Source organism: Tyto alba, unplaced genomic scaffold (assembly GCF_018691265.1).
Source record: "Tyto alba isolate M040663 unplaced genomic scaffold, T.alba_DEE_v4.0 Super-Scaffold_2, whole genome shotgun sequence".
Lineage (NCBI taxonomy): Eukaryota > Metazoa > Chordata > Aves > Strigiformes > Tytonidae > Tyto > Tyto alba.
Genome location: NW_024881282.1, coordinates 27671476 through 27743564, shown reverse-complemented (window position 1 = coordinate 27743564; position 72089 = coordinate 27671476). Strand labels below are relative to the sequence as shown.

At 38.9% G+C, this 72089-nt stretch overlaps 1 protein-coding gene and 2 long non-coding RNA genes across 3 annotated transcripts; 2 read left to right on the top strand and 1 right to left on the bottom strand.

Moving 5' to 3' along the window:
- Nucleotides 1-104: 104 nt before the first annotated feature.
- On the top strand, nucleotides 105-744 carry LOC122153385. Its single transcript, XR_006165284.1, has 3 exons — nucleotides 105-161; nucleotides 681-682; nucleotides 727-744. It is a non-coding gene; the product is annotated as an uncharacterized LOC122153385 (long non-coding RNA).
- Nucleotides 745-24140: 23396 nt separating this feature from the next.
- UFM1 (ubiquitin fold modifier 1) lies at nucleotides 24141-36132 on the bottom strand. Its single transcript, XM_032982838.2, has 6 exons — nucleotides 36064-36132; nucleotides 35929-35985; nucleotides 35548-35605; nucleotides 29504-29543; nucleotides 29058-29090; nucleotides 24141-25307 (listed from the first exon to the last, which is right to left on the bottom strand). Coding segments are annotated over exons 1-6 (258 nt in total). The 5' UTR covers nucleotides 36066-36132; the 3' UTR covers nucleotides 24141-25239.
- Nucleotides 36133-36172: 40 nt separating this feature from the next.
- LOC116959123 lies at nucleotides 36173-48841 on the top strand. Its single transcript, XR_004405656.2, has 2 exons — nucleotides 36173-36468; nucleotides 48630-48841. It is a non-coding gene; the product is annotated as an uncharacterized LOC116959123 (long non-coding RNA).
- Nucleotides 48842-72089: the final 23248 nt, after the last annotated feature.

Sequence of the window (72089 nt, the reverse complement as noted above, 5' to 3'; positions counted from 1 at the left end):
CCCCTCTGATCCGATCTCAATGGAGTGGAGTTGTTCGCGATGCCCTAATAGAGGGAGACTGGCACCCAGCAGGGGAGATTGCTTTTCCTGTACAGGTCACCAATGGGACTACAAATTGGGAACCACATGATTGGAAGACTCTTCAACAGGCAAAACAGACAGTCACCAATTACGGTGTATGGTCTGAAGCCGCTAGGAATATTATACAGTTTATATTTACAGCTGTTGTATTGTGCCCCAATGATAGCAAGCAGATTGCTTCTCTCCTACTTTCCCCCTCACAATGCCTATTATGGGAAAGAGAGTGGAAGAGATTGGCTGTGGCAGAAACAAACATGCCACGACAACAAGGAGACCCTATGTATGGAGTAACAGCACAGACATTAATTGGCGAAGGACAATTCCTGACGACAGCCGCTCAGCTACAAATGCCATTACCGGTACATCAGCAATCACAGTCTTTGGCTCATCACGCATTATTAGCTGTTCCTGATATGAAAAAGGCCCCACCATATGCGACAAGGAGCTATGGAGCCGTTTAACCAATTTATTGATAGACTTTCAGCAGCGTTAAGAGATGCTCCAGAACTTACCCAAGGATTACAAGAACAGTATCCTAGCTTTTGACAATAGTAATGCTGGTACCAAAAGATTTTTAGCTATGCTTCCACATGGGGCAGGAGTAGATGACATGCTTTTATTGACATCTCAAGCAGAGCAGATGAGTCAAGCAGCAGCTTTCTCGGCAGCCATGAAGGAAATATTTCTCCAACCTCTCACAGAGATGGCTGCAGACCTAAAAGGTTCTGGAGATCAATCAAAAAGGCCCCCAGCCAAGCCTAATCGGAACGTGGGTACTTGTTACCGATGTGGTGAAGATGGCCACTGGAAACGTGGCTGCATCAAGCCTGTTTGGTGCAAATCCTGTAATTCGGATACTCATGAAACACTGGCATGTAAAAGATCGGGAAATGGCAAACACAGTGCGAAGGGATCTCACGCTACGACACAAGTTCAGGTCCCGACTCACCAGACTTCTTACTCAACCACCAACCAGAAACTCGAGGGAGCCTCGGAGTGGATGTGGCAACAGCAGTAGAAACCACATTGCTCAGCTCTGTCGTGACCCTTATACCAACCACAGCATATGGACCTTTGTTTTCTAGAGATTCCCCAGTGGGTGGGTTATTAATTGGTCGATGGTCCACGGGAAAGCAGGGTGTTGTTGTGCTCCCTGGTGTCATTGATGCGGATTACACAGGTCAAATTCAAATTATGGCATATGCTCTGCAACCTCTGGTAACTATACCAAAAGACAGTAAAATTGCTCAAATTGTTGCATTAGAGTCAAAACACCCTTCACGCTCAGAAATCCTCCCTAAGACTCAGGGGAATGCAGGTTTTGGATCAACTGGGTATGATGTATTCCTAACACTTGGTCTGAATCAACGACCACAACAACGACTTGTTTTGCAAAAGGGAAATGACCAAATCCGGGCACAAATGCTTTTTGATACTGGGGCAGATGTGACGATTGTTAGTTGCTCCTGTTGGCCAGGTACTTGACCTTTAGTGACTCCTACCACCTTGATTATGGGAGTAGGAGGAATGCAGTCACCCCTGATGAGTAAGGACCCTATTGTATTCAATTTTGAAGATGGCCAAAAGATAGTTGTTTCATCCATACGTGACATCATTGCCGACTAGCTTACAGGGGCTAGTGGGACGAGATGTGTTATCTCAACTTGGGCTTGTGCTCACCACAAACCAAAATTTATCCTAACAGCCACTGAAAAGCAGCCCCCTATACAACCAATCACCTGGTTAACAGATGACCCAGTATGGGTAGAACAGTGGCCGTTAACAGGAGAGCGGCTGCAGATTTCGCATCAATTAGTACAGGAGCAGCTAACTGCAGGACACATCCAGCCCTCAGTAAGCCCCTGGAATACTCCTATATTTATAATACCGAAAAAATCAGGAAAATGGCGACTGTTACATAATTTGAGGAAAGTAAATGATCAGATGCAAGCTATGGGAGCCTTACAGCCAGGGCTCCCAACCCCCACAATGATACCTGAAGGGTGGTCCATCGTTGTAAGAGACTTAAAGGATTGTTTCTTTACTATCCCTTTACATAGAAATGATACTCAGCGTTTTGCATTTGCTCCTCCTGCCATTAATCATTCTGCACCCAATCAATGATTTGAATGGGTGGTTCTACCCCAAGGCATGAAAAATTCACCAACCAATTGTATGTAGACTGGGCTTTACATCCAGTATGGGAAAAATTCCCTTCCACCCTCATTTACCATTATATGGATGACATTTTAATTGCCACGCAATATCAATTTTCAAATGAGAATTTGCGTTGGATACAGTGCTGTTTGGAGCAAAACGGGCTGGTAATTGCCCCAGAAAAGGTTCAGCGTTCTGCTCCTTGGAAATATTTGGGTTGGACCATCACTGACGCAACAATCCAACCTCAAAAGTTAGAAATACAGAGCAATATAAATACTCTAAAGGATGCCCAGAAACTGCTCGGCGATTTGCAATGGGTTCGTAATATTGTTGGGATTAACAATACTGATTTGCATCCGTTCCTGCCCTGGTTGCATGGTATGGATGCTCATGATTCCCACACATGTTCTGGCGAGCAGAAAAGGGCACTCCAATCAATAAGTCAAAAGATCCAACAGAACTGGTGTGCTCGTCATCTTGCTGACGTGCCGCTCTCTCTATGGATTGTTAATGTCAGTGATGGTCGTTTTGCAGTCATCTTGCAGTGGCAAAAGAAAACGGGGGAACACAGGGGAGGGATCCTCGATGTCTCCGATGGTAATGGTAAATTTGCCGCTGTCACTTTGAGTGCACGACTTCTGGAATGGGTATTCTTATCAACACAGCCAAAAACTCGAATTTTGACTCGAACGGATGCTGTTGCTGTTGCAATAAAAAAGGGACGGCAGAGGGCAGTAGTGATCAGTGGTTCAGAATCGGCAGACATCAGTGTTCCTATATGGACAGAAAACTTGGACTGGCAGTTACGGCACAATGAGGCTCTTCAAGAAGCTTTATTAGGCTATACAGGAATAATACATAATAATCGTCCGAAAGGTCCACAATGGTGTCTTCTAACAGTATATGGATAAAAAAGCCTCTGTGCTCAAAAACCCCCATCCAAGGCAAGACTGTGTTTACAGATGCAGGGCAAAAACTCGCAGAGCATCATGTATATGGCAAGAGGGGTTGGAATGGAAACAATATGTCATGCAAGGAGAAAAAGGAGATAGTTTACAAGTGTTAGAATTGAGGCTGTATGTTGGGCTTTTCAGAACTGGAATTGTGAGCCACTCAATGTGGTATCAGATTCATTGTACGTCATAGGAATCATACAACTCATAGAGGACGCTCTCCTGCGACGTACAAATAATGAGAGATTAGGCTCTTTGTTTCTGCAGTTGCGACACACATTAGTCCAATGATGCCACCAGTATTGTATTATCCACATACGGAGTCATATGTTCAATGAAGGATTGGGAGAGGGCAACCAGAGAGCGGATAACGCAGTTAGTTGCGTGATGCATTCTCCTCCATGTATCTCATTTGAACAAGCTAGGAATGGTCACGCAACATTCCATCAGAATGCCAAAGCGTTGCACAAACAATATAAGATACCCCTCTCAGACGCAAAAGGGATAACTCGCGCGTGTCCACAATGTAGTAACCATGGCCCCGGTTTGGGCCTGGGCATCAATCCCAAAGGATTGAAAGCATTACAAATTTGGCAGACGGATGTGACCCATGTCCCAGAATTCAGCAGACAGAAATATGTACATGTCACCATTGATACCTACTCCAAATTCATTTGGGCAACAGCACAGGCAGGGGAAAGGGCCATTCATGTTGAGCGTCACTTAACATCCTGCTTTGCGGTGATGGGAGTATCGAAGCAAATAAAAACAGACAATGGCCCTGCGTATGTCAGTCAACGTATCCGAAGATTTTTACAAAAATGGGGAGTGCAACACATAACAGGTATTCCTCATTCACCGACTGGACAGGCAATAGTAGAAAGGGTGAATAGAACGTTAAAGGAGTATTTGAAAAGGCAGCAGGAAGCGGATATTACAGATCAGTCAATTCGGTTATCTAAAGTCCTATTCACATTGAATTATTTATGCCTAGCCCCAGACACAGAAGAACCACCAGAAGTACTCCACCATCTGACAAGCACAAAGGATACACCTAATGTTATTCCTGGTCTTAAAGTATACTATAAGAACCCTAAGAAGGGTATCTGGGAGGGCCCTAGCCCGGTTCTATATAATGGCAGAGGTTATATGTGTGTTTCCACAGAGCACGGACCCACTTGGGTTCCCAGCCGCTTCACACGAGCTGCGCCCAATGCCAACACCTAAAGAACGACTGAAAGCACCTGTCTCTTCTGAATAAAAGCAAGAAGCCGAAAGCGGTGGAATGACGCAGGAGACAGTGTTATGGTTCTGGGCAGGACTATGGTTTGCATGGGGAGAAAGTGTAAGTGGGCTCCTGAGTAGAATTTCTCTTAGAGCTAATGTGTGGGTCACTCTGGCAAATATAACGGGCCAGAACTCTATATGCCTAAATTTAGCCACCCCTGGGGACCCCTTTCATACATGTTTAATTGGAACCCCAGTGTGACATCCCGGAGAATTTATGGGATATGTTGAAAATGTATCAATATTGAATTTTGCAACAGCCAGTGCAACTCTGATGACAGGTCTGACTTTGTCGCAGCGGGATGGAGGGTGGCAGGCACGCATTATAGAAAATTTAAATGTAACCTTAACATCCCCTCCAGAGGAGTTAGATCTATTAGGGTGCCTTAATGCCACAGCTGTGAGAAATCGATCTGGATGGGTCACGTTTGAACCTCCCAGTCTTTCTCAGTTAAATCAAAACAGGAAAGGGTGGGCAACTTTAGAGTCTAGCCTCAAGATAGAGGATGTCTCGATGGAAACCTATACTCGGTGCAACCAGACTGGAATACCAGCCCAAAAACTACCACCAGGTATCTTTTTGATATGTGGGGATAGGGCCTGGAATGGTGTACCTGCAAGTCCTCATGGAGGACCATGTTATCTCGGGAAGTTAGCATTGTTTCACCCCAATTTAACATCACTTTTACATTGGAAAGAGAATACAAACCGAAGTAAAAGTAGTATCCACGAGTTAGATTGTAAGGATATAGGAGACCCAGAATCCTGGACAAGGACACAAATAGTTTTTGCCTCCCTTTTTCTCCCAGGAGCCTCAGCCGCTAAAGCCATGACCACCCTTAAAAAACTGGCATGTTGGGCCAAGGATGAGTTAAATACCACTTGTCAAATTTTAGATGAATTATCACAGGATGTAAGCAGTGTTAATCACGCTGTCCTTCAGAACCGTGCCACCATTGACTTTTTGTTACTTGCACAGGGACATGGCTGTGAGGACTTTGAAGGTATGTGTTGCATGAACTTTTCAGACCACTCTGAATCAATTCAGAGAAAACTGGTTGTGTTAAAGGACAATTTGCATAACCTTAAAGAAACAGATGATCCCATTGGGGATTGGCTCAGTCAGTTTGGCATAAAAGGGTGGCTGAAAGTGTTGATTGAAAAGGGTCTATCCCTCTTGATATTAATAATAGTAGTATATTTAGTGTTTGGATGTTTATTATCTTGTGTTAAGAAAGCAATGTTGCGCTTAATAGAGCAGGACTGGATTGCCCAAAAAGAAAAAGGGGGACTTGTAGAGGAATTTCTACAAGAGCAAGGACACAGAATTCCCTTGGAAGGTTTGGACAATCCAGGCCTGAGATCAGACTGCTAACAACAGCTGTGTTATGAGAATGACCTTGAAGGGCTGTGTTGTGAGGAACTGTATCTGTTAATGAGGAATTTTCCCAGCTATGTATCTGGCTACGCTAAGCACACATATGCAGCAAACAGCAAGATGCTTGCCTAACACAGTTTCCCTTCAGGTGTGTGATAAGTTGCTTATGACCAATAATCAAGGGGTATGGGGCACGTAAACAGCAGGTGCTTGCTGTGCAAAGGATATAATCAAGCAATTCGGGCAATAAAGTGGAATGACATGTAGCCGCATCGGTGTGATTGTCGTTACTCGGGCCACTCTCCATATTGGGACCCTCTTCAGACACATGAGGAGCATGGAGGAGGTGTGGAAAGAGACATTGTTGGGAACATGGCTGAAGGAAGACAGGAAGGAGGTATGGGACTGCCCCTTACTCTGAGGGGATGGTGGTTGTTGCAAAACATGACAGGGCAGGAACACCCCTGAGGGGCTGCATCTCTTGGGCAACTCATGTAAAGGTGGGAACATCCCCAAAGAGACTGCAGCATATGGAGGAACCCATGCCAGAGTAGAGGAAAACAAGAAGCAAAGAGCACCAGCAGGATATTGTTATGCACAAGATCCCAACCTCCTGTGCTACTTGTCACCTCATGAAAGGGATTGAGAGGGTCTGGGTGAAACCTGTGGCAAAAATAAGGACAGTTATGACTAGAAAGTGGAGGGAGAAGAAGAGTTGCAAGAAATTCTTGCCAGCAACAAGAGTAGAACAGGTAAGGATAGTAAAGAATGTAAAGGAAGCACAAAGAAAAAAAAAAGGTGTCACAGGACAGTTGCATTAAACTCTTGATCTTCTTTTGAAAACCCACGCTGCTTCTTTCTTTTCAGAGGCAGTGGTATTCTCCAAAGAGTAGCAGGGACTGAATTTTTGACTCCAGCATAAATGAATTCTTACCTCATAGATAAACTCCAAACATTTAATACTAGATACTATAGCATCATAGTATCAGCATGGGTATTTGGTATACTGGATAGACCAAACCCATAAATTTGATCTCTCCCTTCTGGTATCACTTGCATGGAATGAAGAAATAGTAACCATGGATGGGAATATGTGATGATATTCCTATTCACAAGTTATTAATTCTAGGAACAAATGTCATAACAAACAAGAAAAGAAAAGAAAATGGGCACCACTGACAGGAGTAATTTGAGGGACTAAAACCAAGTAAGATATTAAAATTTTAAGTAAATATTTCAATATAGTACGTCTTGGATGTTACACCAAGGATTGTCCAATTCAGGCACAGCAATTAATACAGTCTGTGGAAACACATACACAGCCCAAAAGAATAAAAAGCTTCTATGAGTGACATAGAAATAAACCTAAGACTTTTCCCAAGACCTTGGACTGTTGCAGAGGGCAAGAAATTATTTGGGGAGTGCATGGTTGGGAATTGTGGCTGTTGCCTTAAAGCTTTAGAACTACTGAGAGAAAGAAAATTTCTCTGAATCTGTTATGACTTCTAACATGCATTTCTCTCTAACCATCTTTGCATTCTTTTTTCTTTCCTGATTGTAGAAATACAGCAAGTCGTCATAGTGCTGACCCTACAAATATCATAGTATAAAAAGAAATGTAGGTATGTGGCTGAATTTAGTTTTGTGACTAAACAGACTTTCTTTACAAAGAAAATTGAAGCAGGATATTAGAAGTATGACATTATTTCTCTGATTTACTGCCAAGCAGTCTGTGTGCAATATAAAACCTGACTGTGTGAAGAATCATATTTAATTACAATAATCAAGAAACATCCTCCATCTTAGAAGCAGAGCATCAAAACAGACCAGAAAGCAGGAGGCTCTACTCCCTCTTGTGTAACTGTCATGCAAACACTAACTAGTAATGATTTCATAGCTCCAGGCCATAATACCAAATGAAGAACACCAATCCCAACATACAAGATTTATTCTTGATTTTTCCTCTAATCATACAATTAGGTCATGATAGGAAATACATAGTGTTGTTCCTGATCATCCCTCTGTTCTAGAAATTACAGCCCTCACACTGGGCTTGTATGAGAGTAGAGTAGCTGGTTTGGCACCAGTCTGCTGGTGTTCTGGATCAAAATATCAGTGTGTGTGAGACTGTCTGCACTCTTTGTTTGCAAAAAATCTTTGCACTTCTCATTGTTGAACTTCATGAGACTCCTGTTGACCCATTTTTCCAGCCTGTTGAGGAGTCTCTAGATGGTAGTACAACCCTCTGGCGTATCAGCCACTCCTCCTAGTTTGGTGTTGCCTGCAACCTTGCTGAGAGTATGCTCTGTCCCATCATATAGATCATTAATGAAGGTGTTACACAGGACTGGACCCAGTACTGGCCGCTGGGGTCATTGACCTCCAACTAGACTTCATGCAACCTATATATACACTCTGGGCATGGTCATTCAGCCAGTTCTCAATCTACCTCACTGTCTGCTCATCCAGCCTGTACTTCACCTGCTTCTCTATGAGGATCTTACAGGAGACGTTATAGAAAGCCTTGCTGAAATCAGGGTAGATGATACCCATTGTTCTCCCCACATCTACCAAGTCAGTCACGTCATTGTGAAAGGTTATTAGGACTTCATAGACCCTAAAACTAAATGGAAGTTTTCTTTGCCCACTGTTACTGTCTTGGCACATTTCAAAAGCATTAGAGTCATTGAAAAGCTAAAAATAACTAAAAAAAAAAACACAAATCAAATGTTGGATCATTTTGAAAGAAAGATTTGTAAATATTTTAAATACTGATTAAAAAATCACACCAGCATAGCAGATCTAGTTGGACGTAGATTCGTAATTAATTATGGTATTTTCTGCAATGACTAGATATCCATCAGGATATTGAACTAATATTTACAATGAAACAACACACCGTATAACATTTGGAATTACTGTAGTGCTATATTAGGAATACTAAAAGTGTATTGAATTAAATCTCTTACTGCTAATAGCTTAAATTAAAAATCTACAGCCTGATTTAAGAAGTATGTCAAGTCAAGAGGATTCTACAGCAGCATAAAATAATTGAAGTATGAAATATTTTTAAATAACTGAAAAAAAAAATGTAATATTTGACAAAGTGTCAGTCTCTGGAGTAGACTCGATCCTGTGTAGATTTTGTCAGTGCCTCAGGGCCCTGAGAGATTTTGTGATGCTTGCAATCTAAGATCACAAATGAATTTCCATTTTGTGAAGGAACTGCTCATGGGAGTAAGGCATAAAAATGTATGGGGTAGGATCTGGACTTTAAAAGCAACAATCCAGAAATATTAATTCCCCAAAGATTCCCTAGTCCTTAACAATGGCAATGCACATACTTCCACACACACCACAGGGACAGAACAACCCCTTCTTTGATGATGGACAACCAGAGACATGCCACAGACTACACAGAAAGATGGGGTAGACAAAACTATACTGGCAAAAATTGAGTCTCAAGCAATCTTTTATGAAACTTTAGGGACCAAAAGAAGGTTTTAAGGTTTCGTCCTGAAGAGATTATTTTCCAAAAATAGCTTTCGTCTGGAAGCTTGAAACAGCCTATCATCTCCTCTGCATACACACAGGACATTTCATCTGCATTTTTAGTCAAAATATGATGTTTGAGATGAACGTAGTAAAGTCAAAGCAGGGAGTGCCAAAAGTAAGACTACTTATGCAACCTCTTTATTTCTGCTTGCACATGTGTTATGAGATAGCCTTTACAGGAAGGTGAACCTTTTCCCTCATATATGTCTGATTCATGTACTGAATGGGTGAGGGATCCAGATGACTGAAATTCATCTTCATATTTGGATGGGAATTCAGACAGAAACATACTCACTTAATCCCAGTCACAGGAAAGCATTTAATTAACAAATCAGTCATTTACAGCAGTTGAAGAAAATGGACAAGACTGAATATAGATGTCAATAGATTCCTTCTGAATCTTCAGCAATTATGTTGGTTTAAGCATTTATTCAGAAACATGGGAAAGCATTAGCACTGCCACATTCCCAACTGCAGTGGACAGAGACCTCCAGCATCAGCATTCCTGCTTCTCTGTTTTTTACGGACAATCATATTTCATTTTCCACTTCATAAAAGATATTACTCTATTTTTAAATTACATAGGTACTTTGTTGTCACTTCATTCAGAGTTGTAGTGGATGGTATCCATTGCAGTTATGCCTTTCCAGATGAATACTATGTTCTTTTAAATGCTGATTGGAAAACTGTAACCTGGAAGGAGGGGAAACTTGAACCTTCCCAGGAGACCTACTGCTTGGGTAGACGGAAATGCTCTGGGATGGGAGAGGCAAGAGCTGGGAGACTGCAGTGAGGAACAGGAAGATGCCAGTTCAGCCCCTGAAGGGACTAGGAAGCCTCCCTGAGATCAGAGAGATGGATCAGGGATTTCTGCAATTCAGAATATCATTGATCTGGCTGGAAGCAAGGACCTGCCCCACTACAATGCAGCAGACAAGTAAGACAATTATGTACAAAGCTTTTTTTTTATTTATTGTTTTTCATTAATTTACTTAGTGCCTTTGTTTTTTCAATATTTCAGAAATATTCTATTTTATAAAAATATTCTAGCCTTTTGAGTTTAAAAGTATTTCAGTCCTACTTGGGAAGCTCCCACTACAAGAAGGTCTAGGCAGATCTATCTCAGAGCTCCAGCTACTTGGGTTCCTGTCATACATGGTTGTCCCAGAACTTCTCATTCCTCTGGAGACTGGAAGCTGCCTTCTGAATTCTAATCTACATTTATTCATGGCAATTTTGTACCTATTTGTTCTTGTACCAATACTGACTTTCAGCTTAAAGAGCTCATTTCCTTCCTCGCGTTTGTCACTTTCATGTATTTATAAAAAGAAATTATATCCACACTTAGCCTTCATTTTGCAAGAATGAATAAGCCCAGCTTTTAATATTTTCTTTCATAAAACAAGCTAACCATTTCCCTTATAATTTTAAAAGTTGTCTTTCTATTCTTCCCCTGAAGATTAATTTTCTACAGTTGCCAAAACTTGCAGCTGTTGGGAGTGTTTGCAGACAAGGTCTCAGCAGTGCCTTAGATTGACAGATGCTACATGCTAGATGACATTTCTTTTCTCATATGATGGACCATGATCCAGATGTTTTGTGATGGACTGTTAAATTCATGTCTTTCTCAGTAGTATTTTACCTTTTCTATAGTGCATGTCTTGTATAGGAAACAGGAGTCTGAAGTTTGTCCTGGGGTCAGATGCTGAAACTAGTGTGGTGATATCCCAGTCTTTTATCAGATTGTTTCCCGAGATGATACGATTTTCATCAGCCCTAGGTGACTTAGTAAGTCCCTTAAATTCAGTCTTTCACACCCTAATGTAGTCATTCAAACAAGTAATATGTTGTTTTGTTTTTTTCATCTGTACAATTTGTTGAATGCATGATAAACTAGTAAACACATTTTTGTGTGAAAGGAATGGGTGTAGGGAAAAAAAATAAAAAAAAAATAGTCCAAAAGGGTGGGATTCACATTCCTCAAACTGGAGACACTTGTACCTGATCTAGTCATTCAGGCCCATGCTGTGGACAATGGATAACGATCATTCCTGTTCCTCACTCCTGTTCCTCGTCCTAAAACTTTGCCATCCTGGATGAAATCCGATCACAAAGAGAGGACTTGCTTTTTCCTTATTTTCTTTATCTTTGTCTGGATTCCACTACGTATCTGCGTCAGACTGATCTGTTTAGGGCAATTCATCAGAAGGGTATGATAGCGGGGAGGTCTCATGGCCCACATGAATGTGCCATGTAACCTAACAAGTGTGACAGAAGAATTTTGCCATCACTTATCTCATGAGCTATCATGTAGGAGACATACAAGATGAGGGCTTGGGCAAACAAAGATGCCATCCTGTTGCCTATGCATGTTGCCAGAGTATCCTCCATGGTTTTAAGAAAACTCTTTTCCATGGTTAATGCTTCTGCCAGCAAGAGTCCATAGTGAGCCCTGTGCTTTTAACAACTTTAGGGATTAATTTCTGTAAACAGAATTAAATTATTTTGGTTTTCTAGATAGAAATAAAAATTTCCAGGCAGCTGTAACTAATAATACTGTATCAGAAAGTTTTGCCTGGTCCTTACATATGCATATTTTGTAATTCTTGCTATGTCTGTCTTTCTTAGAACTGTTATTTTACATACTGTCAAAATATAAAATTTATGGGTTTAAGAGACAAATGAATCAGCAGAGGTATACTGAGTTCATAGCCATTTAAGGCATTTTCCTTCACAAAGAGCTACAGCATGAAACATTCTTTTAAACTCTCACCTGCCCTCTGCTACGTGAGGAACTGTACTCAGAAAGCAGGCTTAATATATCAATAAAATTTGATTAATTAAATTCTTCTGCCATGCTTTTTCTTAGGAATGTAGAAATGCACTTTTATCCCCTTCTGGAGTCATAGATCTGTATAAATAAATCCTAGTATTTCCAGAGAAATAAGATGAGTTCTTCTTCAACTACTTTCCATCTTACAATAACATGCCAAACCTTCCATATACATGAGTGCGGACACACCATTTTTTGTCATTTGAAGCACTTCATTCCATGGGGTGATTTTATTTTTTTCCCCTCCCTGAGATTTTAAGAAAAAAGTCTTTCCATTTCATCAACTTTGTGCTTTTTCTAATATATATATATAAAAAAAAAAAGATCAAAACCAAGACTGCTCGCAAATCCTACCTTAAAATTTTATGTGCTGACAGGAAGTGCTCACTGAAGAATTAGAAACAGAATATTACTGTAGTCTTGTAGACTGATGTACATATTGCACCAGAAAGGCAATTTATAATGACTTCATACCTATATTGTTCTGTTTGATTTCTCACCTGTATGTAAATTACACCTATGTTTCCATTACTGCAGGCTCTCTTACTCGATATTATTACCTGCTTTCTACAATTATATCTACTGATATAACAAGTTCCTAGGGCTTCCACTACTGGCAATAGACATTTTGCCAAAATAGTCTAGCTTTCATTTCTACAACAAAAGTGTCTGGCTGTAGCTCAGTTCAGTCCTTGAAGGGAAACATGCCAAGAAAGAACAGAGGAAATCTTCCAGTGATATCATATCTTTGGAGTCAGTCAGCCCTTATATCACATTTACCCCATTTTCTGGGGAAGCACATATTCTCTTGGGGGTGGGAGGGAAGTTTTACAGTTTATAATCCTTCTTCCATGATGTGCAAATGGGACCTGCATTGACAATATTGGGGATGAAAGGAACAGAGCTGGAAAAGAACCAGATCTAATGTCTGCCTTCTCTCTTTTTTTATCCTACCTTAGGCATGTTGGTTTATGCATGAGACAAGGACAGGTGTTCTAAGTGTGGCAGATGGAAAGCAATCACAACTGAAGAGAAGGGTTGTGTACTAATTCACTTTCCTGTAAATTGGATCAAAATGTTAAATTAGCATTGCTTAATGGCAGACAATTTAATTGCTAGGGAGTTTCCTGCAACAAATCAGTCACTCTCAGTTGGAGCTAGTCAGCTACAAAGCTAAAGGTTAATAGTCACTGGTTGCTTTCCACAATCCACTGATAACAGGAATGCTGCTATTAACAAACTACACAGCTTTGCAAAGTGCTTTGTTTAACAATAACATGAAAGTGCTGCAAAATGGCAGGATCAAACATAGTAAGAATCCAGCAATTTGTGCACCCCTGCAAGGTGCACACTGGTTGAAATGCATGCACTGTACCCTCCAACAATGCAAACCCTGTATTAGCTTCCACAGTTTTGAAGGGAAGGCAGATCTGCACTATATTTGAGGTCGGATGGTGCCTATCTACCAGATACTTCTTCCCTTATTCAAGATCAGTGGAACTTTACTCAGCAATTAGTAGATGGAGATCCTAATTGGCAGGAGGAAAGGCAGTGTATAAGGGTGGCGGCACAGCAGCAAGATTGTCAGTAGTTCATGGCACACATGTTCAGAGATACCAGTATCCAATTTCAAGTCATGCAGACACTTGGAAGATGAGCCCTCTTGCATTTTCATCACCTCCTTTTTTTTTTCTAGATCAGCTCATTTTAACAAGCCCGTGTTCCATTTACCATCAGTCAAAAACATTCATATGAGCCACCCTGCCTCCTTGGAAGAGGGCAGTTCTGTGCATTTACCAAGAGAAGCCCCTTGATGATTGAGAAGAGATTTTTCATAGCCTTCATTAAGAAAAGTCTTATGTTATTTAAATGAGTAAAGACTATTTTTTACCTGAACTAATTCCCCAACCAACAAAATTTTTATAGTCTCTTGCTGCAGTTAGGCTTATTTTTAAATTAATGCCTGAAGCAGTTTCTCATGCTCTGTTTATTTTCTTTCTCATCACTCTGCATGAGAGTTGGACATACTGATTATCAGCTGCTCTAGTTAGCAAGGAAATAATATTGTGCGGTGGATTTGTAGGATAATGGGATTAAAATATGTCTTAAGTACTATTACAGAAAAAAAAAAAAAAAAAAAAAAAAAGAAAAAAAAAAAGAAAAAAGGTAAGATAACCAGACTAAAAAGTTAAAAACAAAGAACAAAATGAAAACTACAGAGGAAAAATAAGGCACAAAAACTGTTTATGGCTTGCTCAAAGTCACTCAAAGTAGCTTTGGCTTGCCAGTTTATGGAACGGGATTAAAACAAAGGAAAAATGAAATTCTGAAAAGGTAGATGGGCAGAGACCTCTGGAAAAAAAAAAAAAAAGAATGAAGTATAAAAATGGCAGCATTAACTAAAGTGAAGAAAGCACCTTAGTGAAGTGTGATTAACACCTTTAAATGTGTGATGAAAGAAATTAATTGAATTGACAGAGCTATTTATAGGACTCCAAATTAATTTATTGCCTGAATACCTCTGATGGGAATTTAATTAAAGCAGAATCTACAGGTTTTTTTCAGTATAGTTTCAAACAGCTTTTTAAGCTGCCTAAGTTTATGACCACAGTTATACTGTGGGTAGCTGGAAGCTAATAAAACCAATGAACAGGAACCATCAACTCCCACATCTGCACTGCTGATTAGATGCATTAAGGACATGTTTGTTTTCTGTAAAAGCATCCCTGACTGAGATCCATCTTACCTGTGCTAGTAGTCCACTTAGACTAAATTTATTGCCTAGCCTTCTCCTATACTCTGTAGAAACAGGTGCCTGCCTATTGGTCCCATCAGTTTTCTAAATATACACTGTGAGAAGACGAAGCTGGCTTAATTTTCACAAATTAAAATGGAGTTTGAGTTTAGGGAAAACTTTCTAAATATAAGTGTAGTAAAACAGTTAACTAGAAAGCCTCCAGAGACCTCAGCATCTTTTTTTTTTTTTTTTTTTACAGTACTTTAAAAGAAGAACATGTTTGCAGAAACACTTTCTAGTACAGTTAGACTTATTATTGCCTTATTCTTTAACTATTGAAGTGCCAATAGTTAAACCAGGCCAATTTTATTCAACCTTTTTCAACTTCAGACCCCTAAATATTTTCCAGAACAGCTGTAGATCCCTTTGGAAATTCCACCTATGTTGAATATATATAATTCATGCAAGTCTGTTGACAACAAAAATAGTTGAAGAATTATTGTATTTAAAAAGTTAAAATTGTTTGTACTTACAGTCCTCTGCATTAAATCAAACAGAATGGTGCTGACACTGTTTTTGGCAAATCAAAATGAAGCAGAGTCAGTGCATTACAGTTGCAGATCTTCCCCATCCAGCTAATAACAATATTTCATTTTTTAATACTAAAAGTTTACATGAACTTAAGTAGATTATCATAAATATTGATACTATAACTAATTATTTGTTACCTCACAGTTGTTGCTCTTTCTTTTCTGGGACAGAATTGATGTTTCAATCCACTATCAATGGAAAATTGAAGTAATTATTTGTCTTCATTTACTTTTACACTGGAACATGAATTGCAGTACAATGCAGAAGATCTAGTATGCAATTACATACCTCCCTCATATCAGGGAACATTACTAAAACTAATACTTGAGCACTAATAATCAGGGATTTAATTTGCATTTAGCATCATCGAATGTCAACTCGCTCTCAGACAAAAGCTGTCAAATGTTTCATTAAAATCATTTCCACTAAGTAGACAAAGCCTGAATTAAAACATCTTTACATCTTGATTTTGTGATGAACACTGGAAGCTGTTACAGCCTTTCCTTGCCATTCTAATTTGAGATCATCAAGCAATGCAAGCATATCACAGCAGAAATTTAATGAAGCTTTGGTTTCCAGGTGATCTTACTGTTCAAACTGAAAATAAAATTTGCATTTAAGGCACAATATGAAAAAATGAGTGCATATTTTACTTTGATAGCCTCCACTTTCAGTATAAAGTTCTAAAGTTACAGGTTTTCTTCTCATTCTATTTCAGAGTGCTAAAGACAACTGATAACTTTAACTATTTTAGAGTAGGACCCAAGACACTTTATGTATTTGCTGTGTTTTCTTAGCTGTGAAGACTTCCCAGTGTAAACTGCATTACTTTAATCATTTAGAGATAAAATAGTCCACACCAATGACAAAAGACATGATGTCTCCTATGAAATCATCACTGATATCAGACAGATGACTTTGCTGAATGGTCAGAACTGAAAGAAATAAAGAGTATTTCATTAGAGAAGCCTGGAGACCAACCACATCTTCAGTTCATATTTGGAAGTGTTTGGAATCAGTGCAACGGAATAAGCACTGGAAAGTGGTCACCAAAGAAAGTTTGGTGCGAACTGTAATGAAGAATTGAGATGTCAAGTCTCATCAGTAATACTCAAGTGCTCTAATATTTAAGATTTTCTTTTTAATCCCCCATAAACTTTTTCTGTGGCTGCAAATTTTTCTGGCATCGTAAGTTCCTCTAGCATTCCAGTAGGACAGAAAAAATTTAGAAGTCACATGCTAATTCACAAAAGCACACAGTTTAAATTGCTTTCCTCTGTGCTATGCAGATGATTAGATATGGTGCATAAATCTTCAGCAATCTCTGTTCCTAATGGCTGAAAATCAATGGAAGATCTCCATCCTAAGTTTATATGGCCACAAGATTACAGATAAAAATGAAATCGCCAAATTTCAGACCAGGTTTTAAACAACCGCTTCCTGGACCTGAGGCTACATGGCACCGACTGTCCTGCAATCCCTCACTGGAATAGGTCTGTCTTGGAGAGAGATGGAGCTGTCCAAAACACATCCATGAAATACGAATAATCAGTACCTGAGCTCACACTGGGCACTCTTGCTTTGTGCTACAGATGTATTCATCTGGAACAGTATATAGTGAAGAAGTGGGAACTAAATGAATCTGACATAAATAATTGGAGCATTTTGATTTCATTGTCACCTATAATGGATAACATCAACCACTGTACAGTTGGCAAGACGTGCTGTGCCCTTGTTCCTGTACTAATAATCTGCTCTGCATGGGTGGTGCTTATTGACACTGAGTGCCTGTACAATCTTTCACTATTCATGATGGGGGTAAAGATGCCTAGCTGCTGTTATTGTTAGCCAGTATTATTTGTATCCTACTCAAGAGCCCATAGCAATAGAACAGAATCCTGTCACAAGTTAATGGGTCTCTACTGCTAAATCACTACTGCTAACTGGAAATGTCAATGTAAAAATGTATTGAAAGATGTTAATTTTTCAAGCAACATGGATCCACTGACAGCATTTTATTACAGTAATGCTATTTACATTCCTTCCGCCGCCCACGTGAGGAAATGTGGTTTAGAAAGCTACTGCAATAAACATTAGCTGATTAGCTACATCTAACTTTGTCTTTTTGTTTTCAATTTAAACATAAAAAATGTAATTTACAAAACAGCTGATATTAACATCATAATGAATAAACATGCATTTATATTCCAACTATCAGGCTCCAAACTCCTCATACAACTGTCACAGCATCACAGCTTCTACACAACAGTAGAGGATACTAAGATTTTGACTGTTTCTTCTGGTCAAACTTTACTGCCACTCCAGCAGGAGGTCAAAGACTATAATCCTTGATGGCTATTATGAGAAAGCATAGGTGTGCAGAGGGCAAAAAGTGGTCAAGTAGGAAGAGCTGCTACCTCCCCAGTATCTGGGCAGACATCTAAAGCAAAGAAAGATGTAGCTCTTTCTCTATCGAGAAGTTGGGAAAGAAGGATTAAGGAAAGAAATGGCAAATGACTAGCTTAGGTTGGAAAGTATCTGTGGGGTTTATCTGGTTCAAGCCCTGTTCAGACCTGGGCCAGCCTTGGTTACATCAGCTCCCAGGGCCTTCTGCAATCAGCTTTTGAGTATAACCAAAAGTGGAGTCTCCACAGCCTCTCTCAGCAACCCGTTCCAGCGTCCAAGCACTCCATGAATGCTTCTTGACTTATAATGAAACAGAGATTTCCATACTGCAGTCTATGCCCACTGCTTTCACTGTCCACCTCTAACTCAATTTTGTCTTCATCTTCTATACAACCACCCCTTAGATGTTTGAAAGATTCCTCCTTACCTTTCTCTGCTTCAGGCTGAACAAAGCTGGCTCCATCACTCTCTCCTGCATTACGTGCTTCAGTTCCTTAACTATCCTGGTAGTCCCCTAGTAGTTTGTCAATGCCCATCTTTTGTACTGTAAGCCCTTCAAAAACTCTGCTAACCTCAAAGACCTCACTCTGATGCTGCCAGTTTGGAGTCAGGGCACTCCCCCCTACCTTCTATGAGTTTGGCTGCCTGGGCTCACCTACAGTATTAAGATGAAGATCCAATTTTCTCCTTATCCTGAAGACCAACCTCTCTCTCATTTCTCGGAATAATAAAAACAGTAGGATACACTACTCTGACCTGAGGACAGTCTGCACTACACAGGCAACTGTAAAGGAAGGTGCGTACCACCAGAAAGAAAATAAGCAAACACAGATATATACATCAGTATTTGGAGCTCTGTCCAGATGTGCCTTAGAAATTTCTTCTCTCTCTACTCATGACCTCTTCCTTCTTTTAACTGCTGGCTATTGGATATACAATACCTTCACCATTCCCAGAACAAGGGCTGGAATTCCCTGCTGTCTGGTTTGAGGCAGAGTTGCCAACCCAGACATCATTCTGAATTCCCTCCTTATCATGTAAGAAGTCATACACACAGCACAGAAAAAATTACTCTCATAAGGAATTCGCAAGTTTAGCAAAAAAACCCACAAGTCAAATTTGAGGTATGAATATGGTCCCATATGCAAAACTGCCTTGTTGTTAGGACCAGACTCTTCCACTGCAACACCAGTCCCCTTCAATTCAGCAGCATTTTTCCTGGGATATTGTTCTATGTCATGCATATTAGAGCAGCAGGCCACAATTCCTATATTTTAATTTAATGCTCTCTTAAGAATTATCAACTAAAGAGTTGATAACTTATTAGCGGGCAACATCCAAAGGTGTCTCAATAGACTCCACAGAGGGGAACCTCATTTTTCTGGAAGTCACTAACCTGAAAAGGTTGGTTAGTTCAATGCTGGCTGCTTCCACTGAAATTGTAGCATCTGTAAGAATATGTGCTTAACATAACCATGTTACAGTAACAATAACCTGAACAGTCAGGTAAAAGCAATGGATGTGAGACAAGAAATTACCACACTTATGTGACAGAGTTTTGAAAGCGCTCTTTTGCCTACCTTTACACAATAAAAATTTCAAGAAATAGAAAACTAAATTAGCAGCAGATACACCTGAGTGGCTACAAGAACCATTTAAGGCACTCTCACACAGCAACCTGCTGACCATTATTTATTATTTTGCACAGTTAGTACTGTAAGTTTGTAGAATTCTCACTATTCATTCCCCAAGACATTCCCCTCATTGCTATTTTCATTGGCCGGTAGTAACTGGCTAATAGTCAATGATATTTAGAAACAGCCTTTAAAAATTATTTTGTGCGAGGACATAAAATCTTCATTATCAGATGATATGACAATCACTTAATGACTACATCTTTGATCTCATTTTGGTAAGCAAGCAGGGAATGGGTACTGCACTTCCATTTGCCATACTGCAAAGGTTTCTTTTGCAGACAAATAGAGGCAAATTATTGGGAAAAAATACCAAGATCTCCATAATTAATTTGAATTTGAAATAGCTAACATTTGCTCCTTTCTTGACTCCTGTAATTAGACCTGGAGTCTTACATAAAAAAATACCCAGGAAACAAACCTATATCTTTTAGAGCAGTACCCAAGGAGAACTGATACAATGGCTGAAACCAGTAGGTAATTCTAACAGCTATTTCAGGAAAATAAGTTGGTCAGCACGGTGCCTATGAAAATCTTAAGAGCCTGATCATACCACTTTTACCTGGGTGGGAAATCCCTCCATGTAAACAGTATTTCCAAAATAACTTGTGTAAGAGCGGTATACATGACAGGGTCCTTAAGATCAGACTTAGCTGCCCAGAGAGAGTCACAAAGACTCCATATATGCATGAAATTATTATTCTTTGCAGTTTTGTAGTTTCTCCATATTTAAAGGAGACTGCCATTATTACTGGCATTCATCAGACACACCTTACCACTCCATATTCTACTGGAGCTCGCTTATTCTGGTCAACCAGTAATGGTATCAAGGTCTTGCTTCCCCAGGGAGGGAATCAGAGAGCTGCACAGGTCCTTTACTATAGATTTAAGGTCTACATAAACCCAGCTTGGTGCAGAAGCAGCATTTCTACTTCTATACTCTACAAAAGCCATAGCAGTAAGCTGGGCCCATAGTGAAAACAAAGTGCACTTTGGCAAAGCTAGAACACAGTGTAAAGTATTACAAAACATTTCAGAAAAAAACAGACATGAAAAACAGCTCAAAGCAATGCCTGATGCTTACAAAGCATCACGAACATGAATCAGTACTAATACCAAACTATTTCTGATCATTGATAGCAAGAATGTTCACTAGATGCGGATGATATGCTTCAGATATATACTTCCCTTGCATTTACTGTCTTACAAATCCCCACAGCTCGTTAACTGTATTTCTAAGATGTTTATAATAGCAAACGGAATAGTCCACAAGTAGTAAAACCTCGTGACTTTTGCTATGAGTAGACATAGTGTGAGCCTGAATTGCAAAATGACCATGTACCACAATAGGCAAGACAAAGCAATTTTTTTTTTTTAATTTTTCATCAGAAAGCAATGAATCTTTATGACACCCAAGTCTTCTGAAGATAAAGATGTTGCGCTTTTCAGCCAGCACTTCATCTTTGAGGCAGAATTCCATAGGGACAAATCCTGAACCCTTTTTAATGTCCAGACTATACCAGGTTTATTTCTTGCCAAGTCTCATAAGCACGGAAAAGGATTGTGTATAGTGATCTTCCCACTCCCGCTACACAAAGATTACTTTCAAAGTCTATAAATAGAATTTGATTATAGGAAAAACTTGAACTATTGTTCAAAACTCAGAGTGATTTTCTCCATTAAAATGATCAAAAGCCTCTAAGGTTGCTGTAGTTCTTACACATAACATCCGGTTTTTCTCATCAGTGAAAAGACACTGACAGTTTCCACTCATAGCATCAGGATTTTCTTCATAGTAATAAACAGGAACACCTGCACCTGGTCTTTCTATTGGTGGCTATTTGTATGCATTCCAAACCCCTTTAAATCTGCTTTCCAGGAACACTTAAACTCTTCAGGGAAATAAAGGAGGCCAATTCTACACTCTGAAAAAATGAGGTAGTAGAATATTGTTTTCTTCTTCAGTACACACATTTTCTTCATTTGTAGACATGTATTGGGTTTGCATGGCAAGGTTTTGGTAGCAGGGGGGCTACAGGGGTGGCTTCTGTGAGAAGCTGCTGGAAGCTTCCCCCATGTCTAACAGAACCAGTGCCAGCTGGCTCCAAAACAGACCCACCGCTGGCCAAGGCCGAGCCCATCAGTGGCGGTGATAGTGCCTCTGGGATAACTAATTTAAGGGGAAGAAAAAACAGTGGGGACCAGTAGCTGGAGAGAGGAGTGAGAATATGTGAGAGCAACAACTCTGCAGACACCAAGGTAGTGAAGAAGGAGGAAGAGTGTGTGTAGGAAGGAGCGGCAGACACCATGTGTGATGAACTGACTGCAACCATATTCCCTATCCTCCTGCATCGTTTGGGGGGAGAAGATACAGAAAATCTGGAGTGAAGTTGAGCCCAGGAAGAAATGAAGGGTGGGGGGAAGGTGTTTTAAGATTTATTTCTCATTGCCCTACTGATTTGATTGCCAATAAATTAATTCCTCAAGTTGAGTCTGTTTTGCCTACGATGCTAATTGGCAAGTGATCTCACCCTTTCCTTATCTTGACCCATGAGCCTTTCATTGTATGTTTCTCTCCTCTGTCCAGCTGAGGAGGAGGAAGAGTGATAGAGTGGCTTTGGTGGGCACCTGGCATCAAACTAATTTTAACGTGACAAATCTTTCCATAAAGAACAATAAGCCTTCCCCACACTCCCACCAAGGCTGATGAACCTGCTGTAAAGAGGGGGGGAAAAAAAAAAAAAAAAAAAAAAAAAAAAAAAAAAAAAAAAAAAAAGCATTCAACTAATTATATCACATACGAAGCAGGTTTGTTTTCATGCAAACAAGTTCTTATAATTTTGACCAAGTCACTGGGAGATCTGTATCGTGCTAAACATCAAGATCAATCCACAGCAAGTAGCTAGTACAATGCTGTAACATGTAATATTGACAGGAGGGGGAAGTGCCTGTTGGGGAAGGTATTCACAAAGGCTAACATTAGCCACTGCAGGCTAATGCCTTGGTGGCTTTCTCTGATCAGTACAGAGAATGGCTCCTCTAGAGGGCGATTCAGAACTGAGGATTCATTTAGCTACTCAATCTCTCTCTAGAGGACTCTTGCTTCCATTAACTTCAGAAACAGCCTGCAGAGGTTAGCCTCAAAAAGATCACGCTAGCCTTTGTGAATACTCCCCAGTATTTACCTTCCATCAGTAGGAACAGTGGCTGAAATTCACTACTGAGATGTATAGTCAGGTATACTATATTTAAACACTATGTTATTGCACATGGACTGAATTTTACCCAGCTGGAGCATAATGCTCCTGCCAGAAACACTGAAACAGTTTCCGCAGCACTTCTAAGATGACTGCAGGATTTAGTTTTTACCACTGCTCCACTGAAGTGCTCCACTTGATGGCCACCTGCATGCTGCCACACAAAGGACTGCTGTACCTGCAGCACCTTCAGAGTCTGCTGACGTTCTGCCGTCGTACTCGCACAAGCTCATTCTCTCGCTCACTGTATCACTGGAGCAGCAGCAGGAGCTGGGTTTTCACCATCAACCAAAACACAAAGAAGAAAAATTCTCAACTTTTGAGACCTGCTGTCAACAGTCTTTAGTCATTATTTAGTAGCAACAAGAGAGGAAAATAGTCTTTTAATCTCAAACACAGAATAAAGTTGGATTTTGTGACTTGGGAACACAAGGAAGAAAGCCATACTACTGACAGAACTATTATCTGGGCCATTTCCTAATCCTTCCAGTTCTCTTATGCTTCATCAGATCATTGTGCTTCCCTCTCTGAAAAATTTCCACGCTGTTATTACCTAAATAGCAGTGTAAGAAATGTTAGCCATGATCTGAAATGATTTTTACATAACCCTCCTTTAAGTAAACATCAGAACATCTTAGTTTCAATATTAATTTAACCATGATGGCGTTTCAAAACTATATTGCACTTTTAGACAGGAGGGAAAAAAGAAAAAAAAAAGTCACTATTTGTTATATTCGAGTATCAGGTGGTTTTTCAGATATTCAGTCAAGACATCTGCAGACAAAAATTACAAGCAATTAATTTGCCCCTTCCTAATTATATAGTGGCATTAGATTAATAGAAACTGTGCACTCTGCCCTTTAAGGGCGGTGTTCTGTAGAATTCTGCACAATAAGACTATTTTGGCTTGAAATGAATCTCAGAACCTGATGATTACAAAGTTAAAGGGCAGAGTTTTTAATTATTGTCAAAATCTAATCAAGAATACGAGAGGAACAAAGCTGGCACTTTTTTCATATGATTGTTTATTAAAATAAAGGAAAATCCAGAATTTTACAATTCATCTTAGAGTTGGAAAATGTTTATAGTCAAATATCACTTTCAGAAGATTTTTCCTCTATACACTCAATTTACAGCTACTCAGAAGGGCATTTTGTAATTCTGTACTATCTGACACATTATCTGAACATCTTCCTAGAGGACAATCATTGCACAGAACAGTTTTATTTGTGACAATACTCATTTAACCAAGCAATACATTGCCCACTGTTCTTCCTGTTAACCTCATCAGGACAGAAAAAAAAATGTAACAGGGTGAGATTTTGCCAAATATATTACATCATAAAGTAGATTACCAGTTCAAGAAAAGCAGCAATTTCTGTAATTGAAATACACAACAGATAGTTTACCCCGGCAACTTATAAACAAGAAGCATGTAATCTGAAAACAAACATTTCAATGAATTCTACACTGTTTCCCATGTAACATGCAGCAACAAAACAAAACTTTTAGAAAGAACCAGTATTAATTTACTGAAAAAGGAATGACGTATTTGACCAGTACCTACAAATTCCCAAATTATGCTGCAATTCTTCTCAGCTGATAGCACAAGTGAAGAGATTAGGTCTTATAAATTCTCAGAAACTGCATTTAATTTAACTTCACAATATGTCAAATGACGTATTAATAGAGAGAAACATCTGCTTTCTCCTTTATCTAAAATATTTGCAGCAATTAAATCTTGCAATTGCTTTGGGATGTTTGGTAGTTATTTACTTATTTGAGCAGTAAACCCCTGAAATTTCCCTTCTATTTGAGCTTAACACTTGAACCATGTGAAAACTGTTCCTCTAAAGATGGAATTAAGTTTAGAAAAAAAAAAAAAGAAAGAAAAAAAGAAGTTTTAGCACTCAGTAGGAACAATTTATTTGTAGCAAAATGATAACATAGTTCCCCCTTCCACAAAGGAGGCTCAATGTTTTCCAATACTTTAAATATCAATTGATTGCGGTTGTGTGTTTACCCTTGCAGTGTCAGTAACACCTATACAGAAGTCCATCTTTCTTTCAGGAACATAACATCCAATCAGACCATTTTTCTACTAGTCAGGGAAGAATGAGAGCATGAGCTAATATATTTGAACAAGAAAATAAAACCTTATCTCTGTTTCAAAAAAAATCAAATCCTGGAAACTCATTTTTGCTAGCTTTTAAAAAAGGCCAATTCATTAGCTGCGGTTTGGAGTTCCAAAATAAACAGACCTTTGCTTCATGGCAATGTCACTTATGTCAAAGCTTTCAGGAGATGTTAAGAACTCCCAACTCGATCTCTAGGAATAATCCGTAGATCTGAACCATGCTTTAGAAATACATTTCCTAGACAAACAAAACAGAATGTGTTACCAACCAACCGTTACCTAAACAAGCATGCACATTTAAAGGATAATAATGTTACGTCAGTGTTTAAGTGTTTAACATCTTTGTAGTAATTCCTCCAATATACCAGAAATGTATTTTTTATGTTTCCATGGAATTCCATGTTATCCCTCTTACTCCAAAGAGCTCTTGTTTTTAAACAAAAATACCAGACCCGAAGTAATCTAATAAGACTTGCAAGCTATGGTTTTTCAAACTTTGCAGTTACATACTTGCATGTCTGATTTCACTTATACACCGCAATAATTTAAAGACCATAAAATTAAGTTTTACTTCTCCATAATTACTTTTTTTATCTTGAGGTCATTCATGCATATACTAATTTTTAATTCTCTCACTGGTTCAGTACTTACCTGATTCTAACTTCAGAACCTCAACTGTACTTTTCTTTTAGGAAGACTCTCCACATAGCCAAACATAAGTCAGTCTCATTTTAGCATCACAAAAATCTTGAACTTCGTATTTATTACTGTATAGTCTTAATCACAATAGTCTTTCCAAGAGGACATAGTATAAAAATTAGAAGTTTCTAACACTTAAACATCTAGAATATTTTCTGCATGTATTCAGGACTGTCATTCAGGTTGCCTTTTTCTTCTATTAAATTTAACATTTGAAAATGAAAGCACATTTTTAAAAGTGATGCATTATTTAATTACTATATGGAACTATTTTTTTTAAAAACTTCATATTGTTACTGGATGAATCAGACTCTATGCAATTCTGCAATATCAGATTTTAATAATATTTACTTATTCTTTTTCATGTTTGTGCTGACTTGTAAAAACAGAAGAATTGTATTTCTCTCCCAAGCACCCCATTTCAGGGATGTAGAGTGGTCTCATGAAAAATAAACTATTTAACATTTGTTCAAGTTGTTAGCATACTGGAACAAAACTACACTTTTTCCAACTTTACTTTTCTGGCGCATGGATTGGGATTGAAACCATTCTACTTATTCAATTAAATGAGTATTAGAAAATCAGTTCAAAAGGATGTGTTACCAGCGGAGGTTCTGTTTTCAGAGATCTGCCAAGACCACATATTGAAGAGATCTATAAAACCCACTGAACACAGATCTGTCACACCAGTGAACCGGAGAAGTTTAATAATCTAGATGAAAAGTATCCATATTGCAATGGCTATCACAAAACTCTAAAATCTTAGAACAGGCCACAGCTGCATCTCAGGCAGACAGCAGTTCATCCCACCTCTCAGTCTGTTTCCATCATTAATATCACAGTGGATTTATTAAAGTTTTGGCACACTATGCCCTGAACTATCAAGGATTTAAAATTGAAATCAATACAGGAATTAAGTGCTAAGCCTAGCTTTTTCAGCTTTCATTTCCCCAGCTCCATGGAATCATGTAGGGAGAATGACAAAGTCGTACTTTTATTCAGAAAGGTGGAGAAATAGTGGAACAGTGCATAACCTCTGAAATCCTCAAGGATTACTAACATTTTATTCCTAGATCATCTTATTTTGGGAAGTTTTTGAAGACTAAAGTAACTGTTCAATCTACAGGAACTTTAATATATATAAAAAAAAAAAAAAAGGAAAAAAAAAAGAGAATAAAAAAAGTGCGGTTTACTCTACCAAGTTTCTGAGATATCAATTAATAAGGCTGAACATATGGTTACATCTAAATGATGTATATTTACTTGTAAACTGAGTAGGGATTTTGGTCTGAGTCTTGGGTTTGATGTAGGTCTTTTGGGGGGGGGGGGCATGGGGGGGTGGGAGGTGGGGGGGGTGTTTTTTGGGTTGTTTGTGGTTTTTTTGTTTTTTTGTTTTTTTTTTTTTCCCCCAATTTAAGGGCAACATCACACAGCACTGTCAGGGCAATGGCACCTTCTATGTTAAAAAAAATAAAACATGTGCAACCCACATGTCTGATTGTACATTTGCAGCTAAGATCAAGACTGTGATGAAAAAATATTGCATCTAAATGCTTTTGATTTACCTGATCCTTGATTATGAGATGTTTTCTTATACTACTACTGAATAATTCCTTAACATTTAAGAATTTAGCAGAGGTAAAGAAAAGCAGTTGGAAACGTGAATTTAGTATGCATATCTACAAGCATGATGAACTACCATACGGATGTTTTCATTCGGGAGTCAAGTAGTTCTAAATACATTTACTTTGCAGGATTAAGCTACAACTGATTTGAGCTACATAATACAAAATGAAAGTATACTTTTGAGGCAGACAAACAGTGTAAGTATACCTTAACTTAAGCAACTGACTTTACATGTTTTGCCTAAGTATTCTTGACTAGTCATATGAAAATGTGGCTTTACATGTGGGTGATGATTAAGTAGCTAAACTAAATTATTAGTTTTATTATTTTTTTTTAATATACTTGGTCATGAGATCATGATGAGGACAGCATCAGCTAAGGAATCTGCCTGAGACAGTACACCTGTCAAACCATAACCCAGGTGTCCTAAGGCAAGCCCGGGAAGGGCAGAAAGATCAAGTAGAGCAGAAACCCACACACTCACTTGATCTTCATTTTCAAATGCTGTTGATGCCATCCGAGACCTCAGAAATGGGACACCACACTTAAATGGTTTCTTTTACAACTCCAAGAAATTCCAAGCAACTGCTCTTCTAACCATCAGATAGTATTATGTGCTCTGAAAGGATTTACTTTATACTATTTATCTTACATAGGTAAGTATGCCAATAATACCTTGCTTTCTTATTCTTTCTTTAGATCTGAAATAAAATGGTGTGGCATTTTCAGTGATGACTGGCAGACAAAGGGCACAAATGAATGAGACCTGGCAGAGATTTCATGCAAAAAACAGAGAAGCAGCAAGTCTCTGCCAACTGTTCATCATGTTTGCAAGCAGGAGTAAAATTAGATTCACAGTTTTCACTGGATGACTGGGTTCCAAAGCCACTTCTATTATTTCTCAGTAGAAAGTTATGAGCCTTTCTTCCCTAACAAGATACTCCACTCCACCATAACTCTAGTCTCAAATGGGTCAAGATTAGATTACTTTAATAATTTCCAAATTAAAAGTATAGCTTTTGAGAAGTCTACTTCCAGACACCAGACAAGTCAACATATGTACTACGTTTCCATGTATTTCAGGAGGTGATAGGGAAAAATCTTTACACTTTTCTGACAGAGATAATCTCACAGCAAACTTCGAGGGTTGAAATCAGAGATTTCTCACATTGAATCCCTTGGTGAGAACAAGAGGGATATCGGCAAGAAGACCCTCTGTTCTTGAAAACATGCTTTCCAAAGCACCTAGAGTTCCTGCTCTAAAACTAAGTATTATTTTTTAAACATACCTCACCAGAAAAGCTGCAAAAATAGCAAAATCTACTGAACTAGGTGTAGTGGGAAAAAAAATATAACTATTACTTCTTATTTCAGTAGCATGTAATACAGTCTCGCTCTTTCAAACTGCACACTAAATAGCTAAGCTCTGAGGCTCAGAAGTGCCTCATTTTTTCACTGACCTGAATAAACGAACACTGAACAAATACTTCAGTGGATTTAAGCTTTTGCACACTATACTGACTGTAGTTTCCAATTACTGGGTAATGCTTCTCCCATTTAAGAAATGAAAACTTAAAATATAAATCAACCCCGAGTGCTATGCATTAGTTTAAAAGAAAAATAACTGAGGTTTTTAATACTGGGCTTCAGTGTTAATACTTACCTGCTGTCTGTGCAGGGTTTATTCCTATACCATCTAGAAAAAAAAAATAGATTAAAGAGAAAAAAAGAGAGGAAGATGAAACAGACATATTACAATTTACTACACTAAACCTACAGCTCAGAAATATGTCAACAAGATATAATTACTATATCAGGTCTTCATGCAGCTATTTCCTATAACCAAAAATAGTCTTATCACAAGAGCTATGAAGAAACCTTCAGCACAGAAAAGCCAAGCTATATCTTTGGATAAAGCCAAATTAATAATATTAGTGGTTTAATACCTTCATCCCATGCATAAGCAATTTAAATAATGCTGCAATATTATTAAATTCAGTCTGCGGTCTGTAGAAATTATGAAAGAAAAGTCACGTTTGTTTTCATCAGTACTCCTTCACTGAAACTCCAATACAACTATCAAAAAAATCCCCAAAACTATATTCTTACCATTTGTTATAATGGCACTTGTTGCTGCAGGAACTTTGAACTAAAGGAAATAAGAGTAGGACAAAATAACATAAGAGACATAGTTAAAGCAGAAATCGTATGGGGAATATTCAAAGCAACTGTAAATTTAGCTGGTTCAGGTACCAAAGAATTATGAGAAAAGATTCCCTTCAGATTTATAGACAGATTTAAAGTCAAAGTTGATTAAATGTCTCAATACAGAATGTAAAATTTGCAGTACTGAACAACTAACTAAAATCATTTATTATTACTCATTGGAGAAAATATAAAATTTAAGCATCCACAAACTTCTAAGAAGCATACTTATTATGTCTAACAGGAGTTAAACAAGAATTAGCTTGAGCTAACCTTGGTTAATTTTGACCAATTTCCTAGCTTTGTCTCTGGCTCTATTGGGAGCTCTCCAGCTGCACTGCTCCCAGAAAGGAGTTCACTCAGGTTTTGCTTACAAAAGGAAGCACTAACAGCACTGCATCAGGTCCGGCTCCCTCTTCAGATTTCTGACATCAGCTTAAGCATGCTTTGTACCTCCAATCACCGCCACGAGTCTCACTGGTACCCCACCTCCATGCGCATCATACACTGTCAGTTTTACAATATGAAACGCCCTACCCAGGTAGGGTTGTACTGCATACTGGCTTAAAACTATTTCAGAAGATCTGAACCAAGATGAGGAAGACAAAAATAATTATTTCTCAGGACTAGTGGGAGCCTGGCAGGGTCTGAGAAAAATCCTGCACTGTGCAATGTGGTTGGACCACACAGGACAGAAAGGATAGGGTGGGTACAAGTCAATCAGCGCTACTGGGTTGGTCTGAAGACCAAAGGTGGCTCCCTGGATTTCCTTTACTTAGGACAATGAACAACCCACAAGGTAAGACTGGTATTTGCAATTAGGAAGTATGAGTGAAACCTCCTCTCACACCACTTCATCCTCCTCTCCATATTGTGTAACTAAAAGGGCAGGTAACTATGAACGCTAACACTGGGTGCTTCCCTGGAAGAATCGCAGAGCTCTCCCACCTTCTGAACAAGTCACTTCAGCCAGGCCTTTCAATGTCATTCACTAGTTGTGCTTTCTTCATTTTCCAATTTCTCAAGATTTTTAGGTCTGGTTTGCAAAAACTGTGCGCTAACAGCAACAGCTAAAGCTCACAGAAACCATGCCTGAATACAGTACTTTAATATTAGTGTACTGAAAAATTGCCGTATTTATTTCCATACCCACAAAACTAGTATTTTTTTTTTTTATTTTACTTGACCTCTCTTAGCTTTTTATCCACAGCAGGTAAGTCACGACACCTCATCATCTTGCAGGGTGACACAAAAATGGTCATTTTCACAAAAAAATAATTAGGTAACAGTGTCACTGTAGAAAAGTCATGTGGAAAGTAACAATCTGTTTTCATAGGAAGATGTGAATAATGAAGTTGATAAAATAGGAGCTATGTACTTAACAGTAAGAATGTAAAAAACAATATGCCATCTCATAATAGCTTATGCAAACATATCATATGCTGAAGAAAGCAAGCTTTCATTCTCAGGTTCACTAACTTCGGTTCACTAACACTGACTCAGCAGTCTAAGGAGAAGTCTTTTAACAGGTTTGGGGTTTATGTTTTTCTTGGGGATTGGTTTTTTTTTTTTTGGTAATAGGAGAAAATGAGTTTATAAGATTTGAACAGTGGGCTATTATTAATGTCAATCATATTAAGTCCTGCCTCCTGGAATAAGTCCATAACCAAATAAAAACATAAAGGAATAAAACACAAAACACCCTGAACAAGCAGGAAATACGTTTAATGTAAGTCATTTTTCAACAACGTTTTCATTGTAACTAAGTGATACCACAGATCTTTCATCATAAATAATTGAAAAAAAACTAAAAATGTAAATACTAGACTGTAAATGCCTCTTCTAATTTATTTTCTGTCTCTTCTGATACACAACAAAGCATGAAAAGGATGGATCATTCTCAGGAGGATGGACATCTCTACTCATTTTGCTTTTCAGGAGGACAATCTATCTGATCCCGATATGCTAGGTGCACGAGTACTGTGTAGCAACCAGTTAGTGAAGCACTAGTTAAAATTCTCTTATTGTTTCACATTGTACTGCATTAGAAGAGAATAAAACAATTCTGTTATCTTAGCCCAAAATAGTGGGCCAAAAAGCAATAGTTATCAGCATGAAAATCATCACAAATATAATACAGAAAGGGGTACTACCATTGGAAATCATTACACATAATTAGGTACAATATGGTTCGCCACTTAACCAAAAATCCATCCCGTGGTTGCTAAACATGTTTCCCATGCTGAAAATAAACAAGCTTTCTGTGATACAGTCAAATAGATATTCAAGTAGCAAAGAAGTTCTATATTCAGCAGATAATCCCTGGTTTCTCTGAAACTTAACTGGGTAACATCCAGCCTCAAACTCACACTGTAAAAAAAAGAGATTGTTTTCTTTAAAAACTTTATGAATTGATAACTGGGGCTGCCACACAACATATTTTCTCCAATGCTAGGAAATACATGTCAGTATCTACAGTCAGATTCTAAGGAAAAGATGACAATTATTTATCAACAATTATAGTCGTTTCTCACTTTCTACAAAGATGACAAAAATCCTGTACAGAAATAAGGTCATCTCCTTTTGGTGCAAAGAGCAGATAAATGCATTAAACCATAGTATTTTAGCACCAAACTACTGAGATTAACGTTAGAAAAACAAAAGAATAGTTTCAAAATATACATGTTTATGAGAGAAAAAAAATTATTTAATGGAAATGGATTACTACGTTAATAATATTTCCACAAAGGTAAGAGAGGTTTTTTGTAAGTATTGTGCAAACATACATCTGAGGTATGTACCAAGCAGCTCTAAGAGATGAAGGAAAAAAACAACAGATACCATACAATGTAAGTGAGAACATTAACACCATCACAATAAACTGTGACCATTGTGGAAAGAACTATAAATAGATAAAACTGAAGAGAGTAGTGTTTCCAATACTCTACATTTAAATGTATATTTTATAGATAGTCTGTAAGAGAAAATTTTTTAAAAAATTGAGTTATATTTACATTATGCAAACTAAGAGTGCCAAATATATTGGGAAGGGCCGAGACTGTTACACATGATTGAGACTTCCTGAGACCTCCCCATTTAATGATCCAGCTTTCTTTCACTTCCAGCTCTGCCAATCATGAACTGTGAACTTCCACATGTTATGTGATGTGCTAGAGGTGACAGGAAAAATCTGTTAAGTATTTCAGTTATTTCCAAGAGAAAAAGAAAAAAAAAAAAAAAAAAAGACACACACACATCTTGTTTTGTGGTTTTGTGCAATGACAGTAATTCAGAAAACTACTTGGGAAAACTGCAACCTCTGACAACGCACTGTGACTGAAATGTGATATACAAGACCATTCTACATCACAACTATAGCTCTACTGTTCCAGGGGAATTCCAGTTAAGATATGGTCAAACTTTAAGACTCTGAAAAAAAAAACTAAGTAGAAGCTTGCTAAGGCTAAACAGCTGAAACTTAAATCCTTCTCTGCCCAAGAGCTTTCATCACCAAGGAGACAATATTTCCCCTCGAGACCAACAAACACCTCTGTTCAAAATCCAGGGCTGCAGTTTGATCCTTTCCTTACCAGTTTTGCAGTACCTAATATAAAATTTGTATCTGAATCACACAGCATAAATTTATGTTAATCTATGCTGTTCAAGAAACAGAAAGCATTTATAGAAGACAAAAATTCTCTCTCATTCTTTTCGATGCCAGTTCACAAAATAGCAAAGTAGCTTCATTCCTGGGGAAGCGTCTAACATTCTTTTTTTTGTTCTCTGTTTACAAAGCATTTAGTTCTGCCTGGTCTCACAGAGATGCAAAAAGCTTTAGTAACACTTTAGCAATGACAACTATAAACAGTGCCATATTCTGAAAAAACAATCATATGCTCACGTTTTTAATTTCTATTTAACACTGACATAAGCTAATACAAAAGTACTTCACACTGAGGGGCAAATGGTGATTGTATTTTCTTTAAAAGAAAGTGTTTACTGTAGAGACATTTAATGGAATGACTCTTGTATTAGCAACACTGGGCTCTTTTACATTCCATCACACATTTTCAACATTTCTTGTGAGCCTCCAAAAAACATCTACAATTACTCTATAAAAAGATGCTCATCCAGAGTGGACTGATGTCAATCAGCAAAACTCCCATGTATGTTCAAAATACATCAACTAAAATAACGGTTTGTTAAATGTTAATATTTAAGTAATTAATTCTTTAAATCCACTTCACCGAGGACCCTATCACTAACACTGAGGTTCTATGAGTAGGTAAAGTTAACAGGCTGGATGGTAACCCCTCCCACCAGAAGCGGCTCCTCACTCATCTCCCACTGCTCAGTCCCACTCAGTTTTCGTGGTCCCTCATGTTAGCATCAACGGTATGAACCCAGATTAGATAAATAACAGGTGTAAAGACTAAACCATCAAGAAGAAACAGCTTAGTCTGAACCCACACTTACTCTCCAAGATGAACCTGGGGCAGTATGCTCAAAGGACAGAAGGGCATGAAGCAGCAGTCACAGTCAGTTTTGTAAGATACCCTACGCGAGCTTATGCTGCTTGCAGATGGCGGTAGTAAAAGTGCGCCTGATAAAGACAATGAACTAAGTTCAGCTGACTGATACAGCAAAGAAACTTTAAAAAAAGACCCTTTTATTAACGATCCAGTTTGAACGACTCAGTGTGTAACTCCATCAGACCTCAATCTGGCATGTATGAGGTGACAGGAATCTGTAGCAAAGACTAGAAGGAGAAGAGGACTGTCTCTTTTGGAAGCAGCCCATAACTACAGCAGAAACAGTACTTCAAGAGTTCTACTGGACTTTTCAATCTAGGTCTCCATGTATGGATTGTGTGGGCACAGCTGCATTAGTTCAGATTAAAAATAACTGGGAAAAAAATAAAGAATCAGCAAATATCTTTAACAGCATTTATTATTCTGCATATTATCCTGGTCAAGTAAAGTTACAACAAGCAAACAATCCACAACCTCCTCCCACAAGCTGTGTTTCCACGAAGAACTTCTGCCACATAATGGTATAACACTAGCAGCATAAGGAGACTCAAAACATGGAGTCCATTATCTTTCCTAATTATTTATTTCATTACAATTCCAATGCTTGAACAAATGAAATTTTCAATAACTCAAAATTTCCCAAGTTTTCCCCAAAAGGCAGAGATGGAACTGCAAGAACTAAATCTCAGCTGAATCTGTTTGCTGACTAGATGAAAAAAGACATGCTTTTAAGTACCTTATTTTACTGTTTGTACCCAGCTCAACATCTCTTAATCTTCGTACACTTTATCTGAGGCAAGCAGGATGTATCTCTTCAAACATATTATATATGCAATTTAGGCACCTATTGGTTTTGGATTCCACGTGAAAGATCAAACACCCAGAAGACAAAGAACGCATTATCCAAGTCTTATTCACTTAAGTCTGTTTGTCTGAATTTAACCCATATGCCTAATCTCAGTACCTTCTATAATCAAAAACTGTATGTCTTCCAATAACAGAGATTACTGGAACTGAATGCAAGAAGAGTTTAAGAGTTTCCTGGATAATTCCAGACAATTTTCTGGATATCCTATATAGGCATCTTAAAATATTAAACATTCAACAGCAATATGTTTTAATCACGGTCACCATCATAAATTTTTATGTTATAGATATAAAATGACTTAATCTGATTGCAAAGAAGAACAGGAAGTCTGCCAATGCCTGCTGTGGAAATTGTGCAAGAATGGCTAAATTTAGGATTCTGAAAGTTTTGGCAGGCCCACACTGACTTCAGTAAAGCTTGTGTCCATGTATACCTACTAACAAGAGCATTCCTTGTGCTCAATGAACCATTTTATTTTGCAATGAAAAAGCTTTTGCTTTCAGGAATGTTCAAAAAGTTAAAAAGAAACATCATTACTTTTTACTTACTTCTTCTGCAGCAAACTTCAAGACAGCTGTGAAAGGTGTACTTTCAGGCACACTTAACCTAAAATTACAATGGAATTAAATCCACGACTGCTAAGACAAACTGAAAAGTAGCTTTATTTGCTATTACACAATTTACCAATGGTAGCACTCTTGCCAAAGGTGTGCACGCACTATTTCAGGTCTAGAGCAAAACCTGAAAGGACGCGCGTGGCATCAGAACCCATGTAGGAAAGCCCCGACAGGTGAGTTAACAACAGAAAACCTCCACTCGCCTCACACGGAGGGAGAAAAATGATGCCGCCGGTTTTCACGGCCCTCACTCGCATCACGCAGCGGCCCCACAGCGCCCACCCGGCCCCGGCTCCCCAGCCCGCCACTCACACTTTGTAGGGCAGCCGCGGGTCCGAGGTGAGCGTCACTTTGAAGGTGACTTTCGACCTGCGGAGAGCGAGGAGAAAGCGGGGGGTTAGGGCCGGGGGGACGGAGCGGGGCCGGGGGGGCCACTCCAGCACTCACATGATGGTTCCAGCGCCGCCGCCGCTCCGCACTAACACGTCAGCCGCCGCCCGCGGATGGGGAGGGGCCTTCCGCCTCCGCAGCTGCCCGCGGGGCGCCTGAGCGCAAACCGAAACTAAACGCGCCCCGCTGACCCTTACCGGGGAGGGAAGCGGGGTGCTTTGTCTCTGGACCCGACTGGCTGCGGGGACGAGAGAGGCTGAGGCGTGGATTAAGTGCACTGGAGAGTGACGGTGAGGATTTTTAATAAGGCAGTGGCGCAGGATGTTCCGCGGCCGAGTGAGGACGCAGGTGCTGGGACCCCACTGTTTCTGTAGGCGACGGGCCCCCCCTTCTTCCCAACGGCTGCCAGCAAGGGGTTGACGGATTTAAATGGTGCTTATACATAGCCGCAGGTTTATGTGTGTGCGTGTATTTATATACATGCGCAAACGTATATGCGTAATGCGCGGGGGGGGGGGGGGAATGGTTCATCGCTGGGTTTGGTTACCTGAGGTTGCTCTCCAGTCGGAATGTCCTGTAGGTGCTTGTTGCAGTTAGGAAGGGGAAGGCGGATGCAAATATGCACCGTTTCCCACAGCCTGCATATTCAAATCGTTTGCATTTTCCTTGCGGTGGGGAAGCCAGAGGTGGGGGTTTTGTTTGGAAAGTGATGGGATGCTTTTATGGCAGAACACCAGCAGTTTTCGGTTTTGTTCGTCTGTGACTTTTGACAAGCTAATTTATTTTAAAGGATTCATGGAAATGCAAATTAATTTTTGTCTTTCGTGCTTGTTCATCTGTTCATACAGATGATGGCCAAGTTTCCAACTCTGGGTATGTCAGTATAGTAGAAAATATTTTGCCAGACTGCTTTCCTATTTTCTCTAGTTTCTACCGTTTGCAGGAAGGACAGCTTTCATTGTAGCCTGAGGTGCTTGTTATCACACATTGCTCGCCAGACTGGTCATGGCAAAGCACTTTGTTGTGTTCGCTTTAACTGGGGTCTCATTAGGGTTAAGGTAGAAGAAATACCATACAAAAGGCAATTGACACATTGGAGTAGCTAATTTCTTACCTAAGGACTGTCTTTGTGCCGAGCCATGAAATTCAGCTTCTCACAGTTGTGTTGCTCTTATTTGAATATTAAAAAAACAAAACAAAACAACCTGAAAAAAGTTCAGAAAAGAACAAGAAATTCAGTAGCAGCTTGTACAACGGCATTAATATTTCCTTATATCTCCTGCATTTATGTTACTGTGTCTGCCTTTCACAACTATCACATTGGTGGCTCACGCTCATTTTGTAATCCATTAGTGATCTCATGTCTTTTTCATCCCCCTACTTCTAGGAGATCACATCTTAAGTTAGAAATAATAGCTTTCTCTAAGCATGTAGCCTTGCATTTTGTGTAGCTAAATGTCATCCCATATTTATTCTTGCCCTCTTCAAGATCAGTTATTTTTCTGTGATGTCTTTGATTTATACAACTGTCATCTGTAGCTTTCATTAACACATTGTTGTTTTCTGTGCCAAGGTCATTAATGCAGATGTGAAATAAAAGACTGATCATTTTAGAAATTAATTTCTAGCCTTTCACTCTTAAGGACGTCCCCTCTGAGGAAATGGGTGCACGCAAATCTTCATGCTGTTGAAGCTGGACTGCTTTTAGTAACCAAATCTTGGTTAAATCTGGTTTGAGCGTATGTGTGTTAAAATGCTGAGAACAGTCTAAATTGAGGCCTGGGTAGTCTTGTGTTCTGGCCACATGGTCTTGACCTCTGCTAGGCAGAGGAGCCAACGCTTGTGACCATCAGTGTCATGGTTCAGGGAACTGATTTGCTAGAGAACCATACTTTTAGGTGGTTTTCATCTGGTTAGCTTCCTGAACCAGCAACAAAGGATACGAGGAAGCGTGTCTGGTTGGCAGTGATACCGCACAGCACTTTAGGTCAGCTTAAGATGCTGTGGAGCTGTATCCTGAGCAGGCATCAAGAGTTTTATGGTATCCTTTTTTGATGGTAATGTCAGGATGCTAGGTGCCCACCAAAGCTGCTCTTATCACTCCCCTCCTCAACTGGACAGGGGAGAGAAAATACAACAAAAGACTCCTGGGTATTGATAAGGAGAGGGAAAGATCATTCAGCAATTACATCAAAGGCAAACCAGACTCAATTTAGGGGAAATTAACTTAAATCTATTACCATACAAATCAGAGTAGTACAGTGAGAAATGAAGGCCAAATCTTAGAAACACCTTCCCACCACCCCCCTCCCTTCTTCCCAAGTTTAACTTCACTCACAATTTCTCTGCCTCCTCCCCAGCAGTGCAGGGGGACGGGGAATGGGCATATGGGGATTGCGGTCAGTTCACCACACATTGTCTCTGCTGCTCCTTCCTCCTCAGAAGGGAGGACTCCTCACACTCTTCCCCCGCTCCAGCATGGGGTCCTTCCCACAGGAGACAGTCCTTCACAAGCTTCTCCAACGTGAGTCCTTCCCACAGGCTGCAGTTCTTGACAAACTACTCCAGTGTGGATCCTTTCCACAGGGTGCATTCCTTCAGGGACAGACCGCTCCTGCCAGCAAAGCTGTGTGGGTTTCCCATAGAGTCACTGCCTCCTTTGGATATCCACCTGCTCTGGCGTGGGGTCCTACACAGGCTGCAGGTGGATATCTGCTCCACCATGTACCCCCTTGGGCTGCAGGGGCACAGCCTGCCTCACCACGGTCTTTACAAGGGGCTGCAGGGGAATCTCTACTCCAGCACCTGGAGCACCTCCTCCCCCTCCTTCTTCACTGACCTTGGTGTCTTCAGAGTTGTGCCTCTCACATATTATCACTCCTCTTTCCAGCTGAAGTTGCCAGGTTTTTTCCCCCCTCCTTCTTAATAGGTGCTAGCACCACTGCTGATGCACTCAGCCAGTGGTGGGTCCATCTTGGAGCCAGCTGGCATTGGCTCTGTCAGACATGGGGGAAGCTTCCAGCAGCTTCTCACAGAAGCCACCCATGTAACCTGCCTGCTACCAAAACCTTGCCACGAAAACCCAATACACAGGGTTAGGATCTTTGAATGTAGATTCGGGAATCCAACTGATTTAATAAAAATAAGACCTCTGCAGTGCTGGATATTTATAATTTTACTATGCTGCCTAACCTTTTTTTCAAAAGCTAGCAAGGTTGATTTTTTTTCTGAGAATTTACAATGAGTAAAGGAAGGAGAATGTGTATGGGTTTTCTCTTTCAGCTGTGAGAGTTAATGGGACTTGGTCTCCCGTCTGCAAACAAGTCAGGCTTGGATTAGAGGTGCATGTACATTACTACTGGATTTGTATACAACAACATTCTCCTCAACTGAAGAAAAACTGGTCTGATCCCAATGAAGTCCGCCTCCTTTCCCCAGGGTTGAAGCTAGAGAAAAAAATGGAGTTCTTTATGCAATTTGTTTTCCCTACAGCTCTTACATACCCACACTTAAATATGTTGTGTGATAGCAGTGAGATGTAGCTTTGGCTTTTCTAGCTCTGTAGATGACAAATGGAATGACAATTTCAGCAATTAAAACAGTTGGGATTTCTGGCAATTTGTACACACATTAGTACAACAGAAAGCTTTTAAGGCAGGAAAATGTTAAAAAAACCAAATCAGAAAATAACAAAAAATATAGCCCCTCTGGATGCTAAGGTGTGACTGAGGTGAATTAAAATACCTCTGACAACACTTCAGGAAAATCTTTCTATTTGTAAATGGCATTGTAAGAGAGAAAAGTACTGTGATACGTAGGAGTTACTCATCCAACATGCCTGTATTGCAGCGGTAGCCACCTGGCTGGATCAAGTTTAATTGTGTTGAAAAGGGAAATGAACAAAAATAAGGAAGGAGGTGAAATATAAAAGGTACAAAAAAAGAAAATTACCTTACCAAGATCTATTGATAGGTTTTTAATTGCCTGAACAAGATGATGACTCTTCATAGCAAAGGGTAAAATGCTTCTGGAAGGTGCAACTACTTCTTGACATAAAATGGGACATGTAAAATTACAATAGAGGGTGGAGGGAGGTGTTTGTTTCTTGAGTAGTTACATCCTATACAGAGACGTTTCCTTACTAGACACTTGTAGCCTGAATACAAGTTCCTAATAAACATTTGCTGAATTGCCATAATTAATTACCATAATTATTTTACTTACAGGCAACAGGGGGAAAAAAGCTCTTTGATGGTATTTTCTATGCACTTTCTACCTACAAAATAGAGTGCAGTGTGCTGGACAACTGTATTTAAAGCAATGTTATTTAGCCTGTTTATTCCTGCTTTGTTTCCTATTTTCCCTTGTTGCAGTCCGTTAGATACAGTATGTTGGTGTGCTTTCATTTAGAGCAGCCAGAACTGGGAATCACAGTTTCCTGCTCATCCAGCAACAAGTAAACATGTCCACAGTTCAGAGTTTGGCCATAAAATCAAGCTGCAGTGTTTGTGTTTTTGAAAGATTTCTTCTTTGTTTCTGAAGCACACAGTGTGTCTTAAAATCTTTTAACCTTTGTATGTATTTCTAACATTCATCAGTGCATGTGCCATTTGAAGAACACTAAATTTATGCTACAAAGCAAGTGGCCATGTAGAGGAAGGTTACCACACAAGCATCCATCCTAAGAAGTCTATGGAAGTATCAACTCTGAAATTTTATGAAGCCCACTAAAATATCTCTCACCTGCAAAACATGCTTTTAGCCTTGTCAGTTGGGACTTGATAAGGAACTAACTTCATGCAGCTTTGCTGAAAAAGCACTGAAATAAGCCTTTTATCAGGTACCCAGAAAATGACATCTTAGCACTCAGCAAAGTTTTCTCCTAGGCTCTCAGTTAATTAAACAAATGAGCACTGCCAAGCAACCTGTTACAGGAGGGAGAGAGGGAGGCAAAGGAAACACAGTGTTTCTCCTACCAGCTACTTCCACATGGAGCACACCAGTAACAGTCCAATTCCTCTTGCTTTTTGAGGCTGTGGTTTTACCAGATGTGTGACTTAGAGCAGTGCTAACCCCCATGAAAAAGGTCCTGTTTTTATCCCCACTTCTGCCTCACTGTTCCTGGCCTCCTGCCTGCTTGCTGTTCCTTGCTCTGGCTTTGTTGGTTGGTGGACCCACTAGTGAGGCGGTTCAAATCAGCAGAACGTGTGGATGATTCACTGCTGGCTCATGGTGTGGGGTCAGCTCAGGGAAAGGTCTGAGCTGACACATCAGAGGAGGCAAGTCATTGTGGTCGGCGACCGGAGGAGGCAACAAGATCTTCCTCTTCTGTCAGTAGGAAAACATGGGATAAGGCTTCCTCTTGATATCATTTCCTATAGTCAGGGGGCTGGGATCCTCCTCTGGTGGGTACATCCCCCTAACCCGCCTTTGGCTCAGCATGGTGTTGTGTCTCATCTCTCCTGCTGATCCAGGTCAAGCTCATCAGTGGCGACCTGTGACTTCCCATTGGGCAGAGGCACCTCCTCGGCCGCAGAATCCTGCTGCATTGGCAGGAGTCAGCTGCTTTTCACAGAGAGAGTCTGTTCCTGCTTGATCTGGTGGAATCTTTCTGTAGGAAATCCAGCCCTCAAGAAAGCAAGCAATAGCGGTGCATGATCTCTAGGTTGTTTTTATTGCAGAACCTGAAAATCTGACTTTGTGCACCTTCCTTTGCCAGGGTTTCTGTAGTCCAAGGCTATGAGCTGCAGCATTAGGCTAGATTGACTGCTTTGCCTGAGCACATTGGCTGTAGTTGGGTTGCCCTAATTTTTTACTCCTCAACAATTACAGATTCTATTTTATCTCTTTTTTTTTTTTTTTTTTTTTTTTAAAAAAAAACCAGAAATAGTGGTGTAACATAGAACATAAATCTAGCCTGTGTAAACTAGCCAGTTGCTATCTACCAGTGAGAAAACAACCTCCCTTAAACAGGGAGTTTCCACCTTCATAAGCCTGCAGCCTGTGTGAGACAGAAGCAGTTTTAGGTACTGTGTCAGTGGGTTTCTCTGTAAAATATAGGCATACATAGGCTTTTAAAAAAGCATTGCTAAGCCAAAAATAGAGGAAGATTATAGCACTTTAGGAATGCAGTGCAAAGTTACTAATCAGACAAGTTAACACACCTTCATAATTTTCCTTTAACAAAATAATAATTAAAAACCTATTACAGTTCCCTTATGTCACAAACATTTTACAAAAAGAATCTGTCAGAAGATCGCATACAAATGTCATATTAGTCATATAGAAATCATAATGCTAGGTCTCTAGACTTCAGAAGTTTTCTTTGATGTGTGTGTTAGTACAGATAAGCGTATACCAAACCAAGGATTAGTCTTTGAAGCATCAGCACTGGATGTATTTGTCAGCTGTAGATAGTTTTTCTTCTTCCACATATGAAGGTTTGGTGTGGTTTTTTTTTTGTTGTTTTTTGTTTGTTTGTTTGTTTTGTTTTGTTTTTTAAATTGCTTTGAAAAAGTAATTATGAAAAAATCTTTAAATCAAAAGGATAGTAAGTATTTAGCAGGAAAAAGTGCCTGAAAGAACCAAAAGTGGGTATTCTTTCTTCTATCAGACATTTTTTTCTCTTGGAATTTGATTTATGCAATAAGTGGATAACTCCATTATATATATGTACTGTGTCCCGTTTTCCAGAATTTATTTGAAATTTCTTTAACTTTGAATAATTTTCCAGGTTTCCCATTCATCTTAGAAGTAGTATGATTTATGTATCTTCTGTCATTATGAGAATGACGACATTTTTGTTAGTGACAGCAACGCTTATGTGATATTTTGATTTTATTATACAGGAAATGCTTTTAGTTTCCATAAGATTCATGTCCATCATAATTATGTTTTAATTGGGCATAATTCCATCTTTTGATTTGAGAGTGTCTGATAAAGTGCAGTTCTTCAAATCTGGAGGGCTCCCATCCCTCTGGTGAGGAAAGACATTTTGGGGGAAGATATGGATATAAAGAGAGTGTGTCCAGATCTACAGATTTAACCTTTTCCCATAATTGTTAGCTCTGTCAAAATCCTTTTTGCTCATATAGGTAGCAAACACAGTTATCTTAGGGTTTTACAGAATATTTTATTAACTGTGTTGTGGTGAATTGTGAAAAGATTGTATTTGTCAGTCATCAGTCTCAGAAAAAACGTGTACCTTTATTACCTGTCTGCTGCAAGCAGCAAATTCTGTGATCTGATCAGGCTGCTCCGAGATGCCTCAATCTGTATTTTCATCTAATTATGCGGATTCTTTTATCCAGTAAGCTTTCCTGTGTGTTGATTTCGTTGAGTCCATCATCAGGCTGTGCAGTTCTATCTTTTATTTTTACTACCATTATGTACTACAATGGGTTATCTTGCTACTGGAGATAAAATCACCTTGTTTACAAGATGATTTAGAGAATTGGACAAAGTACACAGATGTATTGCAGACTCATATAGTGAAACATAAAATTGTACAGAGGCATAAATTCAGGCTAAGAACATTTTCATTGTAGTATTCTTTTATTCTGTAGAGCATAAATACAAATCCAACTGAGGTGCTTTTGCAGGGTAGCTTTCTTATATTCTGTTTCACATCTTAAGCAGGTTGTGCTTTATGTGCAGAATTAAATTGTAGCTAAGTCTGTGAAAATTCAGTGAGAGACCAAAATTTCATCCCTTATGTGCAGCCATGATAAAAAAAAAAAACAACATCAAGAGTCCTGATTCAGCTCCTACTGCAGTTTAATTATTCATAAAGCGCTGAGTCTATCAGACTTTTTTTTTAATGAGAGATACTTTTTTTTTTCTTTAAACTTTATATAAATCAGGTTATTCTACTGACTTCACAGTTAACGTTTAACTAAAAAACCTGTACAGATTCTTGCTGAAGTGAAGCAAGAAATTAAGCCAAATTATTTTTCCATTTTTTAATGTAAAGACTGGCAAAGAGAAGGAGACTAACGAAGAAATTAATTTCAGGTCCAGGAAGCTGTGATTCCGGCAGGCTTAGTACAAGGTGTCAAACTGTGATATCCCTCATAGTTCTCTAAACAAGGACATCTTGTATATATTTTCTTTATTTAGTCATTTGTTATGAAGATACCACTCATATTTTTCCTCCTCTCCTTTTTGTTCCCTTTGATGCCAAGCCCAGAAAAGAGTTTATATAGTCTGCAAGTATTACTGCAAGAGGACAGTTTTCACTGACACGGAGGTGAGGTTACACAGATGACTAGTTTAGTGTTTGAAGGGATTAGAAGAGAGATTTATGGAGATGGCAGGAGGTGGTACATCTGTGGAAATAAAAGAGAAGTGAAAACCTGCATTGTGTTTTCAAAGTCTGGACTTTTAAATTGCTAAAGCTTTGTTTGGCAGAAAGATAAGCATGACCTTTAATTTTCTTCATCTAGAACAGGCCTTTCTAACCTGCTGTGGTTCAGGACACCAGCCTTCAAATCTTGACTCTGTTTATCAGGCTTTGCCTTCTAATTTCCTTGGGTACAAAGCCAAGAATTTCCCTGCATGTCGCCTTCCTGTGGACTTCTTAATGGATCAGAGGTTTAGCTGGAATGTTCTGACCTGGGAAATATGTCTCCTCATTCAGTGCTTGCTGTAGCACAATACTGAAGATTTGGCTGAACATTTAAGATGTTTTTGTGTTAGACGTGGTGAGAAATGTCTTGTTTCTGGACCATTACCCATAAAGCAAAATGAATTCTAATAACTGCAAAATTATATTGGCACAAGGGATTTTTAAGCTTTGATGTGTAACACTGTTAAAAATAATGAAGAAACAAGCAGAGAACAGAAAATGACCCTTAAATAGCAGATGAAGTTTCTGAATAATGTGTAATTCTTTTCAGTAACATCTGTTTACTTTCCATTATAGGTTTTTATTATATATGGTATTATCTTGTTAGGATATCTTTATGCCATCTCCTAAATACTACAATTTATCAAGACTTAAGAAAATATATTAATACCTTTAAGACTTCTACAGATCCAACAGAAGGGGTAAGGTTCAGCTGGCCAAATGTTGGTGCCAACTTTGTAAATATCTATACCTAACTAGTTCCCATGGGCTCCCATTATATTCAAAGCAAAGAAGGTACTTCTAGTACACAATCTGTATCATTCTGAAGTAGATATCTGAAAAGATGAGCTATTCCCTCAAAGTGCCTATTTCTTCCCAGATTGACAATAGGGAGAGGCTAGGCTGACTAGCTTTCATATTGACATCTACTTTATACAAACAACAGGGTCTGGTGAGGTGAATCCCACCCCATGTTCATGCCCTTATGCTGTTCTGGAGCTTCATAACCCAGAGCCCCTGTTCCACTATTCCTCTTGTAACTTTAGGCACCTAGTTGAACTTAACTCAGTTTTATATGGTGCTCGTGTTAGAATATGGGAAGAGACAGGTAACTTAAGGTTGTAACTCACCCAGTGTATGAATTGCTCTTTCGAATTGTTCTGATTTTTGTAAGTCCAAAATTAAATTATTTCAGGGACTTTATACAGTATTTTTAAAGTTAAAATACTACAAGGCGTAACAGATTATATCAAACTTTAATAAAATAATTCTCAGTTAACAATCATGCCATACATGAAAGTAAAATAAAATTAAGATCTGGAATTTGAAGAAAGTGCAAATAGGATTTTGGTGAATAAATACAGTAATGGTTATCATTCTCATGCAAGAGCAAAAGAATAACTACATTTCACATTTCAGGATCAACATCAGCTGAGGCTAATGTGGTGTCTTCACAGAACAGGGCATCATCCATCTATCGAAAGTTTGCATAATTAAACCCTTCAGGTTTTCCTGCTGTGAAAAGAGAAAAAACTAAAACAATTGTTTTAGTGATGATTTAAATATTTACCTAGATGTCTGTCCTTCATGCCCTCTGTCCTGCAGTCCTCATCACTTACTGGAATCAGTTGTCTCACCCTGTGGGGTCATTTTGGGCTATTACACCTCAGGTAATTCTCTTTTTCTGAAAGCTTCATTGCACCTTCAGCAATTGCTCTGGGAACACTCCCAAAGAGAAGTCAGAAATACGGTTGCTGGAAGGGCAGAGTGATACACAGAGATTATAAACCAGAGTAGTAAATAGAACTGAATAAAATAAATTAAATGGAATGGCAAAAGGAAGATTGAATAGATTCACTGGAAATAAGACATCACAGAGTCACAGAATGCTTGAGGTGGGAGGGGACCTCTGGAGGTGATCTGATCCAACCATCCTGCTCAAGCAGGGCCACCTAGAGTAGGTGGCCCAGAACCACGGGCAGATGTCTTCTGAGTATCTCCAAGGATGGAGACTGCACCACCTCTCTGGGCAACCTGTGCCAGTGCTTGGTCACCCTCACAATGAAAAAGTGTTTCCTGATATTCAGGAGGAACCTCTGGTGTTTCAATTTGTGCTCATTGCTTCTTGCCCTAGTTCAGTACACTAATTCAGAGGAAATGAGCTGTACAGGAATGTGATGACAGAAAAAGGAAATACAAAGTAGCTTGGAAAAGAATGGAGAAGATTTGTGGGTATCACCTGTCTACTGCCTACATGAATGGAACCAAAACGGTAAAGCTACAAGGATTGTTAATGAAGTAGTCAGATAATTGAAACTACATAAGATGTGAAAATGAAATGGGGAAGTATGAGATAACATCAAACACATGGTTAACTTCCAAAATCTACCCAAAACTCAAATGATAGAGGAAAAAAATCTCTGAATTTTACATTTTTTCATAGTTTAATTCATAATTACATGTGTATTGTCTCCATTTGGACACAATTTTATTGTAGTCTGGCAAAAACTTCTGGCACCACTTTATTGGGCACTCTTCCTCTTCTGTATAAAATTAAAGCTTTTTATCCTGCATAATTCCAGCACTATTTTAATTTTCTTTTTGCTTTCTAGTTTCTTTTTCTGGTCCCTACCTTACTTGCACTCTGTGCGTATTTTCCCTCTTATCTCTCTGCCTTCCACATGCTGTTCTCCCTGTACTCAATCATGTTGTTTGTATTGCACAAATTACCAGTTCTTCACCAGTTCTTGCTTCCATCTGTTTTTCCTTAATATATAAGCCAAGAGATGGCTGCGGTAAGATTGTTATGTAACCTTAAATTCATCGTATTATCTCTATTACATTAAAATATTTGAAATGTGCTGTCTGTTGTAAATAGTAAGCTCCTGGGTCTGGTTTGTTTCCCGTACAGAGTAATAAGCGATACAGATTCAGTCAGTGTATTGCAAATGTGTCACCTGTAAGGAGCAGCAAATGTACATGTTGCATAAAAAGAGGATTAATATATTTCCTCTGTAAAATACCACATTCAACTAACTGTAAAAACAGATTTCCCAACACAGAAGACCTACTCTAAAAGTTAAAAAATACCACATGGAAAAAACAGAACATATACATTACATAATAAAATATATTATATAAACAAGTTTCCTTACTTTTATATGATGCACAATGGAGCATGATATTTTTGCAGGAACTTCAGAAACTAAAATGGTAATGTGACATTCATTATGACATAATAACCAATCTTAATACACAAGTTGTAACAGGAAGCATATCCTTGCAGAACTGATCATTCAGAAGTTAGTAGGTTCAAAAATCGTAATAGTATAAGTAAAATAAGAACTAACAACAAATCCCCTCACAAATAAACTAATTTGTTAGACTTACTGCTCCTACTAGATCTGTACCATAGCTTTTAATCCATATTCTCTCTAACACAAATAAGCTGATCATCTCCAATAAAGCTATTGTGGGAAAACTTCTGTAAGGGAACAAATCTGTTAGTTCAAGGAAACACTGTCTACTCAAAAGTTCCTGCAACTTGTCAATTTGTCATTTTTATAGGAAATTATTGTTTCAGATGATTTAGAGGATTTTGGAAGTTTGGTTTTCTTTGTTTTTAAATTTTATTTTATTTTTATTTTTAATTAAAAGTATTCATATTGAAAGGGAGAGTGTCAGAGAGGTATTAGTTAAACTTAGAGTTTTGAGCAGTATTTGTAGGTAGTGAGTGAAGTCCATGCTATATTCTACAGATTCAGATTAGCCAGAAAAACCAAGACCAGATAAGAGTACGTTTGCTCTGTTTTGCTTGTTGTTTTCTTGCACAGTCTGTGCTGAATTAATGCATGGAGTAGAAAATGTTTTTTCAGGTACAGCTCCTATTGACTTCCTAGACAGGAGAAAGAGTGTGGAGAATAACGTTCTTCCAAAGTAGAACTTCCCATGGTTGTGTTTGTTCAGTGACTTGTCATCATATACAAAACAGCCCTGCTTGCTATTAATATTTTGTCAGACTAAAGTAGTCTTTTTTCAATTCAAAGAGATTCTTATTAACTCTGTTTCAAAGCCCATGAAGATATGTTTTATGAAGTGCTCTGAAGGCACTGTGGAAGTAGATTTTCTAAGAAACCCAACTGACTTCTTGAGTCAATTATTCTGTTAAAGCTGCTTGTGTGGTTTTCAGAACATAAATGTTACAAGAATGAGGTAACCTTGCTATTTTCTGGCATAATTAAGGTTTTTATGTTGTTACCTACATTACTGTTTACAGAATTGTGGAGTAGTTCAGCCTGGAAGACACCTCTGGAGATCATCTACTTTACCTCTGCTTCTCAAAGCGGGGTCACCTGGAGTTGGTTGCCCAGGACCTTGTCCAGTTCGGTTTTGAGTATCAACAAGGTTGAAGATTTCACAGCCTCTCTGGACAACTTTTGCCAGTGTTTGACCACTTTGACAGTAAAAAAGCTTTTTCTTATATGTAAATGGAATTTCTTATATTTCAATTTGTGCCCTTTGCTTCTTGTCCTGTCACTGGGTACTACTGAGGAGAGCCTGGCTCTTTCCTCTTTACTCTCCCAGTCAGGTCTTTATAGACATTGTTAAGATCCTTCTGATCCTTTTCTTCTACAGGCTGAACAGTCCGAACTTGTATGTCAGATGTTCCAGTCTCTAAATCATCTTAATGCCCTTTCGCTGTACTTGCTCCAGTGAGTCCATGTCTTGTGCTGGGGAGCCTAGAACTGGACCCAGCAAACAAGTTCTGTCTCATCAGTGGTGAGTGGAGGGGAAGGATCATCTTCTTCAACCTGCTAGCAATGCTGTTAATACAGCCCAGGAGGCAGTTGGTCTTCTTTTCCACAAGGGCACATTGATGTCTCATGGTCAGCTTTTCCACCAGGTACCCAAGTCCTTTTCTGCACAACTGCTTTCCAGCCAGCCATTCCAGGCCTGTGCTAGTGCATGAATTAACAGGATCAGAGTTTATATGCCAGAATGCTGTGAAAAAAAATTGATTAAATATTCAACTGTGTTGCAGATGTTACGTCCAGAGGAACAAAATACTCTGAGAGTATTTTTCTGGCTGAAGGTAGCAGTAAAATCCACTCCCTTCGTCTTCTCTTCTTATGCCTGAATAAACCCACATTACCAAGCCTTTCTTTGTAAGTTTTGTGCTCCAGCTCCCTAATCATCTTGGTGACCTTCAAGTGAGCGTGCCCAGTTTCTCAAAATCTTCCTTCTGTAAAGGATCTCAAAACTGATCAGAATACTCTGGATGTAGTCTCAGGTGCTAAATATGGAAGAATCGCTTCCCTTAACCTGCTGACCTCACTCTTTCTAATGCAGCCCAATAATGCATTTGACCTTCATTGCTCAGCTCTTCTGCACAGCTGATCTCCCCATCCAGTTTTGTTGTCTGATGTTAGTCGATCCCAGCCACAGGACTTTGCAGGCACCCTTGTTGAACTTTGTGAGGTTCCAGTCAGCCCATTTCTCCAGTCTCTTGATGTCCCTTTGAACAGCAGCCCTGCCGTCGAGAATAGTGATTTTGTTATTTTCCACAGGCTCCCTCATGCTGCATTCTGTCTCTTTATCCAGGTTTTTAATAAAGATATGTTCCTCAGTAGTGACCCCCCATGGAGCACCACTACCAGTGGGACTTCATACCATTGATCACAACCCTTTAAGTGCAACAGTCCAGCTCATTTTACACCCACATTATAGTCCACCTATTGAAACCATTTCACCACTTAAAGGATACTGTGGGAGACCATCCTGAAAACTATAGTAAAGACAGTAAATGACATCCACTGCTTTCCCATCAACTGCATAGCTGATCGTCTCATCATAGAAAGCTATCAAGTTGCTCAAGCAGAATTTGCCCTTTGTAAATCTGTGTTGATTGTTCCCAGTCACCTCCAGTCCATCATATGCCCTAGATAAAGACTCCAGGAGGATTTGCTCCATAGCCATCCCAGGTTTGAAACTAGCTCTGAAGTTTTAGAGAGAAAAAATAATATGAATTAGAATTGGAATTGGAATTGAAAAAAAAAAAAAAAAAACATAACCAAAAAAAAACAAACTGAAAAGCTAAGCATTCACAGTTTTTTCTATAAATTCTTGTAATATTATATTAAAAAATGGGGCATGACCTTCATGCATATTAATTTCCATTTTTTGATTGACAACAAATCTTTATATGGGTCAAGGCTAACCAATCCATGTGACTCCATTCATAAAAATTCTGTACTTAGGATTCCCTCCTGACCAAACGTGTATTTTGCATGTAGCAGACAAGAAGCTGATCAAAAGAGATCATGTCTGTGAAGGTAAGTTTTTACCGGGAGTGACTTACTGGTTGCAAGGATTTTATTTAGCCAGATTTATGCAATCAGAAATGTACAAAGCATCCATTTAGATGCTAAAATGATATGTGCACATTAAAGAATATAAACACATTTAAGCACTAAAACATTTGTTTTGAGAAAGAGAAAATCAGCCATTTTAGGGCAGTTTTTGAATGTGAGCCTACAATTAAATTGTCTCATTGGAGATAAAGAGATTGCAGTAAATAGTGTCCAGGAGATGAGATAGGGAGACAAATGAGATGTGAATATCTTCAGTGCTTCAGTATAAAGAAGATCAGTGTGATAGACAGTGGAAGATCGAGTAAATTGGTGGAAAACTTAATTAACGGAGATACAGTTTTCTCTTTGATCTGTAATGACAGTTGGCAGAGCCAAAGACAGTTGCAGGAGGAGAAAATTTGGTTAATACTCAAGCTATACACTACTAAATTTCCACAAAAAGAAAGAAAAACATTTTCTATATACTTAACTAGTCACATTTACTAAACTATGTGACATGCTTCTACAAATCCTTAGAAAAATTAAAGGATTAGTTTTGATCCACATGAAATAGTGGTCAGCTAAAAAGACAGAAATTATTATGCTTGAGCAACTAGGCTCTTCATCCAGTCTGTTTAGCAGAAACTGAAAATGAACACATCCTACTTTTAATATTTGCAAATTTCTTAGTTGGGGAGAGTTATTTTTTCTGTTGGCAACAGTTAGGATTTTTTTTTTTTTTTAAACTTCAGTTCTGCAACACATATTTAGAACCAATTCATTAACATTTGCTTTGCTTGTTAAATAATACTTGTTTTACCCCATATTAATGCCTGCCTGATCAACCCATAGAATTTTTTTCACCCTGTTTCTACAATGGATTTGCATGGCAAGGTTTTAATAGTGGGGGGCCACAGGGGTGGCTTCTATGAGAAGCTGCTAGAAGTTTCCCCCTTTGTCTGACAGAGCCAATGCCAGCTGGCTCCAAGACAGACGTACTGCTGGCCAAGGCTGAGCCCATCAGCACTGGCGGTAGCACCTCTGGGATAATGTATTTAAGAAGGGGAAAGAGAAAACTGCAACTGCAGCTGGAGAGAGGAGTGAGAATATGTAAAAGCAACAACTCTGCAGGCACCAAGGTCAGTGAAGAAGGAGGGGGAGAAGGTGCTTCACGTGACAGAGCAGAGATTCCCCCTGTAGCCTGTGATGAAGACTATGGTGAGGCAGGCTGTGCCCCTGCAGCCCGTGGAGGTTAACAGTGGAGCAGATATCCACGTGCAGACCATGGAGGACCCCACGCCAGAGCAGGTGGATGCCCAAAGAAGGCTGTGACCCTGTGGGAAGCCCATGCTGGAGCAGGTTTGCTGGCAGGACTTGTGACCCTGTGGGGGGACCTATGCTGGAGCAGTTTGCTCCTGAAGGACTGCACCCCATGGAAGGGACCCACACTGGAGCAGTTTGTCAAGAACTGCAGCCTGCGGGAAGGACTCATGTTGGAGTTCATGGAAGACTTGTCTCCCGTGGGAAGGATCTCACACTGGAGCAGAATAAGAGTGTGAGAAGTCCATTCCTGAGAAGGAAGGAGTGTCAGAGGCAACATGTGATGAACTGACCACAACCACCATTCCCCGCGCTGCTCAGAGGGGAGGAGGTAGAGAGATTGTGAGTGAAGTTAAGCCTGGGAAGAAGCAAGGGGTGGTGGGAAGGTGTTTTAAGACTTAGGTTTTATTTCTCATTATACTACTCTGATTTGTATGGTAATAAGTTAATTTTCCCCAAGTTGAGTCTGTTTTGCCCGTGATGATAATTGCTGAGTGATCTCTCCCTGTCCTTATCTCGACCCAGGAACCTTTTGCTGTATTTTCTCTCCCCTGTCCAGCGGAGGAGTGGGAGTAATAGAGTGGCTTTTCATTAGGAAGCAAAAGTTACTGCTTTGTTAACTAACATGGAGGAACTAGGCAAGGAGAGTGAGGCAAAGGGCCTTTTAGCATGGAGTAGTATGGCCTGTGCCAGCTTCATGCCACATCATATCTACATTAACTTCCTTCTTGGGGTTCTCAGGTATTTCTGATCAGTCATTCTGAAAGCCCTGCTGAAGATCCTGCTTGGAAAACCAAATTTCTTAGCTATGGTGTGTCTTATAGAAGTGGCTTCAGACCTTTTCCAGTCTCAAAGAATTCTTCAGAGTGGCCCAGCATACACACTTCTTTCTCACTGTAAAAAGTGTGTGAAAACCACTGAAGCATCTGGTTTTGCTACACTGTCCTTTGTTCATGTAATTAGATCATTGCAGTGCAGTGGTGTTAGAGTAGGACTGGATTCAGATTCCTAAAAGTATTTTTACTAGTGCCATTTGAAATACTCTGTGTTTATCTAAGCCAGGTACATGAGGATAGCAAATACGACACACTTTAGAGAGATTTGCACCCTTCTTGCTTCTGGGTGTGATTCTCAGGATACCCAGTGTCAGGTAAAACGGCCCTAGCTGCCACCATACCGCATCTGAATCCTGTATGTAGTGGTTGGACAGCTGAATCACTCTTTAGGCTCTGGCGTAATGTCTGCATCTCTGCAGAGTACAGTAGCATAACTACTTAGATTTAGGTGGTCATAGTTGCTGACTGAATCCCACTCTGACTGCATAGATTTCCATTAGAGAAAAGACAACTCTTATAAAATAAGATTTGTCTGCACTATTTGAAATGTTTACCTTAAGATAAGTTACATCCTTAAAATGTCAGTTTCTTGCTACTCACTATTGAGGGATGCCACATGCAAGTTTCTGTGTCTGATTTCTGTGTATTCCACCCCATTTGTGTAAAGAAGAATAGAAATTGAAAATTGAAAAGTCCTTGCTCAAACGCCACACATTAAGAACCTGAATCTTCACTGTTAAATTTCTCGATCCAGAGAACTGGATGCAAGGTACCTGCATTTAAAAACTAAACCCACCTTGATAATCTAGAAGAGTGTGAGAGGAGTCAATTTCCCAACTTTTCTTGTTCTTTGTAAGACAGTATTAAATATGTAGATGTAACTACATACTCCAGTTTTATTTAGGATTTGTAAGTTTCTTAACGTGTAAATGGATTCTGACATATATACAACTGCTGTAGTTTTCATCTAGTTTAGTATTCCTACTGTGAACTAAAAGCTTTTATTTCTTTTTATTAGTATGAACTTACATTCTCCAGGTGGAAAGCCTGAGAAAGATATTATTTCTCATTAACTTGGTTTATATTAAACCAAATTATATTAATCACCCTGCAGACATTCTCAGCATGTGGAGAAGTAATTAAAATAGCTATGTACCTTGTGATATGAAGTTTATTCACAGATTTTGATTTAGCAACTTTGCCAGTAGTCAGAGGAGCAGAATATCACATGAAACTGAGGAAGAAAATGCTATGTGAAGAAACACATCATACTCTATTAGAAATGGAAAACAACTAAGAGTGAAGACAGAAAACAGATTTGTGTTTGTGCCTAATTCATTTCCCTAGCCTATTTCCAAACCCAATCTTCCCTCTTTTGCCAGTGCTAAGGATCATTTAAAAAATATGTGTTTAAACACTCAGGCCATTTAAATCAGCATTACAAGTTTTTGGCATAATTCTGCTAGAACACTGTGTATTTTTCTTTCCTTAAAATTTCTAATGGAAAACAGTATCTTATCTAAATAAAATTAGAACAAAACAGATTTATCATGCATAATGCCCTGTACCTGCAATGGAAATGGAAGACTCATCCAGAACTTCATATAAGAGTGGAAAATGATACAGTAGAATTATTCATTAAGAAAATAAGCAAAACCACACAACGTTGAGTATTTTAAAAAAGTAATAAGGCTTTTGGTTGTAAGCTACAGTGCTGAACATGTAACAAAGGAGCTCTACTGTTACCTTTCTATTCTGTAGATGGAGTTGGAAAAGTCTCTCCATCTCCTGAGGCCCCATTTCACTGGCTGCTTTCCCAAGGACTCACTGACCTTAGAGAAAATGTGATGCAATATTTCTGGAACTGCAAAGGAATGGGACATCAGGTTGTTGGAGCCACACACATCTGGTTTATTTTACTGTTGACATCTGAAGTAGCTAAGAACCTAACTCTAAATATCAAACCTAAAATTCTGATTTGCAAAGAGAGGTTGAAAGGCATACATGTAAAATGCTTTTATGCTCTCTCTCTGAAAATCATCAACCTCAGTCAATTCTGTCAGGAGTGACAAAGCGGTCTTCACAGAGAAACCGAATGCTCCAATGGTAACACAACTGGAAGTGTCAGAGATGCAAATTCCATATTGTTTCACCAGCAAAGGTACGCTGAACACAGATGGGAAAAGCATGTTATCTGGCTGTTACTTTTACCTGATCATGCTAGCAGCAGAGAAACCCAAGAGTGTGCTTGGACCACAGATTGTAACATCCTTCCCTTCTATATATTTCTTTGAAGTGTCAGATATCTTTATCCTGTACTAACTGTAGATAATAGGCAGTCAGTTTTGCCAGTGTCCCAAGTTTTTGGAAATTTGGGTATGGACAACCCAGGTAAGAAGCAAGAAAGCATCAAAGCTTAGTTGTTATAGTGATATGACTAGACCTGCCTCCTCTTTCACTGCATCTTGAATTGTAAGAGAGAAAATGATTTTGAGTATCCATGGAATCCCTTAGATGATAATATTTTCCTCAACCTTGTTTTCTTGCTTCATTTACAAATGCATGGCATCTCTGCCTTGTCTGACCCATTTGATCTCACTAAAGCTCCCCACAGTCATGGGCTGCCTCCTTCATGTCCCACTGCTTGGCCTTTGAGAAATCCAGTAACAGTTCATATTCTTCCCTTGGACAGAGAAAGTTAAATAGCTGTGTCTTTTTTGCATTGAAAACATAATGATCAACAAAATGTCAAAACAGAGAGCAAGATATGACATTTTAGTACAACAAAATTCAACAGTCCTTTTTGTGATACTTCCCTGAGCTGGTGAATACTAATATGGAATGAAAGTGGACAGAAACTGAGATAAGGCAGTGGAGTTTAACAAATCCACAGGAAGGGCTTAGTTTTAGTAAAATTAATTTATTTTATATCTGTAGTCATTCTAAGCAAAGTCACCTAAGGAATAAAATTGACACCAACACCAAAACTGTTCCTTATGAATCAGAAAATTACTCTGAGCCAAGACAGATTTGTTCCAAAACTCTGAGACTGTCAATCCTGAAAGTAGTTTTGTATGGCCTTTTTAAGGTATTTCTTTTTTAATGGCAGCCAAATTTGAAAAACCTTTGAATTCAACTTCTTAGTCCAGCTGGACATCTGACCAGATATCAGCTGCTCTTGAGTGGGATTCTGTGACATGAAGACAGAAGAATTTGTGTGCGGGTCTATCCGGGCACATGCAGCGCTGGCTGGGGCACAGAATCCTGCGGCCTCTGGCACTGCCGGTTCAGCCGCGCTGAGGATTGTGTTTGGATAGCTGAGCATGTGCCCCCTTGAACTTCTCAAAGCTGCAGTTGTCCGTCTAATTAGTTCTGATCAGGGCCTCCAGACTCTGTTCTAATGTATTAAAAGTAAGTAAAGACCTTCCTAGATTTTGTCCCATTGCCTTATTTTAATCTAGATGCTTTAAGCGTAGACAAGGAAAACCCTGACTGAGTGATACATCATTCTCTACAGAGCTTTTTTAAAAAAACTTCCATGTTTGCAGATTGCAGAGACTGCTTGCTCACTTTTGATTTCTTCATTCCCACTGTTAGTACTGAATTTGTTAGGTTAAATGAAAAGCCTCATTTTTTTATAGTTGTTTATTTTTTATAGTTGTTTATTTTTTATAGTTGTTTATTTTTTTATAGTTGTTTATTTTTTCCAAGTTATTTGCATAACGGGGAATATGATTGCTATCAGAACTGCAGCAACACATTTGTTCATTTATATATATTGTTGTGACTGAATATAAATGCATATTAATTAATTTAACTGCATTTAAACCCTGCATTCATGTTGAAATAGAAGTGAAGAAAATTCAGAGGTCATTCAAATTAGAAATGTTATTTATTCATCATGTGTGTAGCAATTAACAGGTTTATGTGCTCAGAACAGAGATAAACTATTACCATAATGAAATTCAAATGACCTTATTCATTTTGGTGATACCACACCTGAAACTTTATGTAAGATGGTACATTTCGAATCTAGTTGTGCTAGAGAATACATAATATACATACATATACATAGACATACCATACATACAAGACAGTGCTATTTATGCATGTTGAAAGTCAGACCTTTTACTAGAACATGTTATGCTGGTTGCAAGGTTTCACACTGCTATCATATCTTTGTTTCCTTAAGTTCACAAATATTTTCAAAGCAGGCTGAATATGTCCTGAATGATCAGTTGTAACACAGATCATAGTTTCATCGACCCAGTGTCTCTGCAATGCAATGAAACTGCAATTTGTGTTACAACCACTTTCTCTGAGGTATTTCAATTTTAGAAATTATTTGACATTTAAAGTCACATTCCTAGCTGAAATAAGCATGAATACTGTCCTTTGAATATTTTTCTCATTCACTTGATGGTTTTGCCACTGGAACTCTGTTTTCAAATTGTGTGCTGTTAGAAAAATATTACAATTATTAAATTAAACAATTTTTGTGTACTATTAAAAAAATATTACAATTCAGTTTGGTGTTCCATCCACCAAAGCTCCTCTTCCATTAACATCCCTGCAGTTTCACTTCTCTAGTATCTCCTCTTATATCAAAAATATAATATATAAATTAAGGTAGTCTAGATCCATCTTGAACATATCAGCTCTGAGATATGTTTTCTCTCATTTTGTTTCTTCTCCTTTCTGAGTTTTACATTTTGAAATGTATAGCTCATCACAAAGATTTGAATATTGCGATCAAGCACCTAATTTTTTCTCCAGACACTTATCTTGTCCAGGTACTTCAATATAAAAGTATATCCAATTCTTAAAATCAGGAGACAGCTCTTATTCAGAAAGGAAGAATCGTTAAACCAATGTTCTAGAAGGGGAAAAAGGGGAAGTGTTGGGGCTATATGAGCAATAGTGTAGCCAGCAGATCGAGAGGGGTTCAACATGTAGGAAATGGGAATATTTTGCTTTTGGGCTCCCTAGAACAAGAAAAATAGTGACCACTGGAGCACGTCCAAGGGAATGCTGCCACGATGGTTGGGGGTTGGAGTACTTCATGTGCAAGGAGAGGCTGAGAGAGCAGGGTTTGTTGAGCCATGAGGTGAGAAGGTGAAAGGGAGACCTTGTTGCTTCCAGTGGTAGTGTGAAAGGGAGGTGGACCCAGACTTCTCAGAAGAGCAGGACAGGAGGCAATAGCCACAAGTTGCAACAAGGGAAATTCTGACCAGATATTAGAAAAAAAAATTTACCATGAGGGTGATTGAACACTGGCACAGATTATCCAGAGAGTCAGAGAAGTCTTCAACATTGGAGATGCTCAAAACCCAATGAGGCAAGTCCCTGTGCTCTCTGAGCTAGCTGACGCTGCTCTGAGTGGGCTTTGTACCAAATGGTACCTGCAGGTTCCTTTCCATCTTCAGTTGTTCAGTGATTCTGTGGAGTGACTTATCCAAGGCTAAGCTAAACCTATAAGCTTTTCTTTAATGGCTTATTTTCCCTATGTTTTTTTTTGGTCGTGGTGGTTTTGTTTTTACAGTTTAGTCAAAATAACATACCTAAAATTTATACACAACTCTTGTGCTTTTTTCCATCCTGAAATTCAAGCCTTTTGTCTCCATTGTTAAATGCCTCCAAGGTATTATCCTATTTATATCATCATCTCTGTCAAGAATTAATGCGGTCCAGTTCTCTCTGACCTAATCCACTAGATTTATCCCACATAAAGTACAACTGAAAAAATAAAAATCTCTCTGTTCAAAGGAACCAAGAGCTGTTTCTTCTATTTCAGATAAAGTCTTTGAAGAAGTTTGCATAGGGCAAAAACTTCCAAGCAGAGTGGAATGGTTTTGTTTTATTGCAAATGAACAAGTCATCGTGAAGAAATGTCAGTAGAGAGACCCACAAAGCCTGGTTTTGCCACTGGTGTTAGCAACACAAGGAACCAACAATGGTAGTAATAGAATAGGAGTATTTTCTATATGAATACCACAGTATATGTCACTGAGCTGTGACAAGCTTCTAAAAATCAAGAAAATTTTCAGATCTTACAAAATGTAAGATTCATTGTGATAAATTCACGATGTTGCATATAATAACAAAATACCATAGAACATATTATGCAGACTGGAATTACGGCTGAGGACAGAAGGGAATAAAAGATTTTGGAATTAGAATGAATAAGGAAGAAAATAAAATTGCTTGTGGAACAAAATGGGTTCTTCAGATTCTGTCTCGCTTCCTGTAAACTACTGCAGTAAAGAATATAGACTAAGGGAGAGCAACTTGAGTGTGTGTGTTTCAGACAGACATGTCCTAGCAACCATGATTTTTAGGGGAGATATATTAGACTGGATCAAAGGAGCAGTGAGTTTTGAGTACTTAAAAGACTTTTTTTATGACAGAAGAATTAAATCACTTTTTTCAAAAAGCCAGACCATAGTGTGAAAGTTTGTGAAGGGCTGAATCAATAATAAAAAAAAAAAAAGGTGTTTTGTTAAAATGCCATCTTACAAAACATTCTGCTGAAGTAGAATGGGCAAACCTATTAACAACTGAGGGAACACATCCAAAGTCATATTTCAAGGACAGCAAATTTCCTCCCTTGCCTGTTAATCTTGCTGTGTTGCTAGGACCTGGGAAGACACTTAGCCTCTTTGAATATATTCTATGAGGAATATTGCTTAACTAACAGACACCAAAGTTGTCTATCCCAGCGAAAGTGAAGATTTGTGAGGTAGCTAGATTTAAAAGTAAGAATTACAACACCCAGAATGATTATTATAAAATTGCTGTTTATAGTGCAATAAAGATTGCATATAAATGTAATCATTTTCTATCACGAACCTGGTTTGGTTTTGTTTTGTTTTCTTGATGAGCATTATATTAAGGTATTTTATGTGGAGAAAAAAAAAAAAAAAGAAAAAAGCAGCTTGGCTGCAATCTTCCCATGGTCAAGCCTCTAAAATAATTTAACCAACTAATTTTTTCCCCTCATTTTAATTATTATCCACTTTTTTACAGTCCTGTATGAAATCACCAACAGTGTCTTTACTTATGGGATTTAATGTCAAGCTTTACTGCTGTTAAACACGATAGTGGAATTTCAAATAGCAATTAATTACTCAGCATCTAAAGTATGTTCAAATACAGTGTGTTCTAATAAGATATTTTTAGTGGTCAGTTCAATATCTGCGCTATATACAGGTACCCAGGCTCAAAACGTTTCAACTACATTTAATTTCTTTGTAAGAGATTGTGGGGAGAAGAAGAGACGGTAGCTGAATAAGACATTATCTGCCATTTCGTATCTGTCTGGGATTTTCTTTCTTGGACCTCATAAAGATACTGCTTACAGTCTTTTGAAAATTCCCACCTCACAAATTCCAAGATTGTCAGGGGATTTATTGAAAACATGCTGATGTGACATTGTTCACAAACCTATGATGCCTTTCATAATGAAATGTATCATTTTACACTATAATGTGGCTCTTCCAACTCTGTGATTTTGCATGGGAAGAATACTTAAGGGCAAATAATCTGGCAGATCTTAGGAAGGAGGTCAGTGTCTGGATAGCATTATGTTTGAGATGCTTTTCTGTTGAAATAGTTTTGCCTTTTTTCAGATCTGATCACAGGTCCTCAGTACATAACAGTCCTTTGAAAAAGCTTTCATTTAGAAAGGAATATTTCCAGGACATGGTTGGGTTGTTTCTTCAATAGGTTGTTCTCTGAGAAGGATAAATTACCGAAGAAGGCAAGTGCTCACTGAGAAGCATTTTAGTGATGACCAGTTTTAATCAAGTTTTGGAAGACAAATACAGTGTTTGTCAATCTGTTAAAAAGCTTCCCAGGGAGAAGTTTAGAGTGGGTGTTTGTAGGAATTTAGTTTCTGTTTTCACAAATAACACTGTGAATCCTGGACACAAAGCCACTGAGATTGAAAAACAAATAGGTACGTTATACTTCAAATTATTAGGTTGAAGGTTCCACATCACTTAGAAAATACTAATTTTATTTAATGAGTGTATTACTGAAGATACATAAAGATTGTTTTATCCTACAGTTACTGCTTTGATCATTGGTATATACAAACTTATAAAGTGTCTTTCAAATGTTAATCTTTCTGCTTCTCTCCAGACAAATCTGATCGGCCATTTTAAGGTGTAGTCAGGATAAAATCTTGAGAAGGGATTTCCAAATTCCTTAGACAGTGTTTTAAGAATATATACTCTCTGTAGTTTGTATCTTCAGTTGCCTCCTCTGGAAAGACCCCCTTGGAAGCATTGGGGCTGAACCTACTTAGAACAACTTTTCACAGAAATGATAAAATATTGTGTAGCTGCTTTGGAATAAATTATTTTGCTCTGCAGTAGGTCCAGCTGCTGACCTGGGGAGGCTGTATGCATTTGAACGACTGCAGTAGTTGTCCAGAGATGGATTTCTGTGTCTTTCTCTATATTTTACCAGCATTTAAATACTGCCTGTTTCTTCTTCAGTTTCCTCAAAAATCCTTCTGACTTACAGGAGGTTTGGCTTTTTCCTGCATCTGTGCTAAGAAACACAAGCAAACTGAAAAGAGGAAAAATTGTTCTGCACTTTCAGACTTCTGGGGAGGCTGTAGATTATTATTTCTCTTTCTAGCCAGGAAGGCCAGAAAAAAGGGCCCCAAACTTCTTCAGGCTTCTGTGTGCAGCCAGCTGGGTGATAGCTGCTCTCTGGGTAGGAAAGGGTGATAAGTATAGTAGGTGGGAGAAGGGCAACCATTGTGTTGAGTAGACTGGGCTGTTTCACAGCTAGAGCCACAGCTGTTTTCCACAGGAGAGAGCTCTAAATGCATTTGTGAGCCATTTGGTTCAGAGAGAATAAAAGATGTGGAGAAATTGAAAGAGAAAAACCACACTCCCTTCTTTCACATTTGAACATGCTAGATTTTCAATATAATCCATTAACCTGCACACAGTCTTTTATTAGAGCCCTTGGGAGACTGGAATATTTTTGGCAATGTACTGTTATGAAAAATACAAGTAAAAAACTCACATAACTGCCCCCTTGCCAGCAATTGAAAGGTTCATAAGGAAATTCAAATCTTTTCTCTGAGCTTACCAAGAAGCATGTGAAATTACATGCACATCAGATATATTTCACTCTCTATTTACATGATTCTTGTGAAGAAAATAAAAAATCACCCATAATTTACCATAATTTATCTACTTCATATGCAGTATATAAAGCATACACAAAGACTTTTAAGCATGTGTAATTAGGAAAAAAACCTTATAGGTTGGGAGAAATAATGTAGTTTTAGTTTGGAAGGTAGTTGGAAGGATAGGATTAAACACTGTTTGAACCAATAAATTATTCTGATTTATCACAGAACTCAGAATTCAGATTACATATATTATATATTATATATATTGTATTATGTATTATACATTATAAATGATATGTATTAATTATCTGTTATATATTATATATATTCTGCTATATGTGGTTTATATATATATATATATATATAAAACAGAATTCAGTTGGTTCATTGAAGACATCTGCAGTGTAATACAAGAGCTTGCTGGTCATTCTAGCTGATATGGTAGCACATTATTTTCCAGTTTCAGCCTGAGTTACTGCTGTGATGCTCTACCTCATTTGCCTTACTGTCTTTTAAAGGACCTTCAGGATGCACATTTTATTACTTTAGCTACTATCATAACTTGTGTCTGGCATGACATCAAGGGTGCTTGTGATTAACCATGTGACAAACAATACCATCAATATTGTACTAACCAATATTTTAAACAGTTTTTGAAATACAAAGTTCTAAAGTCTGTTATCAAAACTGCTTTTTTTTTCTGATCCTTCACTGCTAAATGAAGAATAATCTTTCCTGCATTTTCACTAGAATTTTTTATGTCAGCACTATACCATAGACCCTTTAAAATTAAGAAATTATATTAAATATCTCTATTCTCATTTATGTCCATTAATCTAAACAAAGAAGAAAGCATAATAATCCTGATGGAGGTTGTTGTTTTGGTTTTTTTTTTTTTTTAAATACTGTCTTTCAAATACCAGTTTGAGGGCTGTACAGTTCACTTGCAGAAGGTGCTGCAAATTTGTGGAGAAAGTAAAACTGGAAATATTTTCAATTTTATGTGTAATAAGTGAGATTTTGCCTCTGCTGAAATAATTCTGATTTCTCTTGTGGAACCTGGATTTTCATACAATCGATACTTTTAAAATTTAATACTGTGATCCTGCATTGTTTAACATGTAAAATATGTATGTTTAATGTTTTAACAGCAGATTATGTTTGAGGACTAATCAGACATTACAGAGGAGTTATACAAATATAATAAAAGATATCTGAGTGACATTTGAACACTGGTACGGTAATTATGTTTTTAAAATACTGTATTCAAAGCTTTAATTTTGGTTGAAAGACACCTGTTATTAACTAGATAAACACATTTTCCTGTATGGCCATTAGTTAAGGATGACACCTTTTAACTGTTAAAGTTTCATAGAATCATATAGTCATAGGATCACAGAATCATAGAATGGTTTGGGTTGGAAGGGACCTTAAAGATCATATAGTTCCAACCCCCCTGCCCCGGGCAGGGCCCCCTTCCCCCAGCCCAGGGGGCTCCCAGCCCCGTCCAACCTGGCCTTGAACCCTTCCAGGGAGGGGGCACCCACAGCTGCTCTGGGCACCCTGGGCCAGTGACTCACCACCCTCACTGTGAAGAACTTCTTCCTTACATCTAGCCTAAATCTACCCTCTTTCAGTTTAAAGCCATTACCCCTTGTCCTGCCAATACATGCCCTTGTAAAAAGTCCCTTCTCAGCTCTCTTGTAATCCCCCTTTAGGTACTGGAAGGCTGCTATAAGGTCTTCCTGGAGCCTTCTCTTCTCCAAGCTGAACAACCCCAACTTTCTCATCCAGTCTTCATAGAACTCCTCTGGACCTGCTCAAGCAGGTCTATGTCCTTCTTATGTTGGAGGACCCAAAGCTGGAGACAGTGCTACAAGTGGGGTCTCACCAGAGTAGAGGGGAGAATCATATCCCTCAACCTGCTGGTCACGCTTATTTTGATACAGCCCAGGATACAGTTTGCTTTCTGGGCTGCAAACACACGTTGCCAGGTCATGTTGAGCTTCTTGTCAGCTAACCCCCTCCAAGTCCTCCACAGGGCTGCTCTCAATCCACTCATTGCCCAGCCTGTGTTTGTGCTTAGGATTTCTCTGACCTGTGTGCAGGACCTTGCACTTGGCCTTGTTGAACTTCATGAGGTTTGTGTGAGGTTCATGAATTTTTGGCCTCATTTAAAGAAATCCATCATGAAAATATGCCAAGAGGAAGTATCAGGAAGAAGTATGTGCTATGTTTAACATTCGGTTATTTGTTGTAACTAACAGATGCTATACAAATATATTATCAGCAGCTATATCTTGTTGCAGCAATATTTTATCTTTCTTTCTAATAGTTATTTTTATAACTTCCAACAGTTCATTGTGAGTTCAGAATTTCTAGTATCAGCTGCTGGGTAAGAAAATTTCTTTAATTTTCCACAAGGTGGCATGTAAGAATGAGTCTGGCTGTATTTTAATTAATATAATTCAGTTAATATACACTTTGTGTATGTCAAATGCATATGCATACTCAATGAAGGAATACCTTTATAGGACAGAGTATACTATGATTGCCTATTTAAATACAGCAAAGCAAGTAGTGGTCTATCACTAGCTAAATCATAGAGTTGGCTAGTATTGTATAATTTACAGAATAATTTCTCAAAATAAAATCTGATCTAAGCACTTCACAGTTAGTTGTATCATGAAATGAGATTAAAACCTGATTCACAGAACAAGATTCTTTGGAATTGTCCAATTACTTTAGGACAAATTATTTATTCATTATTCATTATTTTTATTTTTTCTTGCTTACATTTTATGAAAGATAAAGATCCAGTATCAATATATGTTTCTTTAATGTAGATAAATAATTTTTAAAGCATGCATTTAGTTATTAAAAACTCTTCATACAGTCATTCAATTTGTGAGCTACTGAGCAGTTTCTGTTCAAGAGAACTTCCTACTCAATCTAAGAAATATTTCTGAGTTTACTTGCCATCCAAGCACAAACTAGATTTTGCAGATCTAATAGTGTTCAGTTAATGATTGGTTTATTCCAGTGCTGCAGATCTCCATATTCTCTAAATTTCTCAGTGCTGCAGTAAATCAGAGGAATAAAATCTGCTAAACTACCACCAAAAATTTGCTACTGTACTATTTTTTTAGTCTTATTTAGAAGCTGAGTGGACAAGAAATCTGAGAAACTCTGTGCTTGTAACAGATTTGCAGCAAAAGATAGTTTTGTCATCTGAAAAACTGGACACTGATCAGAATTGACCCATCTCCTACAATTTGAATGGGATTCATTCTGGGATCTGCCATGATGACAGAGTTATGTTTTTGAATCTGTAAAGCTGTTTGCATTATCCCAGGGACACAAAAACAAGAATAAATCTGATATTGCTGTTTGGTAAGGAGCATCTCATGGTCAGCTATCTCCAGGAAAGGGCTCCAACATGTGTAATGGTTACTTGGTATGACAATTGCCATCACTCTGAACATCCCCCACTTACTTCCTCTTCCCTCCCCAGCTTTTATTGTTGAGTGTGACATATGGTATGGGATATCCCCTTGGTCAGGGGATACCCAGCCCACCTGCCAGCAGGGCAACGTGAGAATCAGAAAGAACCTTCAGATTTAGGCTCTTTCCTGAGATCCTTAGCAGTGTGCCTGAAATTTATTTTTGAAGATTGAAAACTTATGAATATTGCAGTAGACTTGCAGATCAAGAAAACTGGAGGACAAGTCATTGTCAAAGGTTGTATCTCTGATGAAAAATGTATGCAATTTTTTGACGATTGCAATTCAATTTATTGAACAGTTTATTAATGTAGTTTATTGAACAATTAATTATAATCTATGCAGTTTATGCAATAAACATAGGTGAGTTTTTCAGCTACATTTAGTTCTGATTGCATACGGTTGAAAACTTCATTATAGATTTCACAAACATGAAAATGCCCAAGCATAAAGAACAGGCTACAAATACTAAACACAAAACATCTCACCAATTTAACACCAGCTTCAAAGCCCCATTGGTCATCTTGTATTAGGAGATTAATTGGCAAGTAGTAAACAATCTCACTCTCTTGTCTTTTTTCTCTTTTGTGTTGTGTCCACTATTCTAGCTTCCCATTTAAACAACAACAATTGAAAAAAAGGCTTGTTCTGCTCCTGCACTGCTGTTTGGCATGCAGTTGAAGCCAGAGAAGATAGCTGAGAACTTGTCAAGCCATATTTGCTACCAATGAAAACATATCAGGGAACTGTTATCTAAAGTAGCTTGAAGTCTGGTACAATCCATTATTTTTGACCCTCATTTTATGTTTTTACTAAGGTATAAGGATGAAGTCATGATTTTCAGCCTGATGATACATTTGCCCATCCAGATCTGCAGAAGGAGAACCGCTGCCTTTAAAACTTGCCCCTCACAGTCCCTCTCTGGAGCCAGGAGAGATAACTCACTTTATCCATGGCAGCTGGAGAAAAAAATATGTTCACATTGTGGAGAATTATCTTGTTCTTCCCACAAATACGTAAATTTTCTGGCCAGATACACAAAGGTTTCATAAATACAATATGAACCAACTTTAGAGACATTTCTCATTATTAAATTTGGGGAACAAAGCAATCCATACAGTGATCAATACAGTGAATAATGAACTGTAGGCTCAGATGAATCATACCAAGAAAGAATGTGGTATCTTAACCAGACTGCAAAAACTGTATACAAGACTTAATTTTGCAATCACTCTGCCATGGATCTCTGTCTCAAGGACAGTTAGCAGCCTTGGTGGCAGGATTTATAATTTTATGCCTGAGATAACAGATGCTTGCCACTTTTCACTGAAATTGCTTCCTTAAGCTGTGATACAGAATTTGAGCATCAGTTCATTTTTTATCCTGAAACAACTGCTGCTCCAACCCCTGCAATGTGCCCACTTCTGGAGGTTATTTCGTCAGCTCACAGAAAACTCCATTTGAATTTTTTTTTTTTTTTTTTTTTTTTTTGCAACCAGCTCCTTCACTAGGTGTCTAAAGATGTTTGCAACTTTAAAAAGTGAAGTAAGACCTGTCAGGAGTTGTGGGTTTAACCTCTTATTTCCTCCCTTTCTCTGTGCACAACAGGCTGAAGCAGAGCTGTGACATACTGCGAAGTATGAACTGGCTGTTTTTAAAGCTCTTTCTCCACAGTATGTTAGAGACTGCATGTGCCTCCTTGGACTGTTTTTAGTACAGTAACCATGTGCCTTCCTTGAATCAAGGGAAGAGTTACTTTCCTGCTACTTTTGCTAGAACAACTGCAAACAATTTCAGCCCCAAAAGGGTTGGCTAGTGTGCAAAGCAGCTCACTATTTTTCTGAAAAATTGTAATTATCGGTAACTAAGTACTTAAACCAACCATATGAAGTTCTTAGGCCTCTTGAGTTGCTGTTCATGATAGATTTTATAACTGTATCAACACTGCTCTTCAATGTATATGAAGGATTTCCAACCACTTAATGGTTATTCCAAAGTCATTTCAACAAGAATTATACTAATAAACATGGAAGTGTAGAAGTCTAGTTACTGTAATTCCCTCAAAATCTTATAATGTTTTTATGGTACCATCAAAATATTTGAAATAATATTATTCATTTATATACTGAGAAAGAAATTCAGGATTGCAGTTTAATTGACTATTTGTAATTAAATAGAAGTACAGTGTGCTGAATAAAGTCAGGTGAAAAAAATTTAAGTGGCTAAAAATGTTTTTCAATTTTCTGTCTCTGTGGAAAAAGGAAAATTCTTAATTCTTAAAAACAGTTGTCATTCAGTATAATAATGTAAACAAGATGACTATTTTGTACTTCATTATTGCTACTGGCATGGCCCCAAAGCAGGTCAGATATTATTGACATACTCCCCTGAGTTTATTCATCAAACAAACTGACTTCTTTCCTCTGCACTGAGGAGACACATATAGGCAGACTGAAATGTAATTCCCATTTTTAGCCTCAAACACAGTAAGTATAGATAATGTTTGTGATGTCAAAGAATTATGTTACTGCTAACCCACTAAAACATTAGTAGAAAGGTGAGTTTTCTGGAAAATTAATTTTGTTTCTCTCTGCCTTTTCAGTAGCATTAGTCCTATTAGTATCTTTATAACTGATTTTAAAGGCCCTTAAGACCATACCTGAGGAAGTACCCTCCAAATCATATTTTCCTTTATGATGTAAAAAAGACAAAGTTAGAATGTTTATTCTTAATGACATAGCCTCCTGTTGACATATGACATATTTTTAAACAAGCTGTAAATTTCTGTCTTCACACTGATAGTGGATTTCCTCTGTGGTCCATCTCAAAATCTTCACCTACCTTTCACATTTCATCAGGCTTCAGCAAGAATCTGGAGTAGGAATTCTGAGACTGATCCTTTTTCTGTATTTGCTACATCCAGTATTTGAATTTTATTTGCCTCTCTAACACCAAGATACTGAAACAGAGGTCACTTTCTGAGATCCATCCAAATCTTCTTTCATTTTCGCTGTGTCACCCTGAAAACAGTTGCTTGGTTTTAACTAATTCTAAAATTAGCTAAGAGTTTTAGTACATTTGTATTGGGTTAAATCACATTATTGGATTTATGAATTTATGGCCCTGGTTATATTGACCAGGAAATTATATTAAAATGCTATCTGCCTTGATATCAGAGATCTAAAGCTGGTTGTTTCCTCCTGCTATAACTTAATCTACACAATGTTAAAGCTTTAAACTGGGCTGATTTTAAGATACTCTGTCTTTGATATTGATTAAATAGTTTCTAGTAGTTCCCAGTCATACATTTGCTGAGTACATTTACTGAGTTTTTCATACAGTTCAGTGTGTTCCTAATGGCAAAGGTTGTAAAACTCATATATTGATCCAAACCTTATTTTAGTCAATGGGGTATGAGGATGACTAGAGGTACAGCTATCTTTTTTTCCCAGCCACTATTACGAACTCAACAAAACAGAAATTCTTCACTTCAGTAACTGCACATTTCTGCCTCATATTGGTATACTCAATATCATTTCTCCTAGCTTTGTACACATTCACATAATGGTGAGTGGAAGTAACCTGTCATGACATTCTTTACATTTCTCTAGATGAAAATGTATATATTAGAAAAAGGTGATTCTCAGAATAAAGGGTTCAGACTGTAGGGTTTTTTTTTCCAATGTCTCTTTATCATATCTTCATCTGGATCCCTATGAATCCTCAAATAATGAGCACTCTCCCTTGCTGCTTATTAAAATCTTTGAGTTCAGTGAGTTATTTCACTTAAGCTTGGTATGGCATCCATCTCATGCCATTATGTCTGCAAACCAGAGGCCAACATCTGAACTACCACCTCAAATTCCAGTTAATGTCAAAAGAGATTAACAACAATTTTCTAAGCCAAATCTGGCCTATTTCAGAAGGTCGTTGTCCTGGGTTGAGTGAGTGGTGGAGTTTTTTGGTGGCAGGGGAGGGGGCTATAGGGGCGGCCCCCTGTGAGAAGCTTCTCGAAGCTCCCCCAGCTCCAAGTCAGCTCCACTTCTGTTTGGGAAATTGAGCCCATCAGCTGCGCCTCTGCGATAACGTATTTAAGAAGGGACGTGGTGACGGGCAGTGGGACTTGTGAGGAGGAGTTGCTGCAGCTGCATGAACACCAAGGTCAGTGGAGGAACGGAGGAAGAAAGGAGGGGGGAGGTGTGCCAGAGCAGAGACCCCCCTGTATCTTGTGGTGAGACAGCAGGGCGGCCCCCCCTGCCACCCATGAAGATCTACAGTAGAGCAGACATTGATTTGTGGCCTGTTGCTCCTGCCCGGATGATCGAGGTTCTGTGCCCGAAGAAGGCCGGGGTCTCATGGGAAAAGGCAGCCCCACTGCTGTAATTCAGCACTGGGAGGATTGCAGCATGCGGGGGAGTCCCACACTGGAGCAGCTCGGGAAGGGCTGCAGCCGTGGGAGAGAATCCAGTCGGAGGAAGTTAGTGACCCATGATGGAGCAGTGTGGGGAACGCTGCGGCCCATGGGAGGAATTCAAGTCGGAGAAAGTTTGTGGAGGACTGTCTCCTGTGAGAGGGGGACCACGATGGAGCAGGAGGAACAAGTTTCGGACACTCCCCTCACTGAAGATAAGGGAAGTGGCAGAGCTGACTGCACCCCCCATTCCCTGCCCCTGCGCCACTGGGGGAGGAGGTAGAGATATCGGGAGCAGAGCTGAGCCCGGGAAGAAGGGAGGGGTGGGGGGAAGGTATTCTCAAGATGTGGCAAAGCTTCTCACTATCTTACTCTGTTATGTGTTGTTAGTGTCTGTAATAAATGTATGTTCAGACTAACGAGTCTGCCTTTTGCTCGTGATCATAAAAGCGGAATTTTTCCCCATCCCAGTCCTATCTTGAACCCCAAGCCTGGCTCTCTGTCCCTTCTCATTGCCGGAGGGGAAGGGAGAGAGAGCTGCTGCATTGTGGTTGGCTGCCAATCAGGCCTAAACCACCACAGTCGTATTAGAAAGAAATAAGTTCTGCCATTAAAAAGCTTATTTCTCTCCCTTGTCTACAAGAGGGATACGTGATATGTCAGATGAGGAGGTCTACAGGATGCTCTCATCCTTGGAGTTCATAGCCTACAGCTATGCTGTAGTGTTTAAAGGAAGAGAGTTTGACAAAAGTCAGTGGGAACTGTAGACCATTGACTTACCTGGCAGTTATATTTGATAAATTAATAATTTATTTCTGGCCCAAAGTGAAATCTCTCAACACTGCACTGCAAAAGTGCATTAGGAGATGCTTCATTCAGCATGGTGACCTAGACCGTCTCCTGGACAGAGCTCTCGTGTACCAGTGCTCTGAGGCTGAACAGCTTCAGTGTATTTTGTCTTACTTCAATGTAGATGCTATGTCTGAACCAGGTATCTATATTGTCAGAGGAGAAAAAAAATAGGCATTTTCAGGACATGATTCATCAGATCTATTTAAGTTTCTACCTTAGGATGAGACAAATTCATAGAATCATAGAATCATATAATGGTTTGGGTTGGAAGGGACCTTCAAGATCATCTAGTTCCAATCCACCTGCCAGGGGCAGGGACACCTTCCACTAGATTAGGCTTCTCAAAGCCCCATGTGACCTGGCCTTGAACACTTCCAGTGAGGGGAACTTCCTCAGAAACCTCCAAGGACGTTTCTTCCTTGGAAACCTGTTCCAGTGTCTCACCACCATCAAAGTAAAGAATTTCCTCCTTATATCTAATATAAATCTACCCTGTTTCACTTTAAAACTGTTACCCCTTGTTCTATCACTACACTCTCTAATAAAGAATCCCTTCCCATCTTTCCAGTAGGCCCCCTTTAAGTACTGGAAGGCGGCTAGAATGTCTTCCTGGAGCCTAAGCAACCCCAACTCTCTCAAGCTTGTCCTCATAAGGGAGGTGCTCCAGCCCTCTGATCATCTTTGTGTCCCTCCTCTGGACCCACTTGAGGAGGTCCATGTCCCTCTTACAGTGGGGTCCCCAGAGCTGAACACAGTACTGCCCAGGACGCAGTTGGCTTTCTGGGCTACAAGTGCACATTGATGGCTCATATTCAGTTTTCCATCCACTAGTACCCCCAAGTCCTTCTCTGCAGGGCTGCTCTCAGTCCATTCTTTGCACCACCTGTATTTGTGCTTGGGATTGCTCTGACCCATGTGCAGGACCTTGCACTTGGCCCTGTTGAACTTCATGAGGTTGAATGGGCCCACATCTCAATCCTGTCAACGTCCCTCTGGGTGGCATCCCCTCCAGTGTGTCGACCACACCACACAGCTTGGTGTTATCAACAAACTTGCTGAAGGTGCACTTGATCCCACTGTCCATGTCAGCAACAAAGATGTTAAGCAACACTGTTCCCAACACCATCCCCTAAGGAATGACACTCGCTGCTGGTCTCCACTTGGATATCAAGCCGTCGACTGCAACTCTTTGAGTGTGACCATCCAGCCAATTCCTTATCCACCAAGTGGTCCATCCATCAAATCCATGTCTCTCCAATTTAGAGACAAGGATGTCATGCCAGACAGTGTCAAATGCTTTGCACAAGTAC

Bases quoted from the DNA above. Each gene is read 5' to 3' on its own strand.
- UFM1 (XM_032982838.2), bottom strand. The intron at 35,606-35,928 runs GTGAGTGGCGGG...TTGTAATTTTAG, and splicing joins CCGCGGCTGCCCTACAAAGT to GTTAAGTGTGCCTGAAAGTA. The intron at 29,544-35,547 runs GTAAGTAAAAAG...TATTTCCTTTAG, and splicing joins TGAAGTTTGCTGCAGAAGAA to TTCAAAGTTCCTGCAGCAAC.